This window comes from Prosopis cineraria, unplaced genomic scaffold, assembly GCF_029017545.1.
Source record: "Prosopis cineraria cultivar Desert tree isolate PC_DT_omini unplaced genomic scaffold, ASM2901754v1 PC2, whole genome shotgun sequence".
NCBI lineage: Eukaryota > Viridiplantae > Streptophyta > Magnoliopsida > Fabales > Fabaceae > Prosopis > Prosopis cineraria.
Window position 1 is genome coordinate 42,874,340 of NW_026555333.1, and position 60,948 is coordinate 42,935,287.

The window sequence follows — 60,948 nt, forward strand, 5'->3', positions numbered from 1 at the left end:
GCACAAAAAAATGTTTAATTGAGTTTCAGGACATTTACAATAATGGGACTCCTAACATTGTGAGTTCCATCTGACCATGGAAGTGATGTGGACATCACTTTTTTTTGGCAATTTTTATCCGACGATTGTGACAACAAAAGTCTGTTTCTCATTCAAAGACTTGAAAGAAAGGAACTGAGGTTCCACTGCAATGTTGAGTCCTGATGTTGGGAGAATAGTTGCTGTGTAATTTGAGCTGGCAAATCCAACATTTGTGACTACTCGATTGACCTTGACAATGGAAGTTTGTATAACCTTTATCCCTATTGGGGGATAATTTGCGTTTATTATCATGGATCTATCCGGAAACTTAGGACATGTAATATCTGGAGCTTCAGAGATCTGTTGAATCATTTGAGTATCATAACCCAAGTTGCAAAGAATTAGCAAGTAATCTTCCTTGGAAAGGTCATAAACTAATCCGGAAACCAGGATCAATAGCTTGCACAGGATTAACATGTCCTGATCCATAAGCAAACTCACCAATGTGATTATCGACGTTGCCAGTCATAGGTTTAGCTGTAGTCATAATTGCAGATTTGAAGGCTGCTGGAGACCAATGTGGATGGCAACTTTTCGCATAGGCAGCTGCTCCAGACACGTGTGGACATGCCATAGAAGATCCTTTGAGAAAACTGTAATTGAACCTTCTTGTGTCTATGGTATCAGAGCCTGGAGGAGAAATTATAAATCTCTTTTAGTGTATAGAGTGAAGAATGAAGTTGTAAAAGTAAAAGTCAATAATGCATACGTGTGTTTAACTATCTCCCTCCACAATCTAACAATCACACTCCCTCCATTTTTGAATATAGAAGAATTTCAACCAACTCATAATTTAAGAAAATTAGTTAATCATACTAATTATGTTTGAAATTGAAAAGTTTAGACAAAAATATTCTTATAATTAATGTTTACTTTTTTCCCTCTAATTTGATAGCATTCTCTATTTATGAGGGACAATTTAGGAAAAATATGAGTAATGCTTCTTAAAATTGGTTGTTTTGCTTATAATGAAAAACAAAGAAACATAAGGTAATTTTTCTTATATTTCAAAATGGAGTAGTATCATTGTAAAATGAAACTAAAGGTGATATATATATGCATGATCAGTTATAATGTATTTTGTACTTTTATAGATCATTTTTCTGAAGTGTTACCTGATGGAGAAACCATGGGTGAAAATGCTACTAAAATATCAACTCCAGAGGCAGTTATATCTAGTTTTAGGATTTCAGGAACTATCTTGTTGGGCCCACGTGACGAGAATTTAGCTACTCCTGGTGCAGTGCTATCCATAATACTCTCACTCTTGGTTATCTCAGCTTCTGGGTGTTCTGATATTGTGCAAGACTTAATTAGTGTCTTGTTCAGTAGACAAAAAAATTGATGGAAGTATAGTCACAATTTCCAAAGGCCCATACTATCTTCAATTACACCAACAGCACCAGCTTCATAAGAATTAGCACACTCAGTCTCATCAGCAGGGCAAGATACGATCTTTCCTTTGAGCAATGTCCACAGATCTCCAAAACATTTTTGTGGCATTTTGCGATGGGCAATTTTGTGCCCTTTGACTCAAAGACATTTATTTCACTTCGCACCAAGATAGTTCCATTTCCAAGAACAAGCTTGTTGAATATCTGGCGATCTGTGGTGCTTGCTGCGACTGAAAGTACCCACGGCGTTAAACTGGCGGCCAAGCTTGGAACAGGCCCGTTATTTCCCGCAGATTGCACTGTGAGCATCCCTCTAACCATTGCATGAAATGAACATATTGCCACAGCATCTTGATTGAAAGAATAAGGTGGATCATCCAAACCCAGTGAAACTGAAATGGTATCAACTCCATCTGCAATGGCATCATCAAAAGCAGCCAAGATTTTGGCAACATCGTAACCTAGTACATATATGTACCATGTTTGTTAATTCATGTGAGATACACCAACTCTTTACCCAATTTTTTTTTTTTTTTGTTAACAAAACTTCATGTATTCATATATGTATGACTGTTGCAAGCTTTGGATACAGCGATTCTTGCAGATGGGACCCCTCCTCTTGCAGTGCCTTCTGTGATTCCGTACAAGCTCACGCCATGAATACAGTTTCCTGCTACAGTAAGAGTGAGAAAATGAGCCGGCCCAACTCTTAAGAGTTCAGGCCCTTAAGCCCGTTTTCTAAAAAAGATGATATATTTTTGAAGCTTGGCCTTGAGCTCGTTTTGTTTTAAAAAAAATAAAAAAATAAAAAATTTAATAAAATAAATAAATACAAATACATAATTGGAATTTTAATCAACTTTTAAAGTGACTATACAAATTTTCATTTTAAATTAATCTTATCAAATTTAATAAATATAAAAACTTGTGTATCATAAATTGCAACATTAATTAAAACTAAGAAATAGACTTTAAAAAGTAATCATGTTTAGGAAATTAATAAAAAATCTCTCAATATCTTGTTAACATAAATGGCAAAAGAATCAACATTAATATTTTGAAGAATAAGGTTTAGAGATCTGTCCAAGCCCGAGCCCTTTTTTTAGAGCCTATTAGGGTCGGATTTAAAAGCTTAATTTTTTTTTAAAAAAAAAACCATCAATTTTTCAAACCTTACCTCTTATATAAATTAGGTTTTCAAACTTGACTCTCATACTTGGTCTTTATTCTCGACTCTATTTATAGTTGAGAAGCAGTGTGCGTGCTTCAATGTAGTATCGTGCTCCTATGATTTTGTTGTTGCATTTGAAGTTTTTCCCACCTGCACAAGTTCCTGGACACAATACAAACAATTAAAATTTGTCCAAAAATTCCCCATCTGTTTTCATTTTTTTTATTAAGTCAATCAAATAATAACTACACTTTTGGTCCAAAAAAAAGAAATGAAAAAGGATCATTCCAACATCTACTTTTATTTATTTTGATTTCATGAATTATTCACTTTTGAAATAATAAAATAAAAAATTATTTGTTATGACAACATGATTCAATATTCAATATCCAATATCATACTGATGAAATCTTAACAAAAGAATCCAGACTAAACTAATCATGTTATATTATATTTTCATAGTTTTGGAAGAGAATACCTTTCCATTTTTTAGGAGGAGGACCGAAAAGCTCTAAAACTCTCAGATTCAGGCCAAATTCCAGTGTCAATGTGTCCCAACATAACATCACTTTCATCCGACATGTTTCGTGTGATTGACTCAACCATACCCATGAAATCCCATGATCTTGTTGTGTGCGTGTGAAGTGTTGTGCTTGGAAAAATCGATACCACTCCTTTCATCTCACCACTCTTTCCTCTTTGTTCTTCTGTCAGTTTTGCAGAGAACCCATTGAAACTTCTCTTATAGCTTCGAACCAACGAACTTGCTGCATCCATTTCATTGGTCAATTGTTGAAGCATGCTGAGATGATCAGAGGTCGGAGAGTACAATGATTCACCGGGAAGTGATCCCATCTAGATGATATATGTTTTTCTTTCATCATCATCAGTGCCACTAGCTTGGCATGTCAAGGGCATTGCTATAGAAGCAAGAGTGAGAGACAAACAAAAGAAAACATCAGAACGATGATGCTTAGCCATTGTTGTAATATTACTGCCAATTGCATATATCATTACAACATGAAGGACTATTTATAACTATATTTTTACAACACTTGTGACTTTTATTTATTTCTACTTAAAAAATTTGATTTTGCTTCTGTTTCATATCTAAAAATGATGTCTAATACGTTTAATGAGTGAAGAATTGATTGGTGCTTGCATTTATTCAAAGTAAATGCATTAGCTTTAAATAAGATGGATTTGCGACTTCAAAGTTTGATTTGGGCAATTTGGAAAATTTTACTTGGGCAATATAAATTATACACACACACATATATACTCTATCAGTCCTAATGAGTTAGTCAATTGTCTTTATTTAAAATTACATATTTTTTTTATCTTTACCTTATTTAATATAGGATGTCTCAATTAAAAAAATCTTATTAATTAAACCCTAAATTATTGTTTGGTACGTTTGTATTCTGTGTGTCCACTGTCCAGGAACTTGCGCGGCAGGCAAAAACTTCAAATGCAACCACAAAATCATAGGAGCACGATTCTATGTAGATGAATCAGTCAGAGATAATAGAGGCCATGGCACCCACACTGCTTCAATTGTAGCAGGAAGACGATGGAATACAACAAATCGTTCATATTTTAAATATATATAAATATGAGAGATTCTATAATAAAAATAAATTATAAAAATTCACTTATTTGTATGATGTACTTCCAAAATTAGTTTTAAATTTTTAAATAATTTCTAAGAAACATTGAACTGGGAGAATAAATTATAAAATAAGATATGTTATTTATGTTTTTCATTGCATTATTTAAGTTTTTAATAAACATAGGATTAACAACTTATAAATTAAAACATTTTTATTCATGTAGTTTTCAAATTATTTATTACTAGTTCAATAATTTAAAATTAAACGTGGTGTATATGTAATAAACTTTGTAGCAAAACAAGTTTAAAATTTTAATATCTGTAAGATAGCAAATTATCATAACTTAGCTTTATGTACATGGTTATTTAAGTTTTAGACTAGACTTGACTAAGAATTGCATGGCATGAAAAATTTAGTTAATCTTTATATTAATTTAATATTGAGTATTTAGTTAATCTCAATTTCAAAAAAAGTAAAAAAAAAATTTACCATTAAATATCAATATATCATCATATATACACCTTATTATCTTGTTTAAAGTGATCTAAAATGTTATTATCTTATAATTATACACCTTCTATGTTGGTAATCAAATTTTTTTATAATTTTTCAAAAGTCATTTCTCAATCATTTTGGTGAGAGCTTACAAGAAGGGAATATATTTTTAGACTTTTTTTTTATATCATAAGTACAATGAATAGATAATTTGTAAACTCTAAATTTATAACTTGCAAATATTTGAAATTTTAATTCCATTAGCTACATTTATAAAATTTTTTATGCAACATTACCTGCTTTTGTATAGTTAAAAAATGTTACAAATTAGAAGATATTTAACAATTAATTTCTTATTTTTTTATTTTAAGAATCTCCTCTTAAATTTTGTATAATAAATAAATAAATGAATTATGTAAACTAACAGATGCATATATAAATTAAAAAAAAGTTTATAAACAAATTTTCTAAAATTAATTTAGTGTTAAAAATGATGAAGAAAATGGACGGCTATGGTTAGGGAAGTCTATCTAATGATTTTAAAAACGCACAAAATATATTCTCCTTTTTACATGCAAAAACGGCACAAAATATAAAGCTGATGAATTCAAAACAAACTTTTTCCTTGTTCTAATAATAATTGCTTTGATAACTTCTGTATTTATGAAATAATTATTTAAATGATAATAATAAAAAAATAGCATGTTTCTTAATCATATACACTCTCCGTTAAAAATATAAAGTATTTTTATTCTTTAAGATATTATCATTGTGTTGGTAAAAAAAAAAGTTGTAATCATTTTTTTTCTAAAAAGTGCCCCTATTAAATAAATTACTTATATTTATTTTAGGGTATCTATAGGGATAAATACGAAAAGATAGGGTTAGGTTAAAAATAAGTAACTATTTATTGGGGGTGAGATTTAGTTAAAAATGTATTACATTTTTAAACGGAAGAAGTAATTTGTATTTTCTTGACAAAAACTTTAACTTGTACTCCTTCAGTTTAAAAATGTAAGGCATTTTTAATCAAATCTCAACCTTCAATAAAATAGTTACCTACTTTTCAACTAATCATATCTTTTATATTTACCCCTATTAAACACCCTATAATAAATATAAAGTTATTATCAATAGGGATACTTTGAAAAAAAAATAATAATTATACCTCAAAAGATTAAAAATACCTTATATTTTTTAACATTCAATTCCTCAAAAAATGCCTTACATTTTTAAATGGAGGGAGTATCTTTTATCTTACATTTCAATTAAAAAAGAAAAAAAGATGTAGTGACTCAACTAATGGAAATGTGGCCAAGCAGAAAATTATCAAGATGACGACTAATGCACACTCAAATTCCATACAACATGAATAGAGGCAAGCCTAATGAAGAAATAATAATTGAATTTAATCAGTAATCAATGTATCATTTTAATTTCTTAAAAAATTTATATTTTTTTTAATTATACTCTTATCAAATATCCTATATATATATATATATATGTATGTATATTATATAAGAGCTTAATAATGACAATTAAAATTTTAATACATTATTTTTAAAAAAGAGTAATAAGTGAAAAATTATAAAAATGATCTAATATTTTATATTTTAGACCAATCATAGCTTCTAGAAAATGTTGTATATTGTGGTTCAAAGAAAATATTTTTTTATTATTAAAGGCAATCACATTCATCAATATGAAGTCAGGTGTTAAATATTTTTTTAATTTTACCCTTTCATAGATTGTGTTTTTGCATTATTTTTCTTAGATAATAACTCATGATCAGTCTTGTTGCTTTCAAACAAATATTATTGCTTGCCACCATTAAGTCTTGATGCAAAGGTTAAAAGTCTATGCAGTTTATATACTTGGAGTGGTATCAAACTTGTTCTGGTTGCATGAAATATAGAGCTGATGAAGACTTAAAACAAACTTACACTTGTGTGTGTGTTGGTTTTGTCAGCAAATTGACAATTATATGATTAAGTAACCGGCTATTTTTGTTTTATTAATTTGGATGGTGGTTTTTATGTTCACTAACTTAATAATTATTTTCTAAGAGACGGAAGTGATCAAAGTAATTATTATTGGAAAAAGAAACAAGTTTGTTTCAATTTATCATCTTTCTATTTTGTTTAAAGCGAAAATTTTAATTTCTATTGCCCTAATATATACACACATATCTATTGAAGACAAACCTAGACTAATACTTATTCTAAGTTGAAAAGCCCAATGATACTATACCTCACTGATATTCTAGAATGTTGTATACTTAGGGTTATGTGTTCTTCCTTTCAGCACCTGTAGTACTTTACACATTATATATATTATTGCCTCTTGTGCACTATAATTTCATCCAATTATATTGAATATCAATGAATAAAATATGATTGTGCCTTCTATTCTATATAACTCTATAACTCTTAATGGTATCCGTGGATTCTAGTATCATTGGGCTTACAATAAGCAATGGTCCGGGCTTTTTCTTTAATAATATCAAAGATTTAATTAATTAAGTCCCTTTTAAACTTGTAATACTGTTCCCACCTTGTGAATCTAAAACTTATTGTAAAAGAGAATTAACCCTAATTGAACAAAAACCATATCCATATGAGAAATGAATTTGTCAATTATGATTATAGTTCGTAAACTTGTTCATATAAAGCTAAAGAAGACTTAAAACAACCTAACACGTGTGTGTGTGTTGTGGGTGTTTGAGAAAGCTCTCCTATAAATATGTTCCAACATTTTTTAGCTCTCACCAATTCATAAGCTCATCACTATAGCAAATCTCATTACTTTTGGCAATGATTTTTCTATGAAGTGCACCGAACTCTTGCACTGTAATGTCCAACCAAACTGTAATAACCAAGAGATCAAACTGTAAGGGTTCCTTTACTAATTCATTATTTAACTCCAAATCATAGCAATCAAGGGATTAACTTTCAAAGGATTACCAAATTATAAAATTTCATAAAAAGGGAATTTCTCCAATCCTTTTTGAAAAGAATCCCAAATTCAACATGTCGAATCTCAAACATTATTTAATAATCTCAAATTAGAGTTTTAAAAGTAAAGCGGAAGCTTGAAAATTAATTAGGATCCAGAATAATGAGTTTTAAAACTCAAAAACAGATTGTGTAAAAAATGACACGTGCGTCGTGGCTCGTCTTCTCTGTGCCATGCATTGCGGCGTGAGGCGTTATGCGTTGCGGCGCATTGCATAAATTTAATAGTATTAGTGCTATCATTTGACAGCACAGGGAGCGAACTCTGATGTGTCCTAAGTCTCTGTTCTACGTTCGATTAAGGTAGTTTTGGTGTCTACACGAAACTTTCTCCTAATTCTAGCTAATGGCACTGGTTTCACACTCAAACTCATTTTCCATAAGAAGTTGGACACCAAAACTTATTTTGACCTTTTTTTTACAAAATTTTGCAAATGGATGTCCCAACTCAACTACTCGTGCCAGTAACTCACACCAATCATTCGACCACACTCAATGGACTCTCACAAACCCGTGCAATGCACCACACACAAACAAAAACAATCATATCATAAAATTACCTCTCAACCTTGATTTTTACAAAACATTTAGGGGGAGGGAATGTTACACAAAATTATCAATTTCATTCCAAATCTTTCAAAATACATATGTTTCTATTTGTACAAGTATTTTGGCCCTATCCATGAATTTACAATCAAAACTCACTAACCTAGGATATAAAATACACAAGTGATACACGAAATCATGCAAGTAATGCATAAAACATGTCAAATAATCCTAGTTGGCAAGTACATCAACAAATACACATGAAAGTAACAAAAAGAGGCATAAAAAGGGTTACTTCACAATCTTAGGCCTCTATGTGTTTTCCTTGATTTGGATCTGATGAGCTAGGTCCTAAAAATATTGAGAATTGAGGGGTGAGTACAACTACTCAATAACCAAGTTTCATTTAACCCATACAATTGCATATTAATTGTAAATAGATACAATTAAGCAAAAACATAGATATAACATATAATACTCAGCCATGGTTCAAAAAACTAACAACTATGTGATCAGACTTACTACAACACACTTTATCATGTTATTTCATAAAACATAACACAAGGTCGTACAAATAACAACCATGCACCTTTAACACATGTCAGATCACAAAACTAAGAACCATGTGACCAGACTTATATGCATGATCATATGCCAACCTTATACCCTCTTGTTACCTCCGACACGAAACTAGTGGCTATCACGTGGCTACGTCGTTCAGAGACTAACCTAGCCTTCTACTTGTGAGGAACTACCAGGCTAGGAAAAACTCACTCACTTATGTAATTCGATTTTCCCTAATACTAACAATCATGGAGTGTCGTACCCCTAATTTAGTCTTCTCATGAACCGGTGGAGACTAGTTGTAATAACCCCAATAAAATTTAAAATAAATAAATAAATAAATATATAGGGTAACTTGCTTAAAGTGTGTTTATATTAGTTTTTAGGATAAATATAGCAAGTTAAAGACTTGGTCTAGTGGCAGCTGAGGAAGACTTCATATATTAGGTCCCCAGTTTGAATCCAGAAGAGTACAAAAGAAGAGTTGAATTTTTTATTTTTCTGGTCATGCGAAATTACCAAATTGCCATTGGTTTCATCAGATTTTTTAACTCTTTCTTTCTTCTTTCTCGATAGATCTGGACTAGAGAGAGAGTTTTGAGAGCACCGATATTCTGCTCTTCCTTTCAACTGAATCTACCTTCTTCCTCCTCCACCGAAGCCAGCACCGTCGTTCGTGTAGCAGCCGTCGACGCTATGCTTATTCGTTCGCCTCAGCTATGATTTTCTTCCCGAGTTACTGCTGTTTGTCCGCCTCTGCTATGATTCAAGTATGAAAAGTCTTTCTTTCTCTTATCTTCTAGTTCGTGTGGGTATACAAGATCTGGGTGAGCAAAGATCTCTTCCTTTTGGGTTCGTTTTCTGATTATTGGTGAGCTTATTCTTCTTTATTCATGGCGGCAGTTCTTCTTCACTGTTCAAAATCATTTTTCCTTCCTCTGTCGGTGCGTGTGAGTGGCTGAAATAGTATTAAGGTAATTATAAATCTTTGTTGCTATTGCTGTCCGTGAGGCTTTCGTTGCTCTGTGTATGCGAAAAAATTTTAGAAAATGGGGCTGCTCTGTTGTTGTCGTGTTGTTTTAGGGAAGGGACAACTCAATATTGAGTTGGAAATTGATCTCAAAGCTTAATAATGATATATATATTCATGGCTGAAATTATAGAGTTCCTTGAAAGAATTTTGTTGCTATCTGTATATTGCAAGAAGAAGGTTTAAATTTGAGCTGAAAATTTAACTTAAGGGTTGGTAGTGAAATACATGTGGGAATTTTAAAGTTAAATTAATTCTATTTGAAATGGTTGATGCAAAGAAGTTATTGAGGTGAAATTGGAAGAGAATGGCTTAGATATACAACTTGAATATTGGTGCATATAAGATGTTTGTTGAAAAATTTGTAAGAGGAAATTGAACTTGACTTCAGAATATTTATAGAAATTATTAATTTAGAAATTAACCGATAGGTCTGTAAAGGAATTTGATTATGAGATTGCACGTTGCTATTGGAGCACTTGGAACTTGTTTGGTTATTGGTGAATTTGCGAAATATTTTAAATTAAAAAGTTATTAAAATTGTATATATTTATATTTTTAGGGTGTGTGGAAGAACAAGACCCGGATAAGACTTAAAAGAAGAATACTTTCAGAAATCTAAAACTTCAACAGGTAAGTGAATAACATTTCCTTTAATTTATTTTTATTGGTACTTTTATTTTTAACAAATTTTCATTGAGATATTTTATTCTTGTGAATTACATTAGTTTTGAAACTTTGTGATATTGATGCGAGACGTTTAAAGGAGGATATATGCATTTATTTCCTCAGGGAATATGTTTTAAAGATTTATGGAATTATTTGGTTTATTAAACTCTTGAAATCCTTGATTATTTAGATAACGCAAGCTCGTATATTATTTTATGAAAGACCATTTTCAACAGGTTTTAAATTAAAATTTAAAGTGATACATGCGAGTTTGGCATTAGAAACGCTGATTATATTTCAGAAGTAATTATTTTCTCGCATGTTTGAAATAGGATTTTTGAGAGGACTCCAAACAGAACAATGTTGCTAACAGCAGTTCCGTTAGCCCGTAGCGCGCTGTGGTTAAATACTAGCTAGTTTGTTTCGTGAGTTTTATTCTCACGTTTGGTATTTGTGGGCTTCGTACCTGCATTTGATTCCATGGCCTGAGTCACGTTTGGTTACTTACCCTTGTGGGCTGTGTGTCCACATTTGTTTCATAGCTTCGGCTGCGTTTGGTTACTTACTCTCGTGGACTGATGTGTTCACATTTGTTTTCGTGACATAGGCCGCGTTTGGTTATTTACCCTCGTGAACTGTGTGTTCACATTTGTAACCTGTTCTGTTGAGTTCTTAGAAATTTAAATGTTAATTAATATGTGTTTTCGAAATTTACCTAATTTTGACTAGTAATTGGTATCGTTTTGAGTTATATGAGAGCAGATTGACTTCTTTTAGCATGATAACATAAATTATTTTCAATTCATTCTTATTTTACAAATATGATTATGACTTACATACTTATAAATTTTGGTGAAATTACTTTCAATTTCTGGACACCATTATTAGAGATTGTCAATTTAAATTTTAAAAATTTTATCATGGGAATGCTATTCACTGGAAAAAATTATTTGGCCTCAGATTAGTTAGCTGGCGCCAATTCCACCAATGACCTCAAAAAGGGAAAATAACTACAGTGGGTGGACATTTTGATTGGTATTGTTGCTTTAATATAAATATATAATTTGTGTGTCCTTTGATTTAAAAGAAAGAGTAGATGCTCCATATAGGTTGTTGATGAATCTTATTTTTGTCTGTATATTGGTCGCTGGCTGAAAGGAGCTACGCTCCTAATTTATACTGTTATTTGTAAAAAAATTTGTTGTAGAATTTTCGAGAGATCTTAGTTACAGGGAAGGTTCTGCCGAAATTTCTACAAAAACGTCGATACTTTCTTATGATAATGAATTTAAAGAAGTTATTTTAATTCTCATGTGATTTGATTAAATTTTGTTCTTTTCTTGAAAAATAAAGTAAACATTCACTTGGAGGCTTACGGGAATGTGAGAATGGTTCACACCCATGCCGGTCACCCTCTATTTTTGAGACATGACAGTAGTTAGGTTCAAGTCCCTCATAGAACAAGTGGGATAGTCTCAAATCAACCATGGGACAAGGGCTACCTCCCGATTCCAACGGTCAGTGCCAAAGTTAATTCTCAATTCCAACTGTCACTGCCAATACCATGTGGATTTAAATTAATCTACTCCTTTCCCTAGATGAACTCCCACCGATGATCATGTTATGCACATTTTTCACATAATATGCATTTTAACAATCAATTTATAGTACATGAACTTACATAAACTCAAATACTCCTCGAACTCGTCACATAATACATCAGAATTCTCCACCTATAATAACAAATAACAATCAATTTCGTAAAACACAAAGGATGGCATAATCAAGGTTATCTTTTCAAAATCATTTCACAAGTTAAACATATTGCCAATGTGCATCATTGATTTAAATCATAAATCACATTTCATAAACACAATTAACATTCAACTATAAAGATTAAGTTTGTCCCAGTTGCCTCAAACCTTTGAGAGGTCAAAGGTTTACCCCTCACTATACTAACTTTCTAAAGTTTCAACAAGATCGAATGGTGACAAAATAAACCATACTACAATCATACCATAAGAATATCATCATTGCCTCAATTTTAAAAATTTATTAACACATAACTCTATACACTCTATTTTATTAACCCATAGTCACTACTCATTCATACCTAATAGGCTCATTAGGTTTCATTAATGCATATTATCACTAATAACACCTTAAATCATTATTACTGCACATATACCTCTCATAACTACCATATTTATATTAATTTTTGGATATTAAATGCTCCCATGGACCAACCACTTCTAAAATCATCAATGTGGTGTTTCAATACCTTAAAAAACTCCCATTATACTCATTCTGACCAATGGAATCGGACCCATAATCTTATGGATTGAAAATCCATCTTCTAACTCAAATTTTACCATAACTCATCATAAATGAGGGAGAGAAAGGAAGAAGAAGGCATGATAAACTTACCTTAGGTGTTTGGGAGCTTCAATTTAGTCTTAATGTGATCCCACAACATGCCCTAGCAGAGAAAAAGTAGAGCTCTTTGCTTTCTTCCTTTTCTGTCTTCTGTTTCCTCGTGTAGATACAAACCAGATATATCTGATTTTTGGCCATGCACTGCGACACACGCTGCCCTTTGCCGCAGTGCATGGCGTAAAGGAGCCCGTTACTTTCAAATTTGTCTCTATGCACTACGATAGAATGATCATGCACCGTAATATGTGGTACAGAGGACAATTCTTCATTTTTTCTTCCTCTTTCCTTACTCGGGTGGCTCGCCATCAATTTAGACCCACTTTAGGGCTAAAATTACAACAATTATGCCAAGTTAAGCTCCTTTGGCCACACACCTCATTAACTCACTAATCACCCTCATTAGGTTAATAAACCAGGATTAAATTTTCCCGGATGTTACATGCACGATTGGCAGCATCGACACAAAACCCCTTAAATATACTTTTTACCATTCAATAGTATATACTGGCCCGTTAATTGTCTAGATCAGTTTTTGATAGTGATAAGAAGATTTATGGTACTCTTAACCAATCCCTCCCAAATAGGTTCACCATTCATGGCCTCTAGCCTTAGCTCAGTGATAATGATAACGAAAAATGCAGACAAATTTCCAATCTCTTGATCTTGAATGACTTAAGCTTGTTTTAAAATCCAGCTCGCCAATAATGATTGGCCTAACATGCTCGCTCCCAGGATTGATGTGGGAAATAGTTTTCCTTTTCGGAAAGCTGAATGGGAGAAACACGTAAAATGTTCCCACCTTTTAAATGTTTCTTGCTTTATAAAATCTGTAGGTCTATTAGCCATGTACAAGGATTGATTGAGTCAAGTAAACATTACTCCAAGAATTGCAAAGTATCCACTTAAAGATATTAAAGCGACTCTCAATCCTGGTGAGAAATACTTCGATATAGCCTACACCAAAGGGAAAATTAGAAATAGCAACAATAGGATAATTGAAGTCTGGATCTATTTGAAGATTGATGCCATGACTCTCAAAAGCTAGATAGCAATGAGTTCAAGTTGAAAATTTGAGAAGGATCTCACTAATATTGCACTGATATAAAGGCTAACTGCTCTTAATGTTTATCCTTCTATTATATTAAAATGTTGCATGCCTAGGGTTACATGTCATTCCTTTCAACACCTATAACACTTTACACATTGTATATATTGCTGCCTCATATGCATTGTAATTTCATCTAATTGAATATCAATGAATATAATGTGATTGTGCCTTCTATTCTCACTCTATACCTCTTTATGGTATTAGAGCAGTATTAGTGCGGTCTAGTATCATTAGGCTTTCCATTGTTGGGCTAAGGATAAGTGATGGTATGGGTTTTATCTTCAATAATATCAAAGAATTAAATAATTAAGTTCCTCTAAAACCTATAATACTAGTCCTACCTTCTAATTCTAAAACTTACTCTAAAAGAGAATTAATCATAAATGAACAAAAACCGTACCCGTATGAGAAGTGAATTTGTCAATTATGATTCTAGCCCATAAAATTGTTCCTACAAATATAAGGGAAACTTAAAACAACCTAACATGTGTGTGTGCTGTGGAGTGTTTGAGAAAGCTTACCTATGAATATGTTCCAACACTTCTCAACTCTCATCAATTCATAAGCTCATCACCATGACAACTCTCACCACTTTAGCAATAATTTTCTTATGAAGTACATCGAAGTAAGAGTTGTCACAACTTTTGCACAACCAAAAAAACTTATTTGAGCCTAGCCCAAATAGCCATGAACTTCTTGAAAATTCTAAATGGCTAAATTCAGGCTTTGGGCGGCCCAAATACCCTCATTTTTATTTTAAAAATTAAGTTTAATTAAATTTTTATTTTAAAATTAATTATCTTTATTTTATAAAAATATAAAATATATTTTTTGATATTTAAATGATATATAGGACTCAAATTTTTTAAAAAAATATGTGAGTCTTAAAATATAAAATCAATATTAAAATATACTTTAAATTTTATTTTGATATATTTTATGGATTAAAAATAATAAAAATATGATAACATAAATGTCTTATTTTTTTGAAAATTATTTATAGTAGTATACTCCAATATATGGTATTTTGGTATAAAATGATCTAAAAATTAAAGAATTAATTAATATTTATTATATTTAAAAAATATAATTTTTTATTCAACTATTTTCAAATTTTTTAAGAATTATTTTGGTTGGCCTGAATATGCTCGAACATTAAGAACCATCATTTTATTAAGTTTATCCCTAAATTTTTTCAAATTTATACAGGCCGCCTGTCAGACTTGGCTCAAATTACCAAATCTAATCTTAGAATAAAAGAGCAAATTGATCTCTCAACTATAAGTTCAAAAATGTTTAGGATCCTATACTTATTTTTGGTGGAATATTCCCCTTCAACTTTTGAAAATAGTGTGAATGATTTATAACTAATAATTATAAAAATTTAATTTATTTATTTCACATAATTTTAAAATGAATGGTTTATAACTAATAATTAACATTAATAAATAGTATTCGTTATTATAAACTTTGGGTTAACTATTAAAATACAAAACAAATATTAATTTATATATCGACGATTGGATAAGATCATAATTTTTCTTGAGATTACATGAAAGGTGTGAGCTTTAAGTCTCATTCACACTTTTAAACATCTCAAATATATTACATTTGTAATTCTGTATAATAAAAATTATAAATCATCATAAATTAATGTTCTATTTGGTAATTGTATATTCAAAAGTACATTTCATTATCATAATTCAAATAATTTTTAATTTACTAATTTAACTTTTGAAAAAATATATCCAAATACAATTTTCATTATAACAATTGATTTTTATTAAATTGACTCTTATCAAATAAATTTTTGGCAAATTAACTTTTAACTAATGAAAAACCAAACACGCATGTACATCTCAAAAGCTCTGTATACCAAAGTTGGCCAAATTTACTTTTGGCCTCATTTGAATGTGCTTTCAATAAAGTCACTTTGGGTTGTCAATTGTTGCACAAATAATTTTAGGTGTCTCTAGAGTGCAAGTGACTTCTAAATAGAGTCAGTAATTCAAGCAAGTTAAATACATTTAGGTAGTTGGACTTGAATTTTTTTTATTAAGCTTGCCTTAAATTTTTTTAAGCTTATTTGAGCTAGCCTATTGGGCTTTACTAGAATTATTGGCTCTACTTTTTACATGTGAAAAATTGGGTTACCAAATGTGATCATAGTTTCAATTTAACTTTAAATTTTGTCCATCAAATGTTATTGATGGATTTATACACTTCTACTGAACATGTGATTAAATTCTACAACTTATTTGTCATATCATTTTCTTTTCAGCAATTGTCTTTGCAAATATTGCAACCACTGAGAGGCTATGGAAAAGTAATTAGAGGTGAAGAAGGCTAGTGGATTTTCGGTTATTGTAAAAATTGCCTAGCCTTCTTGCTGTAATTGCTGGAAAATGTGGAATCACCAATGGTTTAGAAATCTATTGGAGTCATGGCATTAGAGATGTTTGAGGTTTATATTGAGTGTTCCTATGCTATCGACCTCCTGACTAGATACCAAATCTTGGGCCACCTTTTTTTGGATATCATTCAAAGGGCTCGGAGATTTTTATTCCATAGATGTAATGCTTCTATTAGTTGTGTCTATTTATTTATTTATTTTTGGTATTGTTGACTGTTTCGTTAGGAAAAGACATGAAATTGATGCTGACTTTTGTATCTCTGAACAATCCCTACCGTGCTGTCAAGAAGTTATGGTGGATGGCGGATAAGTACTCTATCATTGTAATGACCTTTTATCATTAATTCATGGTTAGGTTAGTTAATTAAAAGAAAAGAAAAGAAAAACATATATAATGAATATATTTTGCCAACATCAATACTCATGCAACAATAAAATATGCACACAAGCTCCAGTTCTTGAAATTCAAAAATCTAATACCAACTTGAAATGACTTTTGTTATTAACTCCTAACACACAATCAATGCTTTTAATCAAATGATCCAACCTTAGTTACAGTGGCGGGGTCAGTAGGAGCCACGGCCCCCCAATTTTTTAAAATTTTTTTTATATTATATATGTATTACATACTTTTAATTCTTTTAAAATTTATGAAAGCATTATAGTATATATATTTTTTAATTTTGGCTGCCTTATTTTTAAATTCTGGCTCCCCTGCTTGGTTAGACTTAAAAGGACATTTAATGAGAGACAAATAAGATTTGGGATCCTCTCAAACGATGCAAGATGAACTTTATTGCCTCCGCTCTACTCTCCTCTGGTTGAAATCAACCCATCTCAACGAGGAGCTTTTACGAGGTGGCTCTATCATTCTTACTTGTTGGCCGAAATTTTTAACCCAATCCTTATTTTCGAAGGATGTGGTCTCTATTCTGAGGAGGACATTCATGCGCTGCTGAGCAACTTTCAGACAATTCACAAAATTACTTTCTTAGACTACCAATGGCAAGTAGACACATGCCTATCGAAGGATATGCTTTTATATTTGGCGTTGTTTTTTACGTTGCTATTTTTTGTTTTCTTCTTGTTCCTAAACTATTTGACTTTTAATTAAAAAAAATCTTTTTAGATTGAGGAAATTGGTCAGAAGGACTAGCAGATAAATTTATGGATTGATAAACAAATAAAACCCTTAACTTTTACTCAAAAATTACCTTAAATTTTAAACTTTTAAAATATATAAAAAAAATTTTAAACTTTTAAATTTATAACAAAATAAACGCTAACTATTAACTTTTTTTAATGTTATTACTGTTCATACAGGTATTATAATTTAACTCTGATTGTTACAATACCCACGTGAACAGTAATGGTATGGAAAAGTTAATAATCAAGATTTATTTTGTTAGAAATTTAAAATTTAAAATTTATTTTGTATATTTTAAGAGTTCAGGGTTCAAAATAATTTTCGAGCAATAGTTTGAGGTCTTATTTGCTTATTAACCCTAAATTTATTTGGAAAAAAGTTCCAAGATCCTTTAAATGAATTAAGATCAAATGAACCAAAGTAATAATTTGAATGTCCTTGAAGGACCTCGGGCCTTTCTTAGCAATTTGCCTCACGGTCTTTCTTCCCAATTTTGCCTTTTAAATTTCAATGTCACTCTCATCAATGACAAGGCACAGGAGCGCACTAAAAAAACATGTTGGAATTTGGAAATACGTGAGTGTTTAAACATCAAGAAGTAAAAAAAGTGACACTACATCATCTTTTTAATGACAATAGTCCACAACTAGCACTGGATAAATAAGTTACGGGCCAACATGTGGATTAGCCCGCATAGGCTAGCATTTGTATGAATTGAGTTAGGTGAGCTCGCTAGATAAAATGGGCTGAAAAATCCAACCCAATCCATTTTCTAGCGGGCTAGCCAACCTGCGGGCTGGCCCGCAAAAAATTATCAAATTTTTTAATATTTTAAAATTTATATAATATAAATATATATTTATTTCATATTTTAAAGCAAATTAACAATTAAAAAATTTGTAAATAAATAAAATAAACATATAATTCAACCAAGTAAATTTATTTTGTTAGATTTTTACAATCAATCATCCTCTCACCTAGGTGTGCTATCTTTGTCACTGAGAAAAATAATTTTTCTCAGTGAATTCATATTTATAATTTCAATCAATAGATCTTATAAGATTAATAAATAATATATATTTAAAATATTTATATAAAAAATAATAAATCATCTTCACAAACTATAACAAAAATTTTATTTGTAAATTACAAAAAGGATTTACACTATATTTCAAATGTAAAGAATATATTTGAAAGTCATAAATTATATATTTAAGAAATATTATCATTATTGTTGATTTATAAAAAAATATAATGTAATTAAAAAATAAAAAATATTTTTTAAATATGCTAGCCTGCGGGCCAACCCATTTTAGCCCACTATTTTTGCAGGTTGGGCTAACTCCGTCCGTTTTAAAAAACAGACTAATTTCTTTAACCTAACCCATCAAATTGTACGGGTTAAACGAACTAGCTTGCGGGCTCAACTCATTTTTTCGGCTCTATCCACAACCGTTACAATAAGGTAAAAAATTATTGTCTATGAGTTCTCTTCCTGTCTCCATTATCAAATCTCAGGTAACCATTTTTTTTATATCTTAAGTAATGGATCATATCATCATAAGACCATTAAATTAACAAGGGTTAAGGTTTGCAAATTAAATTTAAAATATAAATATATGATCGTAACATAATTTATATTTAGATATTTAAAAAAATTAGTTGAACAAACTAAAATTTATTTAAATGATATAATTCAAAAGCTAATTTAAATGTATAATGATAAAAAAGACATGAATTTTGTGTTATATATTCGTATGGTTAATTTGATATTTTTAGGAAAAATATTAAACATCAAATTACATTTTTATATTAAAAAGGCAGAGTTAAAAAATAAAAAATAAATTGATAAATTTAGAAATCGTAACTTTTAAACTGTAGAATGAAATGAGAAATTACAAGATATTCAATTATAAAAAATGTGTAAAATATATTAATAATAATAATAAACCATAACATGTTTTACTCTTTACATTTCATATCGTGCCTAATTTCTAAAAATATACTAAATATTACCCCCAATATAAGTTAATGTAATAAAGTATGACATGCAAAAAAAGACAACAGGAGAAATGTTTGGAATAGTAGAAAAATGTTGGATAACAAATAAATAACACTAGAGACTAACTCATCTAATAAAAATGCAGTGAGATGTGAGTAAAATTTATGAGCTCAAACTCCAGAGTTCTTCTGATGTAATCCAAACAGTGGATAAGGAAATGTTAGAAATTAAATGGGATATCATAAATTAATCTAATCCTAAGTTTTATTTTTTTTTTTGGCCAATTATTAACCCTAGGGTCTCGTAGGGACCAATTGTTTTTATTAATTGCCGAATAAAATGAATGTAATAATATTAATGCATAGTAAAATAAACTAATCATAAATCATAATTTTATAACTTACTAGCAGTGTAATTTATTTTATAAAATCAGTGCAACACATTTATAAATTTAATATTTCTTCATTTATCAATTTATTTTATATTTTTTAATTCTACCTTTTAAAAATAAAATTGTAATTTAAAGTTTAATATTTTAAAAAAATATTAAATTATTCACAAAAATATTTATCATAAAATTCATGTCTTTTTTTTCTTGTCATTGCACATTTAAATTCGCTTTTGAATTATCTTATTCATATAAATTTCAGCTTGTTCAACTCACTTAAAAAAATATATTCAAACATAAATCATATTACAATCACAAACATCTATCCTAACTTTAGTTCATTCTAACTTTAGTTAAAAAAATTTTAATCCAAATACATCCAAATACCGATATTTAATATCATCCCATGTGATAATTCACGTGGTTTTAGAATACGCAAGCTCACATGCATAAATACACTGCTTCAAGCTTAATTAAGCAAGAGCGAGCAGCCAAGAACAGAAAAATAAGGTCAGGTGTTCTATTTCAGACAAAATACAGTACAGCAATGGGTAATCAAGTCAGCTATAGTAATGTATATTGAAGTTGACATATAACTGTGAAGTCTAGAGTGTATATTCAAATGACGTTCAATAAATAACAAATAGCACAGAAGAGGAAAGCTGAAGGACACGCACACATCTTTCTAGCAGACTCTTTTCGTCGTCGTGCTCATCATCATCATCGCTCAATAGCTTCATCAAGAAAGAACAAAGTTGATAAAGATTTCTCTATTTCTTTCCCTGCAACCAAGACTGGCCTCCCATCTATTTTCACCATTCATAGCCTCTAGCCTTTATGCAATGTTTCGAAGGTGACAACTGGTAAAATCGTTTCGTTTCCTTGTCTGTTGAATGGGAAAACATGGCAAGTCATGGAATGTTGCGAAGGTGACAACAACAACAACCACTTTCCCGGTTTATAGGAGAAAGAAGGACGTCTAGCCAACACATGATCAGACAAACTGTTGTCGCATTTCATTGTTGATTTCCAATATTTTAACATTTCCAAGGCTAAAGGCGGAGCTAATGTTGGCTATTTAATTTTATGTACATTGAAGTGAATTAACTGTGTGTTTGATTTTTAATTTATCAAAAGTTAATTTAATAAAAATTTATTTGACAAAAAGTTAGTTTGGTGAAAGTCAGTTGTTATAATAAAATTTATATTTGAATATTTTTTTTAAAAGTTAGTTTGGCAAATTGAAAGTTATTTAAATTAATAAGAATTTGTAATTTTAAAATGTACTTTTTAATATGCAATGACAAAAAAAATTGATTTATGATAATTTATAATTTTTATTATACAAATATAATATATTAAAAATATTTAAAAAATATGAAACAAATTTAAAATAACATAAAATTTAAAATATTAAATAATAAGAATAAAAAATATATTCAATATTTCGCATGCATGGACTGAAAAAAAGTGAAAATAATATAGAAAAAGGTGAAATAAGCTCGCTTCTCTCCCTATCCAGCTCTTCCACTGAACCCACAAGCTTCGTCCTCAACCCATTGGTGTCAACGCTAGCCATCACAAACGTGTCTGAATCGGAGAACGACGACCCGCAACTCTCCTCGTTGCTGTTTATGGTGATGTACGATGAGGAGGATTGAAAAACCAAAAGCGAAGAGTATGGGTCGTCGATGAACCTCACTCTGCCCATTGTACTCACCGGTTCCACCACCATATCTTTCATGTCCTCCAACAAATTTAGCAACTCACCGCTGGACCCATCGTCACCCAACAACAACCACACAAAAACATCATCCATAATGAAGAAGACGGCACCATCATCTGCTAACGAGACCTTGGCGGCTGTGACGGTGGTATCAGTATCGGCTTGAAATTCTATAGTGGTGTGCATTAGAGTATAGAAGCGAGCTCGATAAGAAAGGAAGAGTTGGAGAAGAGAAGGAGAAGAGACGGCTGACCAATAGAGGAGTGATGGACAAGAGATGGAGGAGCAACAGACGAGCAAGATGAAAGGAGCAACAAAATGATAGAAGAGAGCCAGCCTCAATTGCACGAGAAGAAATAAAAAACATGAGGGTATTATGATCAATTAAAATATTACGCACCAACCACGCTACATATCACATTTCAAAAGCTACATTGAGAAGCTTTTGATTTTTCCCGTTTCAGACCCATTTGGAAGTCCTTTTTGAAAGTACATCCCATCTAAAAAAAAAAACATCCCAAACAACATTCCACATTTTAAAAGCTAAAAACTATATTTGAGATGTAAAAGTAGCTGCATCCAAACACGCCGAGATTCCTCATATACCCCCACCTCCATTTATAAATATTTCTTTTAGCCTTTTTGTACCGTATATAGATATGAATGAATAGAGCAGACTTGACATCATGGTCTGAGCATTTTCCAATTCCTTTGCCTGATTTCTATTTTAAATAATACTAATATTTGTTCGGTGAAAAGAAAAAACTCCAATTTCACCTTTCAACTTCTAAACTTGTAACTTAGCTTTAGTTTCTCAGTCTGTATATTTAATTAATTGCTCTTAATGTTAGGAGCGAGGAGATTTGGAGTGTTCAGATTTAATGGAGATAATCTAAATTTAATATTTTTTATTTTTATTTTAAATTTATTAAAATCAAAATTTGCAAGATTATTTATATTAAATTTGGACAAATATATTTACCAACCTATATAGTCCAAATTTAATATAAATAATTTTGCAAAATTTTTTTTAATAAATTTAAAATAAAAAAAATGCTAAATCTGGATCGATTTGAGGGCTTTCCTCAATAGAGGGAAGCCAATTCCTTAATATTATGCCTGCTTAGGAAAATATTTTACACCATATGCCACATCATTCATGATCTAATAAAAATATAGCATGTGTGATGGTTATAAATATAAATTTATTTTGATGATGATGGAAAGAGAAAACACAAAAAAAATTCCAAAAATAAAGCTTCTAAAAACAATCACATAAATTTTTATTTAATTAAATTAGTGTTACATTGACATAATTTTATTGAACAAATATTGAATGATGTGGTGCACTAAATTCGTTTTTTCTTCATGATTAGGGTTCTGTTTCGTTCTCTGACGGGCTTACTGATCAAATAGGCAACTATTTATATATATATATATATCATCACCCTTCTGGATTATTCTTCCTTTTGTTTTCGCTGTTGCTGTCAGTGTTTGATTCATTTATGGCCCAGTCAACAGTGTGATTGCGTGATTGCGTGAAATCATGTCCGATCCGATCCTATGTGCTTCAACGTAGTCATTGTTCCGGATTGTCTTTCTATATAATGGAAATTTGCAAGTTTTTCTAAAAAACTAGAAATACAATTTTGGTGTTTATAATTATATATATGCCAGGTGACATTGATCTCCAACAAAAGAAGGACTCACATTTAACATTCAATTATATATTAAAAAGAATTATTTTTAATAAAAAAAATATAAATAAGAAATACAAACAAGGATAAATAGAAGATCTCTATGATTATATTTCTTTCATTTTAAAATGTAAGATATTTTTAAACTGAATCTCACCTCTAATAAAGTAATTATTTATTTTTAAATTAACTCTATCTTTTTATATTTACCCCTATTAAACACTCTATAATAAATATAAAATCACTATCAATAAGGGTACTTTTGAAAAAAAAGCAATGATTACACCTCAAAAGATTAAAAATAACTCACATTTTTAACATCCAACTCTTAAAAAAATATCTTATATTTTTAACGAAGGGAGTATCATATAATTCAATTTATTTATCTTTTCTTTCCAACAACATGCAACTTTTTATCATCAAGTAATCAAGTTAATATTAAATATTAAAAAATATCATTGTGCAATTAATTCATGATTGTTAATAAAATATCGAGTGATTACAACATACCTTAAAGCTAAGGCTGCATCTTATAATTCACCTTTTACATGGCAACATGCACTTCTATAATTTAAAAAAAAAAAGGAATATTGTTGCAAGTAATTAATTACTACTTTCTTTTTTATATAGAGTTTCCTCTTTCCATAAGTTTCCTGATCTTGTTGCAAATTTTATAATTTTGAAGAGTTTCTATTGCATGTCACAATAATTTTCTAAATCTTTAAACTTGGGTGTTAACCGATAAGACTTTCCCATTTCTATTTGCAAATTTTGTTTCTCTCTTTACTTTCTTATTTTAATCACCTTTCCAATATTCCGAGTCGTCTCATTTGAGTTGGACTTTTTTTTTTTTTTCCTGGCACTTTTCTAATCCCATTTCAAGATTCACATCAAAATTATTAGAGGTGAGCGTCAGAGTTAAGACACTCAGGACCTATTCGGTTTTTATATTTAAAAGCTGTTTTCTATTTTTAAAAATAAAAAAAATTAAAAAACTCATTTGAATAAATATTTTGAATTTAGTTAATTTCAAAATTGTTTTCATTTTTTGCTTTTAAAAACAAAAAATGGAAAAAAATTAAAGTTATTTTTATTTTATTTTTCTTGTTTTCAAAACACATTACATTTCATTATTAAAAAATATAGTAAGTTTGATCAATTTTTATTATAAATCACTACCATTAATCTCTTACAATTATCACTATCAATCTATTTTTTAATTTTAAAATTATTTTTAAATTAATGTAACCAAACAGATTTTACTTTTATTTTGTTTAGAAAAATAACTCTAAAAACACTAATCAGTTTCTGTGTTTTTCTTTTGTTGTTTTGGTTCTAGTTTTTGGCATGTAATAATCAGGGTTCATTAATAAAATTTGGAGGTACCATCCTTTATTTGTTCAACAAAGAAAAAAGATCTAAGTTATATTGATAAGTTGTATTGATTGATATAGAAATCAACTTATAAAGAAATTTACATGCCACTAGACCACAAAGCCATCAACTCAATGGAAGATTTTAAACAACAAAATTCAAGAGATAGATCTAGGGCAAGATAGCCCTATGACAAGAGAAAGTTGGGAAACTCACAGTAGAGCACCCCTAACCATTCTATATACTCCAAAATGCCAACAATTGTATCAATATTTGTCACGTGCTTGGGAACTTAAAAAAAAAAAACAGAGTCATCGCCAAAAATTCAAAAGTCACCTTTAAAACTTTATAGTAGTAACTTTTTACCGTTAAAAGATTATCGTTATAATAATCATCGTTAATAGTTTTTGGTGGCAATAATCAAAAGTAGACTTTTGTTGTTGCCAAAAGTTTTTTGCCACTAAAAGTATTTTTTATAATAACAAATGTAACCGCTAAAAAGACTTTTAGCAGCAACATTTGTGACTATCAAAATTTTTTTTTAAGAAATAATAATAATGTCACCGCCAAAACTTTTTTTAAGAAATAATAATTTATTTTATGCCAAATTACTCTGCTATGTGATGCATCAAGTGATGCCATGTCACCTACCATATATACGACAAATGATGCCATATCACTTCCCATCTTATGCCACATTACAAGCCATGTGTTTGATAGATGATGCCACGTTACCTAGCCATGTCACATGCCATGTGTGCACTTCCTCAAGCTACTTCATGTGTCACACTACCATCTCATGCCACGTCAGCTGCCACGTGTGTGCCCATTCAAGCCACCTCATGTGTCACATCACCTCCACACATCAGATCAAATATTTTATTGTAAAATATGACAAAGCTAAGGTTTGAACCTTTAACCTCTTTCACCTCCAAGCCTTTAGCCTTCCTTCTTTACCAATTATCAGTTGAACTCAAATACACTTACAGTTATTATATGCAAAATTAAATATATATTATGTAATTGCATATACATATATCAAATAATATATTATTAAAAAGATATACATATATTTTATTTTATTTTCAATTATTAATATGACAAAATAATTTATATGAATATTTAAATTATAAGTTTAATAAAATATTATTTTTCACCAGTAAATATTATTTTTTTAGAAAATGAACTTAAAATAAAAAAATTGTAAATATTAAATAATATTCTTATATATACTGTAATTAATTTTTTAAATTATATTTTTATTTTTTAAATAAAAATTATTAAGTATAGAATTTATTTATAAATATGTATTATATTATTTTATGTTAAATATCTTTTACTTTTTTCTTCTCCATATTTTTTTTCAAAAGTTGATAAACTAAATGATTAAATTTTTATCTTCTCTCAAAATAGCTAAATGTTTCCCCTCTTTTATTAAAAATATATTTTTTTAATAATTTTTCAATATCTTAAAAAATTATTTTAATAATAAATTAATTTTAACCACATAAATTTTGTTAATAGTCGTTTTGAATAATTTTAAAAATGAATACTAATAACTTTTACAATATATGATAATCACAAGAATATCATATATGATAAATCTAGTTAATATCTAATTATCCTCAACCTCATAGCAAGGTGAATTTAAATATTTATTCATATTATTCTTAGTAATAATTAGTTATAAAAATGTTATTGGTAACTTCTTTTTTATATCAATGAAAACATAAATATACTAGAAGAAATTATATGGAATCCTTGTCCAAAAGCTATTAGAGGTCAATAGAATTAGTAGACACCATATGTACATCAAGCTAAGCATCAAGCATGCAATATGTTAAGTAGTCTATAATATCATTTATATCTCACGACATTTGTACAACTTTAACATCCCAATGTCATTTATGTATTTGATTATAAGTAATAATTTATGTATAACTTAACTTAATTATAATTAAAGTAATAACCCATCAAGATTTTGATTTATCATATTAAAATACTAGTTTAATAACATAATTCTTAAAAAAATATGAGCTATATATGTCTAAAAAATGATTATGAATAATATAAAATTAGAAATAATTGAATAATTAAACTTAGCACATCTTGACTATTATTTTTTGTTTCACGATCCTATATATAATTTATTTTTAATTCTATGCAAAAAATAAGAAATTTAATTTCATAAATATATTTTAAATAATTTTATTTAATTTGAAATTTTTAAAACAATTCATAATCTTGTTAAAATAATTAAATTATAATTTTACAAATATCACCATCAAAAGTAGATTATATAAATTATTTTTTATAAAAATACTTTTAATGACGACAAATGTAATTACTAAAAGTAAATTACATAAATTATTTTTTATTTTTAAATTATTTTTTATAAAAATACTTTTGATAGCAATAAACGTCACCACTAAAAGTAAATTATATTAATTATTTTTTTATAAAAATATTTTTGGATTACATATATAAATTATTTTAAAATTTTAAATTATATTTTATAAAAATACTTTTAACAGCAATATTTTTAAATTTTTAATAATAACAAATCAAAATTATCATCAAAAATCTATTTTAACGATGGCATTTAATTATTGCCATCAAAAATTGCCATGTCGCTGTCAAATCATTTTTTTTGTAGTGAATTAACTGCAAATAAGATGTCTTGTGAATTGGGTTAAAAAAAAAAAAAAAGCCTAGTTAAAAAGGGAAACCGCCTCTGATCTGCAAAAGGGGGGAAAAATTCACCATCCTCCCCATCTTCTTCTACCCGGCGCATCACAAATTCAGTTAACCCAGAACAATAAAACATAAAAAATGAATAGCAAAATCAAAATTTTTGGCACAAGCAAGAGGCACAAAACTAAAAATCAACGTCAAAACAGCATATGAAGCATCTTCGATTTGCCTCCAGCAAAATTAAAGTTGCAGGTGAGAGTCTTGATTTTTATTTTTCTTTTAAAGCAATTTTAAAGCATGTCTTCATTGTTTGGAGAGATTTGCCTCAACATTATCCTCCTCTATCAAAATGAGACTTTAAAATTGAACTTTAATAATTTAGACATTTCTTTTAAACCCATGATCTCCACTTAAACCCATCAATCACTCACCTCATTCAGCGATCAATCACCTCAGGTCATCAATCTCTGATGCCTTCCTTGTCTACTTCAATTGTGAGCCTCTTGCTGCCATCTCCATCGAGGAAATCAGTGTTCTGTATCCACGCTCGCTGCTAGCACCGTCGCTCCTTCCCATCCTCATTGCAGGACTGTTTGTCTTCTCCTTTGACGACTCTATTCGAGAGCGTCTGCTGACAGTGAGGATAACGAGAGTTTCAAATCAGGGAAGAAGATGCAGAATCATGGGAGATGAAGAGAAGGAAAGAAATGGACAATCTGATAATTAGACAATAAAATTTATTTACACCAAAATCCTTAGAACTTAAGAATTATTTATTTATTTATTTATTTCGTGAGACCTTCGAGTAATTAAATCTTCTGTATGAGATTCAACAATGACTTTCCCAAATATTTTTGAATTTAAGAGTGGCTAACTGAAGTGCATTTCAATATCCATATGGAAGGAGTGAATGGGGCCTTAGCATTAGAAAAGGATTATGGGTCAAGTGAAGTTCAATTTGAAGAACTCTGTCAAAATCAAGCGTATATCATGTGACCTTATAAAACAACTTTTTAATGTGGTTTAGAGATATTTTGGTCTTTGAATTATCATTAAATAAGACCGTATGATGGTCAATGTCTTTGACTTGTAATCAACATTTAATGGCCTTTTTAATATAAAATGGCACCATTTATGATAGGAATTAAGTTTATGGTTTTATTTTATTCTTCTTGTCTACTATTTAAGCATTTTTGTACTTTGGAAAATAGAGATTTGAATGAAATTTACTTTTCAGCATATTGTGAATCTGGCATGTTCTTCTTTAAGTGGTTGATAGAATTTGTGATTTATAAAAGAAGTGATTATTCTATGTAGCGTTTTGTTCTCTACCATTATCTTCGCTGTGTTCCTTGACTTATTGCACGATCTCATTCTTCTTAAAAGAAGTTCTTTGGACGGGTTCCATGGGTTTCGTGTCGAAAAAGGTCACAGCTATACTTTATGAATTGGTTTCAATCAAATTTTAAAAAATTATGGAATTTTATTATAGGCCTAGAGCATTGAAACGGAATAAATATTTTTAATTGAATGATTAAAATACCTTTCAATTATAATTAACATGACTGAGATAACAAGTCAACTTACAATTTACAAGTAATATTAGCATAATTTATGAATGTTAAGCAACATTAATAGAATAAACATAACTTTTTATCATTCTCATAATATTATCTATAAAAACTATAACTTGACTTGTTATTCTAATAATATCACTTATAAAAATTATAACTTGATTTATTATTATAACAATATTACTTGTAAAAATTGCAACTTGTTCTATTATTTTACTAATATTACTTATAAAAACTATAATTTGACTTGTTATTTTGAAATGTTATTTTTGCAACCAATATCCCTTGTACAACATAATATTACTTGTAAATTGTCTAATGTTGCTTGTTAAATCTGTAATGTTACCTGCAAATATGACTTCTCTTACATGTTATTTACTTTTATTTAAACACTAGGGGTAATAATGTTATTTCACTGTGAAACTTAATTTCATGTGGCTCCTCAAAACCTTCAATGCTATTTCAAAAATATTTGGGTGTGGTTGGAAAATATGTGTCTATTATGGTCCTAGAATTAAATTCTCCATGCATTTTTTTTTTGTTAAAGCTTGCACCAATCATTGTAAGATGATTGATTCTTGAATGCATAGCAACCCTAGAGACAGGAGTTCAATCGTCATCATCGCCTGCAATAAGCCGTTAGCTTCATGAATAAATAATTTTATAGAGTAGAAAAGAGCTACGAAACTGCTTGCATTGTTAAAATTCAAGCAAATAATCCATACTATATATCATGAGTTTACTTTACTTGACACAATTTCATAAAAATAATTGACTTGAGAAAACTATGAGATGGCCAACACCCATCATCTTATTATTTCCAATCACAATTTACTCCATTTAAGCAATCACATTCTTCCATCAATTCAAGGCAAACATCATTGGCATTATATTGTATGTTTTCCCCTCTTCCTATTGATAATTGCGAAATATCATTGGCAATGGCACACATTATATAGTTTCTGTTGCCTCTTTTTTTCCTTTTTTTTTTTTAACAAAGTTAACAGAGTTATACATGGTATTTATTATAAGTTACTTTTAATTACTCTATTGAAAACAAGGAATGACAATTAAGTAATTAACTCATTAAATATATTTTAAAATGAGAAAAAACTTCTAACCTTATTCTTATTAAAAATAGGAAGAGAGATACACAGGTCCTAAAATTAAAATTTACAACAACAATAAAATTAAAAAATGATAATAAATAATTATCTATCTACTATTATGGATAAAAAAATCTTTTTGGAAAATGTATGCAATAAGGACTTAGAGGGAGGATATATTATCTACAGTTACTTTTTTTCATTCCTTATTTTTCTCATTTAATTCATGTACAAGTATCGTGCTTATTTGAGTTGGAACATTTTCATTGAAGAGACTATAAGTGATGTGATCCCACAGCACCTGACAACTGAGTACAGGCACAGCTGTGTGGCCGTGTCACGTTTTAAAAGTATCGTTAAATGAGGGAGACCAAGACTTGAATTATTATTAATATATCTCAAACTTATTTTGTTGATTATATTTTTTCCTACAAGTATCATATAGAATTTTAAGGGAAAGTATAAATATTAATATATGTAGTTTTAACATGTTTTAGCATAGGTTCTTGTAATTTTTTTTTGTTTCATGTCCCTTTAACTTATCTTGTCTGCAGTATTTACCCTTTTATTTTTGAATATGTCCAAAAGAATTATGAGGAGACACTAGCAATGTTAAATATACCAACATGTAATTAATGCCGTTAAACTTTGTACTGAGATGGATTTATGATTCAGCAAATTGAGTTATTGAAACATGAAATAGGATGGGACAGAAAATGTTGTTAATGTGCTAAATCATAATTTTACCTAAACACAAATTAATGACATTAGTCATATGTTAACATATTTAACATTGCTAGTGACATTTCATGGCCTTTTTAGGTATGCTAAAAAATAAAGGAACTAATGTTATAGACAGAGTAAATTAAAGGAACTTGAAATAATGAAAAAAATTATAGAGACCGATGCGAAAATATGATACGATTATATAGACTAATAGCTATGTTTTCCAATCTTTTAAATATTATAACTGTATAAAACTTATCATCAGTATATATTATAAAATGCATAGCAAGCTAAAAGATATTCTCCAAATTCCATGTAATATAAACAATATTGGGTTTTTTTTTAAACAAAGAAACTATAAACAACAATAAAAAAAACACCAAAATGCTATACGGTAGGAATTATTTCCCAAAGTACTGCGCATAAAATCCTTCTTGCATTGAACTATTTACAAAATTAATGACACCAAACAATTTCTAAACTTCAACTCTAGCCCATCATCTACCCCTAATAAATGAAATTAATGATTTGTCTAATGATTTAATAATCATTTGAATGAAAAATGATGAGTAAATAATTGGAGAGAAAAGTGTTAATAATTACATAATGTTACTCATATGATTAAGGAATTATTATAAGGTTGTATTAAATTAAAAATTATTAATAATAAATAAATATTAGGTTTTATAAAATTTAATAACAAATGATTAAGTTATATGAATGAAAAGTAAAAATTAATTTACTTACAAATAGTGACTTCTGGTATCATATCTTGTTCTCCTTCTCATACATTGTGGTGGGTGTTGTTGTTATTGTATGTTCCCCTCTTCTTGAGATTCAAGTGTTTCATCCATCTATGTAGTTGATATATCTAAATCAAATCAAGTGATTCAACTAAAAAAATCAATTGTCGAAGGGTAGCATATGCTTCATTTAATAGTCCACCATGTTTAAAAGTAGAAGTGTTGTATTCAGCTGAAAATAATACGAGATCATCAAGTAAAGACATGAACGATTCAAATTGAGTAGGAGTGGGTGAGTTAAAAAGGGATAGTGGTAAAGATGGCATGTAATGAGACTCGAATTGAATAAGGCTGGGAAAGATGAAAGGGAGTGATGATAATGATGATGCTGGCACATAATGAGATTCACTAAAATTTTGAGGCTCTTATTCCCTTACATTCACATCTCATATTTAAGCATTTTGAAATTAGAGTTTAGGCAAAATCATTCAAAATCAATTCTAATCCTCAAACAATCAGCACCCACTATTCTAGAAATAAAGAGAAACTTCCAACAACTTGATTTTATCCATCAATTTCAGCCACAACATTCCAATGATAAAAAATACCAAGATTCAATAGAAATCTCCATAAAAACTCAAAATCTTGCTAGAATGAGGAAGGAAGGGAATAAGAACTTACCTCTTGTGATTCCTAGCTCTATAACTTTTTAAATCGTTGGAAAACTCTTGCCCTAGCAAAGTTTTCCCCTTCTCCCAATGCCCTTTCTCCTATTCTCTCTATTTTTCTATGTTTCTAGCATTTTATAACACCTATATGATGTTTTGATCGCAGATGGTTGTGCATGTTGTAATCATGTCCAGTTGCTATTGAAGTCACTAATCCAAATTTACTCCTCTATTCATAACCGCGGATGGTTGTCTCCACTAAAAAGATCAACCATGGATTGTTGTGAACAGATAGCACACTTCTCTTCCAAGAATGCTCATCCACGAGTGGTAACCACTTGTTGGATTACAACCATAAATGGTTATGGATAGTGACCAAATTTTTTCTTAAAGTTTTCATTTAAACCCCAAATCTTGCTTCACATTACTCCTAATTAAAATTTTAAGACGTTATAATGTGATAATACTTAAAGCTTCTTATTCTTTTTACTTCAAGAAGAAAGTCAAAAAACTTAAAATAGAAAAGTAGAATTTGCAATCCAAAATAGGAGATGTTCTTGATTGAGCTAAAGAGGCTAAGAAAAAACTGAGCAAGTCGTTAATGAAGTTGAGACATGGATGGTCATCCAAAACATTCAAATAATAATATCTCATGTTTTTTTGTTTAATAACAATAATCATGCACTTGCAAGAGTAATTTAGCCACACAACACAACCTCATCATAAGATACATAGCTCAAGCTAAATTATAATCATATTAGTCTGTATAAATCATGTAAGTACAACTAAAATAATCATATGTTTCCTAGTTGGTAATGTATACATATATTCAATTACACAATATAATTAGCCAAAGGTTTAAGGGCAATTAAAAAGAAGCAAGGCTTGTTTACTCTTTGCCTTGACTAGCTTCCCCCTTGCTCCTACCAATGTTGTCACATTTAAAATTGTAACCACGAGATAAGACAAAGTCTCAGTAACTAAATAAAATATACTACTTATGAAAAGCCCTAGTCATCTCAAGCTTTTAAAAAAAACTAAGGTGTATTAGCATGAACATCCAGGTCATTCTATCCTTAAGGAGTAAGCTACTGAAATCAATTCAAGACAATAATTAGATCAATAAGACTAAAAATGATTACACATTGAACTATTAAAAATACCTTACATTTTTTAACATCTAACCCCTCAAAAAATGCCTTATATTTTTTAATGGAGGGAGTATGCAATTAATGCAATATGCCAACCTACTAGCTAGCCAAGACATAAATGAGTATGCGAAGTGGGAGCACAAAATATAACACATAATCATGGCATACAATAATATATATATATATATATATAAAACATAGGTCACAACATGCATGATCCACAATTCCATCCAAACATCCTCAATACAAATAACTAAACCTGTAGGCTAACAAAACAACGAAGCCAAGTTTATGTGACTAAACTAACCCAATCTCACCAAATAGGGAAGACAACTTGACCAAGGTTACATTTCACTTTTGTACCACAATTTCCCTCTTTTAAAATAATCAAGATATCGCATGCCTGACTACTATTGTAATATCCTAGAATCTAATTAAGGATTAGATTAATGAATTAGAGATTTATTCAATTAATTAGGTTAATTAGGTGTCAATAATTGGGCCAAGATGACCATTTAGGCCTATTGGACCCCCTAAAGGGTTTAGGTTAGGGCATTAGAGGATTTTGGGCAAATTGGACCCAGAAATTGGGTTTAAGTTAAGCTATCTATTTTGGGATGTTTGCCGTAAAGAACAAGTGTGACTCACCATGGCAATCGCGTCAGAAGTTTAAAAATCACATATGCGACCAACTTTCACATTTTGAGGGTTTTGAAGTGGTTTAGCATAGAGAAAGACAAAAAGCTCTGCTAGAATTTTGTATTAGTGAACATAAGAATTATTTTTTGAAATTATAATTTCAAAAAGTGTAAGTGATGATTAAAAACAATATAATGTTAACAACAATATATGGCAAAATTTTAGATTTGGTAAATCTTTAATTAATATAAGAAAAAATTAGGGTAGTTAATGTTTTTCTTTTTTTAAAGCTTGCCTCGTATTCATTCCCTGATTCATTCATTCATTCATTTATTCATTTATTATCATTGATTGAATAGCTATACAACAATTTATTATAGTTATTAATTGTAAAAAGAGGAAAAATTAAAAAGTTATATACTTTTGAATAATTTTAAGAATATAACTATTATTTTTTAATAAGTATTGGTCAAATTTGTTTTATATTAAAAATAAAAAATAATATACCGAAGTGAAACAGCAAAACCCTAACTGTTCCAAACTCTGCGAATGTGTTACATATGGAGGAAATACGAAATCAGGAACAACATCGCCATGAAGAAGATGATGATGATGACACCATTAGCTTAGACGGATCGTTTTTCTTCAATGACAAGTAGCTTCTTCTTACTTTCTCTCTGTACTTTAAGTATATCATATTTACTGTTTTTGTAATGGAGTTAATTGGATTTTCCAAGTTACCAGCTGACGAATTTTACATTTGGGTCTCAAGAGATTCAGCTCTTCTGTCTCCATGCTGCTTCTAGTGAGTTACTTCCTACCCATTTCGAAGATTTTCATTTTTAGAATTGGGAAAAAATATCTAAGATGTTTCTGTTGTTGAACTACCTATCAAGTTTGATTGTGCTAAAACTACATTTTCTATCTTTTTTGTTGTGTTCGCAGCCTCATTTCTGCTTTACACATATCAGATAAATCACTTTATTTATAATCACTGTGCAGAGATCCATTTGACTCTGCACTTCAACACTTTTAACTCGTTAATGACAGATTTTTTCCTGTCCTCTTGTGAATATGTTTGGTTGAACTAGGATTGAGTTCCGATACAATTCAATATATCTCATTTTCAATAACCATGTAAGACTGAGGAGAAGAAAACAAGAATGATCAAGAAGTAAGCAATCAAGAAGTAAATAATTTGATGGGCCAATGGCCATTTCTTTAATGTCCTTATCATGGTCTATCATTTCACTTGGATGGAGTATTGTTGTAAGGAAATAGCGTGTTGTTATTTTTAAGCGCACTTCCCTTCATAACTCAATTTATCATGATGATTAATTGGCTCTGCTAGCCATATGCTGTGCTACTTCCTTTCCTTGGTAAGTAATTCTAAGACTATTTTAATCAGTGACCAAGTTTACGTTCTCCATTATGTATTGATCAAATATTTCCCCCACAGCCATTGTCTAGAATATCTAGAGTCAGTGTCCAGAATTATTATCCATTTGATGAGTAGTGTTTGAAAAAAAGGGTTCTCCATGTGACCTTAATGGGAATTTGATTGTTAGAGGGTTCAGAAGCATCAGATATTGAAGGTTTTGATTTCTTGATATTTAATATATTAAGATATGACAATTCATGATTTGAAAATACCTTATCATACTGGTGTTTCTGCTGTCTATTTGGTTTAAATTAGACTGTGTACTTGTTTATGTGTTCTTGTTTTGGATATCCTTGCTTTCCTATCTTTTCCTTAATTTGAGCCACAATACTAATTATCCTTTTATCAGCCGACTTTGATTTGACAGGGCAAGTGGTGTGGCCAGGAGCCATTCTGCTAAATGATTATCTTTCAAAAAATAGTGAGATCTTTCAGGGTTGCGCTGTCATTGAATTAGGTTCTGGTGTTGGTATGTATTATACACTTAAAGAGAAAATGTTTCCTGTTGTATAAAGGTAAAAACTGTTTCATAGAGAATCTGAGACTTGTGATTATTCACTATGGTATTCTAACTCCAAACTACATAATTCATTGTGCATACAGCAGTTAGATATCAGAAAATTCCTTATATGCTTGGAAGTTTTTTATGGAGAATCATCTTGTGCAATGCATATGACATAATTTCTTTTAGTGATTTTCTTTATGCATTGTCTCTACTGATAATATTATAAGATAGAACTCACTAACATTTTGCATGCCAAATTGGTGGGATTTTATATATAGTTACTATATCTACCTCTACCTAATGTAAAGTATTTTGATAACTATGATGATGGTAAAATAAGGATTTAAGTGTGCACGTGTGTGCACGTGTGCGTGTGTGTATTCTTTTTAAAAAAACACAAGGTCATCATGGGGGAGCAGATTCTTTGATGATTGTTAGGAGAAATAGTGATTCCTTGTATCACTCCCAATTTCATGACTTTGAAATTGTGCAATTACCATTCCCCTTTTTCCTTTGTTTTAGGAAATGAGTTACTTCCTCTTTTTATATTTTATTTTATTTTCTTTACATCTTTAATTTCTTTTACTAGAAAACTATCTCTTCTTTTTTCATGCTATGTGTCTTTGGTGGTTGCTACTTCATTTATTACAGGTGTTACCGGCATACTTTGCAGTAGATTCTGCCAGAAAGTTGTGTTAACGGATCATAATGAAGAAGTGCTCAAGGTGAGGTCAGGAAATCATGTTTGTAGGGCCAATAGGAGTATATCTCTGGCTTTTCATCTGTTTAGACTAATCTGGTATCTACCTTCAGATCCTGAAGAAAAATATAGAGCTGCATTCAGTTCCTGAGAATAACTGTCCTACTTCTCATGGTTAGAACAAAATCTTTTTTAAGAAAATAAGTGATTGGATGTACTAAATTCTAAATTTAATTGTATATATTTTCAGGATTAGTTGCAGAGAAACTAGAATGGGGGAACTCTGATCAGATCAATGAAATTTTACAAAATCATCCTGGAGGATTTGACTTCATTCTTGGAGCTGACATATATATCCATAATGCATCGTATCTTACTTTCCTTAGAAAGACATGAATACAAGAACAAGTTTTTTAGCTTCGGGTAGAAGTATAGAATAGAATTTATTGAAGAAGAAGTATAGATTAGAAATTGATTAGAACAATAACAATCTTGCATGTCATATGCCCTAGCCAATGATTCAATTTTCTATGTAGTTTCTACTTGAAGATCAGATAATTTATTGTTTTGTATGCCCTTATGAGATATAAGTATTAACCATACTATTATCTCTCTAAATCAGGCTTTCCATCAAGCTATTCTTTTATAGTTAAGGATTAGGAATTAGACCAATGAGTGTTCAGCTAGATAAAATTTTACTACTGAGATTTGAATAAACAAGAAAGACCGAGGTATCATCTTTGTTATTATACCTGATGATTTTTATTGACACTGGTTGGTTCAATGGTACCAGACTTCGCCTCAACTTCATTAAGGTGGTAGAGGTTGGAGGTTCGAGTCTGGGGAGGTTCCAAAAGACCCTGGAGAGGCAGTGGTGAGGAATAACCACAGTACCACCTGTGGGAAAGTCGGCTTTGGTCCAGTGATGGGCCAGAGTCCAGTACCGAGTCGAGGCCCAAGGGGTGGCTCCGTACTGTTACATAAAAGGGAAAAATTTGGACCATTTCTCGATTTGTGCGTGTCATCCTTGCGCAGGGGCTAAATGAGCAAGGGCTACCGCGTCATTCTGGACGCACGCGGCTAAAGAAGTTAGTCCATAAGAGCAAAATTAGATTTGGTACTTGGAATGTTGGGACATTAAATTGTAAATCTGTAGAGGTTGTAGGGGTTATGATTCAAAGGAAAATCAATATCCTTTGCTTGCAAGAAACAAAATGGTGTGGAGAAGGAGCTAAGGATATTCAAGGTTTCAAACTTTGGTATACAGGAAAAGTAAGTGCACGCAATGGAGTAGGCATCATTATAGATAATGAGTGGAAGAAGAACGTTGTAGAAGTTAGCAGAATTGGAGACAGAATTATTTCTTTAAAAATGATAATTGGACGTGAGACTGTTAATATTGTTAGCGCTTATGCGCCGCAAGTCGGGACAGAAGCCAGTCTTAAGGAATTATTTTGGGAGGATCTGGAGGGGTTGATTCGACACATACCACAGAGTGAAAAGATTTTTATTGGAGGAGACTTTAATGGGCATGTCGGGAGGGAAGCTGGTCAGTATGCGAGGGTGCATGGTGGTTTTGGTTTTGGAGAGCAAAACAATGAAGGGCAAACTCTTCTTGATTTCTCATTGGCGTATGATTTTAAGATTGTCAACACTTGTTTCAAGAAGAGAGATGAGCATCTCATCACTTACAAAAGTGGAGCCTCAAGGTCGCAGATTGATTTTCTTTTGGTTAGGAACACAGATAGAAAACTTTGTAAAAATTGTAAGGTGATCCCTGGAGATGCTGTAACGACACAACATAGGGTCCTAGTCCTTGATGTGTGTATTATGAGTAAAATCCAAAAACGTCGACAAGTAGTAACACCAAAGATTAGGTGGTGGCAATTAAAAGGTGAGAAGCAAGATATTTTCAAGCGAAATCTTTTGGATAAAGGAATTTGGGATTCTCAGGGAAGTGCTAACATCATATGGGAGGATATGGCTAAAAAGATACGGGAGGTTGCAAAAGTAGTTTTGGGAGAATCGAAAGGTTCTGGTCCGAGAGATAAGGAGTCTTGGTGGTGGAATAATAGTGTACAGGACAAAATCAAGTATAAGAAGAACTGTTTTAAAGCCATACATTTGTGTAACAATGAGGAAAATTGGGAGAGGTACCGTATGGCTAAGAAGGAAACTAAGAGAGCTGTGGGTGAAGCTCGTTCCAAAGCTTTTGAAGAATTTTATAAGAACCTTGAGACGAAGGAAGGAGAGCAAAATATTTATAAGATTGTCAAGAGTAGGGAAAGAAAATCAAGAGATCTAGAACAGGTAAGGTGTATTAAGGATGAAGAGGGAAGAATTTTAGTTACAGATGATGAAATTAAAAATAGATGGGAGACTTATTTTTCTAAACTTTTCAATGATGGAGAGGATTCATCTAGTAACTTGGAGGATTTAGTAACTGGTGAAGGAGAACAAAATTTGTCATTCTATCGAAAAATACGTGATAAGGAGGTAAAGGAAGCTCTCAAGAAAATGGCAAATGGTAGAGCTAACGGACCTGATTGTATATCTATCGAAGCGTGGAAATGTTTAGGTGAAGAAGGGGTGAGATGGTTAACTAAGTTATTTAATGTGATTTTACGGTCCAAGAAAATGCCTGATGAGTGGAGGAGAAGTACATTAATTCCTATTTATAAAAATAAAGGAGATATTCAGAATTGTACTAACTATAGAGGGATTAAACTCATGAGCCACACAATGAAATTGTGGGAGAAAGTAATTGAGCACAGGTTGAGATTGGAGACAAGTATTTCTGAGAATCAATTTGGTTTTATGCCAGGTAGATCAACTACAGAGGCAATTTATCTACTAAGGGGATTAATGGAAAAGTATCGTTGTAAAGATAAAGATCTACACATGGTTTTTATTGATTTGGAAAAAGCTTATGACCGTATACCAAGAGAAGTGCTTTGGAAAGCGTTGGAAAAAAAGGGAGTACGGATTGCTTATATTAAAGCCATACAAGATATGTATGAGGGGGTAAAAACTAGTATAAGAACGCCTAGTGGTCAAACAAAGGATTTTCCTATAAAGATTGGACTACATCAGGGATCATCTCTGAGTCCTTATTTGTTCAACTTGATTTTAAATGTTTTGACGGAACATATTCAAGAGGAAATCCCGAAATGTATGCTCTTCGCGGATGATATAGTTCTTATAGCAGAGACAAGAGAAGAGGTTAATTGCAAACTTGAGTTATGGAGGAGGACATTGGAGTCGAAAGGTTTTCGTCTGAGTAGAAGTAAGACGGAATATTGTAAATTTGGTAAAGGACTATTCGAAAATAATTTGGAAGTGAAATTGGGAGATCAAATTATACCTCAAGTGGAAAAGTTTAGATATTTGGGAGCCATTATTCAAAATGATGGCGAAATCAGTGGAGATATTTCACATAGAATTCAAGCTGGGTGGTTTAATTGGAGAAAAGCTAAAGGAGTTATTTGTGACCGTAAGGTGCCTAATAAACTTAAAGGAAAGTTTTATCGTACTGCTATCAGACCGGCAATGTTATATAGTAGTGAATGCTGGGCTCTAACGGGACAGCAAGAGCATAAAGTTGGAGTAGCAGAGATGAGAATGTTACGATGGATGTGCGGACATACACGTAAAGATAAAATTCGAAATGAGCACATACGTGAAAAAGTGAGGGTGGCACCTATTGAGGAAAATATGGTAGAAAATCGGTTGAGATGGTTTGGGCATGTACAAAGAAGACCAAGGGAGGCACCAGTGAGAAGAGTGGAACATATAACTTTGAGTCCGATTAAGAGAGGTAGAGGAAGGCCTAAGAGAACACTCTTGGAAATTGTTGAACGTGATCTCTTAATTAATAATATTTCTAAAAGCTTAATAAATGATAGAGCACAATGGCGTCTTGCAATCCATGTAGCCGACCCCACCTAGTGGGATAAAGGCTTGTTGTTGTTGTTGGCATTAGTTTCAACATATTTTACAGTGTTGTCACTCACCTGTACTATCAGTTTCAAAATATTTGAGTTTAGTATTTTTTAAATGAAATATGAGACCCCCTTTCTGTTCCCATCAGTCCCATCATTATTGTGAAAACCTTGTGCAAGATATTGCTTTTTCTTTTTCAAACCTTCATGGCTTGCTTTTTTTCCCAAAAAAAAAAAAAAAAACACATTCACATGGTCAAAGTTTTCAGTTCCTCTTTAACGTGTTGGATCTTTGCTGAAATGAATTATGTGAATTGAACGAATACTTTATTTGAGAAGCCTTGACAATGCATAAGCTTTCAGCAGTCAAGCATTCCTCTGCTTTTTGATACTGTGAAGATGCTGCTGCTGGTAAAAGAGGACAGAGAATGCAAATTCATACTAGCCTATGTATCAAGAGCAAAGACGTAAGTAACCTAGCTTGTTAATCTTGGCTGCTATGTTTAATTTTGTTTCCTTTGATACGTGTCTCTCTGTTGCTCGGTTTAATTGTCTTCTTTGATAAGCGTCTCTCTGTTGCTGTAATGAGCTCATCATAAAAGATTAGCCTTACTTCACTTGTGAGGCTCTCTTATGTGGAACTCATAACAATTGCTCATCTGTGTTCACAACATCATGCTTGTATCATGTATTTTCATATTTGCCATTTTCACCTGTTGAGTCCAAGGTTTACCATTTTAGAATCATTATCCTCTCATGGCATGTTAACATTTGCAAATGTTTGGTAGATATACTTCGTTACTTTTATGACCTTCCCACGAGGATATATATTGCTGATATTGGCCCAGTTTGTTAGATAAGAGCGCAGTGAAATTTTTAGGTTGTATCATATCTTCTGATAATAGCAGGTGCCGGGGCACTGAATCAATGAAAAACTGATATTCAGGATTTTTTTGGTTAAAATTTAATTTATCAACAAATTTCAAAACAGGAAAAGCCCTGCACAAATTACAAAGGAAGTGAAGTGGAGAGAGCTTCTACCTCTCACGATGATCCTTTCTATGAATCTTACATTTTGAGGCTTCATATATTGAGGACAAGAATTGAGTAAAATCTTTAGGGCATTTGTTATCACTTACCAAGTTTCCTCATTAGATCATTGTGTGAAGAAACATTTTTTGAACGGCCCAGTCATGCCGTGGTCAGCTATAAAAAATCTCTTATCGTATCATATATTATATATATATATATATTATATATCGCAGAACTCGAGATAGTGAATTCCTTAAAACTTTACCTAGTTTTTTTCCCCTATATTAAACTAGAAATAAGGTGGAGCAGTTATTGCTAATCCGAAACTGTAAAATCATTTTCAATCTCATTGCCCAGTATCAAAATCTTATCCTCATTGATCAGTGTCAAAATTTATCGTTTCATTATCATTACTCAGTATCAAAATCTCTTTCCGTGTATCCAAAAAAAAAAAAAAAAAAAAAAATCTGTGTTCCCTTGCAAGGTTGAGAGCTAAGGGGTATTAATTTCCCTGTCTTTTCTTCTAAGAGATAGCTTGAACAAAAGTAAGCGGTGAGGAATTATCATTTTACCTTCGAGTCTTTACTACTTATTAAGTCCCTATTAGGGTATTAACCAAGTTCAAGCTTCACTTTCCCAGAGAACATTCATGATTTTTCTTTGAACTCAATCTGTTCATCCTTGATCCTTCCACGGTGTTTTGGTGCTTCAATGAATATTCATGTCCCGTAACCCCTTGTTGTCTAAATTCTGCAAGGCAAACGTCTTCAATTGTTCTGTTGAGCTTATGATTATTTTGCATGTCTAATTATCAATATAGTAACATGATATAAGCATAAAATTTTTGCAACTTTTGAAAGCCATGGCTAATAGTATTAATCACTGTTCATTTGTTTGTTTACTAATGATAATTATGTTATGGTTTTGATCTAAATTTCATAGTGTTGAAAATCAAGTTAACCTAGCCGGTTACACCAGTAAACTCTTAACAAATGTCTTGATCAGTTCAATAAAATGTTTTGTTTGTTACCTGTTTGACTATCATTCAACCATGATCTTGATAAGTAATCCTTAAACTAGTGTTTTGAACGATTCAATAGCCAATATGGTTTTTAGTACCTTGTGAAATTCTTAGGATTTCTCATTTAATTAAAATGCACGACCTTGCAGCATCGACATGATGATCGTTAATGAAGCTTTGAAGCACGGATTGCAGATGAAAGAGCTGCCTGGGACAAGGCACATTGTTGGGAATCTTGAAGGAGTCATCTTTGAGATTACTCTACACTAGAACCGTTAAAATATCTAATAAAAACATGTATTTTTCGCTGTCAAATTCGTCAAAAGAATTGCGCAATGGGGAAGAACTTGTTGAAGTAGCTAATGATATTATATTTAGATGTGAAAATTACTGCCTGCATGTTACAATCTCATTATATTCTCCTTCAAGAAATATGTCAAGTAACGAAACAATTTCTGTTGGTGGCCATGGCTCGGCATACTTATAAGTGAAAGGATGATGGAAAGGTGAATTTCAATTTTCTATTGATAAATCATAAGAATTGTAAGTTTTTACCCTCGATTTATCTATATTTCCTAGACCGAGCTTCTTTTATAACAAAATACTTGAAGATGAACTAAACCGAAACTTTATTGTAGTGTGAAAAATGAATTGAATTAGTTATGATAGGATCGTGATTTAACATTAATTTTCTTATAAGATTATTAATTGTCATTTTCCCCCTTTTTTTGGATCATGACTGTGATACAGTTTGATTTTAAGTATTGGTGTTTCGTATCACGGGTAACTACAATGGTGGCAATAGCCACAAGGAAAGAAGAAAATTCTAATCTCGACCAAGTTGGCTTAAACCTCAACATTTCATTGAAATTTCTATCCAACTGAAAATGCAACAGAATGAGTGAGGGGACTTGGTCCTTCCAAATGTATCAGAATCCCTACAATGGTTAGTGTCTTTCTACATCATTATGTCATCTTAATATGCTTAAGAGAAATACAAATTCCAGAAGAATATACACTGATACCTGTCATTTACAAGTCTTCAAAAACATCCAACAGATGCCAAAGCTCCAACTTCGAAAATCCATGACAGCCTCAGTCAAACGAATTCATTCGTCCTGCCCTTTCAGGTAATCCCCACGCAACAAGAAACAAGCCAAACAAAAAATGTCACTATCATTTTCAAGTTTCCATTTTTTCCAAAATGGAATAGCATGATAAATCCAACTCATTCATCTGGCCCATGCCATAAGCAGCAATTAGTAGAGCCTCAGCCCTTCCTGCAATATGACAGATTAGTTACATTACATATATAATCACGCGTGATAAAATACTGTTGGGCACAAATACGACATATTTCAGGGAATGTTGAAAAGCAAATAGCCTAAATGTAGGGTTCATAAGGGATAAAAGACAGTATACATGTGAATTTTACAATTCAGGGCACTGTGAGTCTCCAGAACACGCTTTCAACAAGTATCATGACAGCAATAAGGAATGTAAAAGAGAGAAATCCACACGTTGATTAACATATAATATTTATCCTGCCATGCCTCCTATACAATTAGTGAATCAGCTATATTATATATCTTCAGCTGAAGTTTTAACATTATTCATGTCATTCAGAATTTTGTTTGTTATCTGTTAGTTTCAAGTACCTTCCAATAGGGATTTTAGATGGTCTGTATTTTTTAGTTGATACCAGAGAACCTTTCAGAGAGGCATAAGGTTTAATCCTCGTGGCTCATTCTTGTAATCAAAATAACCAGAAGACAGTGATGTATATCTCTGTTCATTTGTCCCAACAGCCACTGCCAGTTGAAGATCTTCGTATGGAGGGTTTCTTAAAGAATGAAGATTTTTTTTAAGAAAAAATTACTCTATATTCCTTAATTAACTTCCTCATTTAGTGGCCATTTGGTAACTCCTAGAAATAATAAAGAAAAAGATACTGAAAAACTTAGTACTATGAAAGATCAAATAGTGATATCTTTATTCAGATCAATAAAACAAATTAAAACTGCAGCTCTACAAACTGCAGTAGCTCAATAACTCCTGGAGAACCTGCATTGTTTTTAATTAAAGAACAAGCCGGACTTTGAATATAAACATTGCATTAATTAACAGTAGAAGTAATCAGTAATGTTTACACTTTCAAATCATGCAGGATTCTAGGGTTTTGGAATGTCCTGATCAAAATCCTGCCATTACACATTTCCAAAATGATCTTGTATGACCAGGATAGCAGTTGAAAGATGGACTATAAGAAAGACAAAAAATACCATGATCCTTTTTCCTTCTCAACAGCGAACTTAGTGATGGAAACAAGGTAGATGCGACTCTCCTACTGTCATCCTGTAATGTCAGAACTTAGCTATAATTCAAAAGAGGCAACAGTGTAGGAAAAAAGTAATATATATATCAGAATGTGCAAAATTTACAAGTTTATCAACAAACTATATATATATATATATTCTCTCCTTACCGTGGAGTTCATGCAAATATGAATAAACTTAAGAAAAAGTTGCATTTAATAATTAGCCAAAACCAACAACAGTCTTCATTGTTAGGATCAAACAAACCTTTGCAGCCCTACTTCCATTGAGTTCAAATTTGGTTTTCCAGGTATAAGATGGCACTGGAACAACAGAAAATCCAGAGGCGACTAAGATCCCAATCCATAGCCCATACCCAAATCCTCCGCTCCACCAACCCTTGATTACAAAAGACAAGGGAGAAACACAAAAAAATGAGAACAAATACTTCTGGTTGATACAGCAATAGTTCCATCAAAATATGATATTATAAAATGCGTTCTACACATATCTAATAATCATTCTTTTTTCTTTTTTTTTCTCATATCTAATAATCATTCAGTTTTAAAGATTCGCCATTTTCAATTTCTGGATTACACTAACAGTAAGTTAGCACACAATACTTGGCTCAAACAGTCAAACTTGATTATAGACCACCATTTACATTTTACAGAATCCAAATGGGAAGATTACAGAAAAGTCACAATCAAGGAAATTAATTACTAATGTGTCCCCTTAATTTGATTCATCACTAATGGGTCCTTTAGAGAACTTGTGCAAAAATACACCAAATAAGTTGTAAATTTCCAAGTTTGACTCATAAATATCAAAAGAGGACTTGTAAAAAATTCTCAATTAAACCCTAAACCACAGAAGTGGGGAAAATTTTCTACTAGTCCTGTGATATTTATGCGTCAAACTTGGAAATTTACAGCTTAACCTATACATCCATTCTCCCAAGAAGGGCGTTCAATAAGTGCAATCCACTCCCACGAGAGGGAAAACTTTAAGACAGCCAATTTTCTCTCTTATTTGTGGAATTGATACAATTAACTCAAATCATCCAAATGCAAATGGGGAACAGTGACGTGGCCACATTGACAATGAATTACAAGGGTCTTTCAATAGCATAATCAGATTGCAATATGTATTTGCATTTCATATTAGTCCAACCTCACACATCTGTTGCCAAAAAAGTACCACATATCATTTTCAATTATTTGCATCAATTCAAATTTAGAATCATAGCCTTGAAGGTATTGAAATTATCGTTGATTCAGTAGTAGTACCAGACAAGTATTTCCTGATATAGGTCCGCGTTGATATATGCTATTGCAAAACTTTTTAGTAGTTTAGACACAGGAAATACTTTAGGGAGAGAAAGATGCAAGTTTTGATATGCTTTGGAGGCCAATTACAGAAGAAATACATATAGAGGCAGTGGTCAAATCATGATAGAGTAGTTAAACCTAAAACATCAGAATCCAAAAGCAATTTTTGGGTGGAAACCCAAAATGCTAAGAAGTTCAGGATAACTTTTTGGCCTTCAAGTAAAATGGTATTGTAAATTGCACTCCTTTAGGGTATTTTCCTTGATATTTAAGTAACACTCTTCATCAATATATTATTCAGATCAAGGACTTTAACTCAAGCTAAAACAGCTTGATGAGAACGAGTTTAACACCATGAATTAAAGACTATAAGCAAAGGTGAATTTTCATGGTTGAGGGGCCAAGAAAGATGCTCTGGCCAAGGCAAAAGAGGAAAAGATAATTATACTCAAGGACTCTTTAAGGAAGATTTCTTCCCAACAGAGGAAAGTTAGTGCAAATTCATGTGAGCCATGCTTCCCATCTTTAAACAACAGACGAAGGGCCAGGTAACCTCCTCATCTGCATGAGTAACTCAATAAAGCAAAAGGTTGTAGGCAAATAGAAGAGAAACAGCATTAAATTAAAGTCAATAGAAAAGTTCCCAGGGAAAAAAAAATAAGGGATAAGGGACTACACCAACCTGCTTTCCATCATTTGGAAACGGGATTGATTGTTCTATATAAGCAGTGGTTCCTAATGAAAGCAAGAGTCAATTTCGATAAGTCCAAGAATAAAAAGGGTCAAGTGTCAAAATAAATATATTAGAAAGGAAAATAATGCTGACAAATTACTGCAGCAAACTGAGGATATATTACAGAGTGCATGTAATTTACTTTATCAAAGAAATAAGAGAACAAATGCAGAAACCTTCAGCCCAAGACGTGAACCAAAGACATCAGCACTCTGAAATATGTAACCGGATAGGCAAAGTAAAATTTGAAGTGCAATTGAGACCACTAAAATCATTTTTTAGTATTTTGAGATGCAAAAAAATAAGGCTGATAATCACCATAATCATCGCCAATAATAGAAAAAGAACTATCAATTTAGCTTTTCACACAATTATGAATAAAGTCTATAACTTCTACTCATCAGATTTTATAAAGCTTAAGGTTTGTGAAGTGGAGAGGAAAAAAAAGGTTTCGAGTAGTAAAATCCCACGATGTAATTCCAAGCATGAGTTTATTTACTTTGATCACTTCCAGTATATCCATGACTTTCTTTAACTCTAAATTAGACATTCTAAAAATTTTGTCAAAGATGGAAGCAAAACATTTAATGACAAAAACACAAATATATAAGAATAACAGGACAGAGATTCTTATAAGAAACCGATCAAAGGAAGATTATGTCAGCTGTAATGCAATGGCTGAAGAGAATCACAACCTTGAATCAAAAGGAGAAAAGAAAAGGAACTTCAACATAATGAGTAAAATCTACAGGACAAAACAGTGACCGAGGTTGGTATCATTCACTTCTAACATCATTCCAACAACCTGGAAAATATGACATGCATTTGTTTAAAGATAGGGAGAGAGAAAATTTAGCATACCAATAGGAGCCTCAAAACTACGAACCAACTGAACAATAGACTTGGCATCCAAGCGTTTTCGAGTTCCTTTGCCAACAAGTATTTGCACAAATGGAGAATCAAATACCTGTAAAAGTATAAATGGATTAAAAAATAGAAAATAATCTACACGATAACAGACTAAAACATGAAAACCAAGAAAGAGGCCTAAAGACAATTCAGGAATGTTAAAAGGAAATAAAGTCTGGCAATCAGAAATCATCCTCATACATCTTATATGCTTTCACTGACTCTTACTTGATTGATGAGATATAGCAACACCCCAGGCAGAAGTGAACGTCATTTTTTAAAAATAAGAAGAAAGTATTGAGAAGGAAGATAATATTGAAGACCATGATAGAGTAACAAAAGAAAATAAAACATCATGAATTATTCTCTATATACAAACCTTCTCAATAACCAAGCAACAGAACAGTTTCCAGCATCAAGCTTACCAGATTAGCATATAATCTTGTTTTACAATGCAGCAAGTGCATAGAATTCCCCGTCGTTTCTCCACAGGTGGTCAAAATCAAACTACTGTACATTCATACTGATGGAGCGTAGGGATATTAATAGTTTTCAAACCTTGCAATAGAAATCAGAATCCAACTAACCATCTCAACAGAAAGTGATGGTCTTTATTTATCAATAACCTCATCCATAAATTTATGTCCAATTCTGGCATACATATCATATTCCATAAGGCAACTTGATTAGCAAGCAAGTATATTGACAAAATCCATCCGTACCCGCAATCAATAATACGAGCAAGCACACATGAAGAACAAATGAAAACCAAATTGCAAAAGAAAAATGTATCTTTGAAGGATGAACGCGATAATTCCCTGATTTGTTTAAGTTGTTCGTCAACCAAAAGTACTCTTTCTAAACATTTGGCTAACCACAACACACAGCACTTCATCCAACCGAAAAGGAAAAAAACCGTGTTACCTGAGCAGAACAACCGGAGTCTTCGTATTTCAGGAGCCCCACCGCACCAGATATATCTGGGTCAACTCCAATGACCCACTCCGAACCCTCATTGCGGTGGTTCAGGTCCACTCCTGCATCCATTAGGTGAGCCTTTTCAAGTAAGGGGCAAGATAGTGAAGCCAACCAGTTCTCCTTAAGCTGCGCATCAGACTCTTTTACCCTACGCCTCGCACCGTTCCTTCGAACGGGTTTGTCGGGAATTACAGTGTGAGTGTGATTTCGAACACAAAAGTTGATTTTACCAAAAGTAAGAGAGGTGACAGCAAAGGATTTGCCTCTGTCATTGACGGAGGTAAAGGAAATTGCGGTTCTGAACTGGGAAGAGAGTGAGTACATAGAAGGACCTCAGATTTGGCGGCAACCTAACAGCGCATGTTGCATGAAAATATCGCCTGAAATAGAAGTAGGAAGATGGTGGGGTGAAGTGTTGTTTCAAGAAGATGAAGTGGTAAAGCTACACTTGAGCACTTCTGTCAGAGAACCCCCTTCCTTCGATTGCATAGTTCGAACTTTGAACAGTGTCCGAACCTGGCTCCAGCGCGAAAGGATGGGGGGAACAGACTCAACCTCGAATATGCAAACACGCACACACAATATTTCATTTTAATCATTTAATTTTATAAAAAAAAAATTTAGTCCTTTAATTCTGATTAGTTTCAACCGTGAAAATCCGTAGACTTAATTTTTAGCTATTGATAAAATATTTTAAAATATTTATATATTAAATTTAATTTAATTTTCTTAAACTAATAATTATTAATATAAAAAATAATTATTTAAAATTAACCATGTTAAAATTAAAAGACTGAAAAGATGTTTTATAAAATTAAGAGATTAAATTAAAATTTTATGTAAACTTAAAGATAAAAGAATACACTTTAGTCTATATATATATATATATAAATTATAAAACTAAAATTTAATTAATACTGATCAAGTAATTTTTTAATTAAAGATCAAAAAATCTTTATAGAAAACATCATATAATAAAGAAAAAATAATAATAAAATCTCCTGAATTATATAAATGACAATCTAGTTTCTTGAAAAATCTTTTTGGAGACTTACTCCCTCTGTTTAAAAATATAAGGCATTTTTTGATAAGTTGGATGTTTAAAAATATAAGGCATTTTAATATTTCAAGGTGTAATCATTGTTTTTTTCCAAAAGTGCCCCTATTAATAATGACTTTATATTTCTTGTAAGGTGTTTAATAGAAATAAATATGAAAAGATAGAGTTAATTGGAAAGTAAGTAATTACTTTATTAAGGGGTGAGATTCGATAAAAATGTCTTACATTTTTTAACAAAGTAAGTATTTGTCAATAAATTTTAAATTGAAAAAATTATTTTACCCTTATTAAAAATAACAAATCCTAATTATAACTTTTGTTTAAGAAATAACAATTTTTATTCTATGATGAATCGTAAGAGTTGAACAAGAAACTATAACTTATTAAGTGTAATTTCTATTATTAAAAAAACAAATCCTCAATATAATAAGCCACAATCACAACTTTTATTTAAAGAATAACAATTTTTATTCAAAGAATTGTAAAAATTGAATACGAAATCACAACTTGTTAATAAAGATAAAATAATCTTTTCAATTTGAAATTTATTGACATTTTATCTTTATTGACATAGAAGTCTCTAAGAACGTCAATGAAATCATAACATTTTAAAAAATATTATCATTTATATAATTCGAGAGATTTTATTATCATTTTTCTTATAATAAAAACAGGATGGGATATCTTTTATTACCATTAAAGAAAAATATTTACTCAATGTATATATATACACACAGAAGAAAATGAAGCAACTTATATTCGTAGTTAATTAGACAACTTGTGAACAATTAAATTACTCATCATGCTCTCCGCTTTTTAATGATATACTCCCTCCATTTATTGTCGTAAGACATGTTTTTAAGATTTTTTTAACAATTTTATAAATCATTTTGCAAAATGTTCAAAATAATTAGTGCTCCTTTCTTTTGCTCAAAAAAAAAAAAAATAGTACTCCTTTGGATAGCCATCGTATTTTCTTGGTCTTAATTATAAGGGAAAATACCTACCCAATTTTAAGTGTAATTAATGAATGTTTCTAATTGTGCCCTTCATTTGGGGAAAAAAAATTGAATGTTTCGGGATATTAACAAATTGTATTGGTTCACATGAGTCAATTAAAAATGTCTTATAATTATAAAAAAAATAGGTATTATTATTACACATACAATATAAAGTATATTAGTAGTGTGCTTTACCCAATATGTCAGGTGCCATGCGTTTTAACATTTTATCCAAATCTCTCAACCAAAACAAAAGGCTAATGAATTTTGAGCAAGAACCAAAATATTAACCACTAAACCACTAAGCAAAAGCTAAACATTAAATTACCACCGACTGTTGTTGATCTGAATAGAAGTGTCTCCATTTTTCTTAAATAGATCAAAGATTCTAAACATTGTATATGAAAAAAATCACGAGAAAACTAGCCCCATTTGAATTTGACAATACTCTGATATGACTCATCAGCACCGACCACCAAATATTTGTACGAAAAGGAGAAAGAACAATAAGATGAACCCCCATTACATGTTGATCATTGCCAGAACTACAGAATCATTCGATATATATATATATATATATATATCGTGGAATGAATATTCTACAAGGTGCCCATAAATGAGAAGTACTTATACTAATTTACATTGATGGAACTCACATGAATATGCTAAATATTCTCAAAAGGGAGTGAAGGAGGTGATGAAAGGAAGAAACTTAAACCTAACTTTTAAATGTTTGCCCACAAGTTATTCAGCATAATCATGACAGATGAGTTAATTTAATTTAATGCTGACTCATAACAATGATCTACGTGTTATTGTTTTACTAAACAACTTGACAACAAACGCTTCTAATCTCACAGGAAGCCACTTCAAATTCTATATACCTCCTTTAGTCGATGCTTCAGTCTCTGAAAAAACAAAACAGTAAGCCTCTTTCTTGAAATCATGCTCAGGTGAAGATACTTCTGATACTGACGCAATTCCTCCTATCAGTCTAAGATTTCAGAGGGCCAAAGTTGTTTCCACATGGAAATCTCATGAACATTGTCAATCTTCCTGATTCCTCCATAGAAACCATCAGCCTCATTTCCTTCCTCCCTATGATCTTTCCTACTGGCAGTCGCTCGTCGCCATCGTGACCCCCCAGCGTACTGATTGAACTCTAGGACAATTGTGTCTGCAACAAATCGTTCAGTGTCAAATAGTCAGTTTGAATCCCAAATGCCATGATTGGCTGTTGCGGGAATCGTTGTTGGCTTGGTAAATGGACTCCTAATAAACAACTTGTTAACTTCCCAAAGTGGAACATCTTGTTTGACAAAATCTTAAAAACAATTTCAACAAATTGAGACTACCCTTCATCATTTTACTTGTGCTATTGATTTTCACGTTGCCCGCATTTATACTTATCACTATCCAATATCTTATCTAATGAGGGAGTAACATTGCCAATATGGACACATAAAGATCAAAACTCATATGAAGAGAAGTTTTGGCAACAATTCTATTTCTAGCCACATAGTAATTGATCTAATATTTTAAACTACAAGCCCTTGGTGGTTAGACAAACATATCTAAAATATATCAGAGAGCAATCCCAATAGTCACATAGAAACTACTTCTTTGGACTGGACTTGAAAGCTTCCATATAGATTAGAGAAGGACAAGACAATAGTATCATATCTGAAACCTACTACCTAAAATAAAATAACCGCGCGCGCGCATTTATATTTGAAAAATTTACAAAGAGCTTGCACAAAAACATGCATATATTGACAGGACAGAAGCGACATATGTACAATAGTTCAAGTATCATGTCTATCCAAAGCCCAAACTCCCAAAATAAAAGGTTGGCACAATGCTAAGTTGAATAGCGACATGTTCGTTTACTACAAGATAATTTCCAGGGTATAGGGTTATGAAGAACAATCTTAGAAACATAAATTGTGATTCACAATTAGAGCCAAACAAAAAGTGACAAGGCAAGAGGATCACCGCAATGGCAAAATAATCTATATTCACAGTCAAGATGCTGTAAACAGTTGATTCAGTTTGCTGAGGCATCATATTTATCTCTGATTGTTTTATTATTTTTCCGAGCCAAGTTTTGGGTCATTCCAGACAAGCTTATCAAGAGATCAGAAAAATAGGGACAGTATTTGGAAGCTTACAATGACCAAAACTCATTACTCATTGAGGCTCCCGTAGAAAGATTCCTATTGAAACACAGCCTATAAAAGAAATCAGGTTTATAGTTGCCAAGTTGTCCATAAATGATTCCACTAAGATGGATTATAAACGTGCTGATGGAAATGATGACTTACAGATCATGATATGTCTTAGGGACCAATCGAACAGCATAACAATTTTTATTCACAACTAAAGCCAGCCAAAAATGACAGCGCAAGGATCACTACACAAACAAACAATCTATATTCACCGCCAAGAAGCTGTAACGGTTTATTTATTTCACTTGCTAAGCATGATAGTTTTCTCTTGAGCTGTTTAGTTATTATAATTAGCCTGAAGTTCTGAGTCATTCGGTGCATGCTAATCAAGGCATCAGGGGGGCAAAAAAATTGTGGAAGCTTATAATAACTAAAAAATCACAGAAGCCACCACAGTGAAAACGGTTCCTACAAGAATCAAAAACACAGCCTATAAAAGAAATTGGGCTCCTTTAACCTAGTTGCCTAGTGTGGTCATAGAGATTATTATCGTGCTAGTGGAAATGATGACACACCGAACATGATATGTCTTGGGGACCAATCAAACAGCATAAAAGGTAAGAGTCACAGCATGGGCAACTAGGCATGAAACTGCAACAGTTGATTCAGTTTACTAAGGCACAGAATTTTTCCTAAGTAGTTTTGTTTATTTTTTCAGTAAAGAAATCTCAGGTCATTCCAATCACTGTTACAGAGTGGTCAGAAAAATAAGAACAGAATTAGAAGCTTATGATGCCCAATTCATGAAAGCCCATAGAAGATTCCACCTACAATTGAAACATAACCTATAAAACAAGTTGGATTCTTTCAATAGGGCTGTCTGTTTGGACAAAATGATCCGCTAAGACATAGATAGATTATTATGTGCTGATGGAAATGATGACATGCTGACCATGATTAGTCTTGGGGACCAATCAAAACAGCATAAGAATCTTTATTCACAATTAAAGCCAGCAAAAAATGAAAAGGCAAGGGTCACTTCCCACGCAGACAAGATGTAACTATTGATTCCGTTTGCTGGGGCACAATATATTTCTTTCAAGTCCTTTTATTATTTTACTCAAGCAGAAGTCCACGTCATTCCAAGCATACTTACCAAGAGATCAGAAAAATATAAACAAAATTTTGAAGCTGATAATGACCAAAACCCAGGGAAGACCACTTGCGAAGAAGATTCCCCCTAGAAGGAACCACAGAATATAAAAGAAATGGATCCGTTTTAACACAGTCGCCTACTTGGCCACATAAATGAATTCACTAAGACACCAATTATTAATGTTAGTGGTGGAAATGAGGACATGCTGACCATACGTCTTGAGACCAATCAAAAGTGAAAAGTAGTCAATTTTTAGGTAATTATATTCTATTCAGGAAAGAGACCTAACCCAATTAACAGAGTGGTCTGTCAAAGACTAACATTTCTTGAGTCATTTTTTTATTTGTTTCTCTGAGACATATAATATTATAATGGTTGATTAAAAAAACTGTAAATATAAAAGCCATAATACACCAAAGTCTAAACCTTAAGAGCCTATGCATTCCCTTGTCCATAAAATTCATGACAAGTTCTTTATTTCTAACCCATAAAGGCAAAAGGAATTATTTTGAAGCACAGCAGCCGCAAGCGAGTCTTATCCAACTAAGTAGGCTGGCAAGAGGAACTATGTTGCATCTTATGAAAATTATCCAATTATACCAAAAATCCATAATACAAGTGAATCCAACCAACCATTCTTTGAAGTTCCAACGACTTCAAAATCTATGAATCATACCCTTCAGCTTAACCTCTAGGCATGTTATGGCCAAAATATAATTTACTTAGATGGAGAGAAAAAGAACACGGGTTAAATGAATAGTCATAACAATCATCTGCAAAGAAAATGAAATTGACTCACCACTGTTATGACAACGGCAAGTAAGTTTCATTCCCATCACACGACTCTAGGTGACCAACAACACCATACCACCACCTGCCATAATGGTGCATCCCGTCATACAGTAATTCAACAACAACTTACCAAGTGAAGTTCGCTCCATGCAGCAATTCCTGTTAGGTTAAATAGTACTACTCATATGCTACTAACTAAATTTAGCCTTCACGATCTCTTAATCGACTAAGCATAAGAGAAGTTACATCAGAAACCAACTTTTCTACTGTCAGAATCTTACTCACAATATAAGTATATATTTCCAAGAATTTCTTGCAAATCATATTCCTTGATGGCTTTTGAGACTTTTGTTTCTCCTCTCTCCTCCGACAACCAATATCAAATTAATATGGTAATGGTGACATCTTTCTTGTTCAAAGACATTAGGTTCTACTCTATTTACAAGAGATAGTGAGAGGAAGAACATTAGGTTTCTACTCCTATTTACAAGAGATAGTGAGAGGAGAAGTAGAGAGAAGACAAACAATTTAAAGAAAGGAACAAAAACCATAAGGAAATTCTTTGTTTCTTCTCCACTGAATCTCTATGTGATCACCCGGACGCAAATCATTCAAGCAATCAGAGATATGAAGATCACGTGGAGAAGTATCAACAGGTGGGTGCTCGCAATCTTTCCCACGGAATGCCATTCTTCTATTGCAACTGGCTTACTTCCATGAGGTGGGTACCTGTCATTAAGCAACAAATCAATGCTTAGGCCTCCAGATCTATGTTAATTTTTCCCTCCTTCAAAATTCTTTCAAGCAAATTATGGGACAGAATATATAAGATTGATACCAATGTATGATCACTGTGAATCATGCCTAATTTACCTGGCATGGAAGGTGTCAGTGCGTGGATCATAACTAAGCTCAGCATCGTAGCAAGACAACATGAATCCAACATGACCATTCTGCCAAAAAAAAAAAAAAAAGAACAGCATAAATGTAACTTGTGGGATCATAAAAAAAAAAAAAATTTGGGGAAACTAAGAGGATTTTTTTTCTTTCAACAGAAAAGAATAAACGGGATTCATAACTTATACCTCACGGTTATAGACCTGAGCAGGGAACCAAAAAACTGCCAGATTCAAGAGCAAGATACCATGTCATGACTGAATGAGTAGGCAAGGAACTCTGCTGCTTGCCGCTGCTATTGTTTGAAGCAACCTTTAATAATCTAATCCACGAAAAAGGCCACAGACTAACGGAAACGGAAGAAACCTCAATAACCCCCTTTCTTTGGCTTTTCTAGGAGCGACAACATCATCATGTTTTGAAGCGATCTGACATTGCCACTGGCTGTAAGCAGCTGGACCGATAACTCTACCCATTTCTGTTTCATGTGCCTTTCCCAGAAATAATCACTTACACATCTCTCCCTCAAGGAGCGGCAAACACCTGCCATTTTACAAAGCGCCGGAGGAGATAGCCTTTCAAGAATGCATTCCAAGACCAGGTCTGGCAAGTCCAACACTGACAAATCATGTGTGTCCTCCTCAAACACGTTAACCTCTGCTTTTTTCGTGGTAGGGGTCTTGTTCACTAGGCACATCCGTGAAGGAATTTGGCTGATCAACTTATATAATGAGATTAAGGACAGGTTTGTAAAACAAAAGGGAAATCAGCCTGATCTCACTCGCCCATGGTGGGAATGACTTGAGAGGATGAAGAGACTTTAAAAAGAGGAAGAAAGAGAGACAAGTGATGAAGTAGAGAAGCATTATTATTAGAAAAAAGGGGGAAATCTTAAACCTTAAAGTCGGGTCAAACTTGAGTATTTATATTACAATTGGGAGGAATGATCAGTATAGAAGCCAATAGTGGGAGAAAACCCAAACTAATGAAAAGCAAAAAGTCTGAGCAATTTATCGAAGTAGTAGTTCACAACACCTTTAAAAGATGGGAGAGTAATAAATTTCATTGGTTTCAGCAAAAGCCCACCAAACCCAATGGTGGGCCACCTTGCCAACGCCTGATCAGCAACGAGCTAGGGTGAAAATGAGCTTGAACCAACAGTTATGGTATGAAACAAAGCTGATTCCGATGGTGTGTGACACCTGGAAGATGGAATTGGTAATAAAAAGATGAAAACAGACGAGTTACCTCCACAATTTTGAAAATCCAAATCTGTTGGAGTGAGTGAAAAATATTTGAGTCTTCAATAACGATCTGGGAAGTTGTAATTAATGCAATTCTAGATTCCGGCACGCCCAACAAAAAACACCCCGAGATTTGTTGCAGAAATAAATGAGAACGAATGAGGGAAAGGATGAACGAAGACGAACCTTGGGCAGATATGAGTGATGGTGCACACACGCACAAAGAAAAATTGGTGATTGTGAAGATGAGGACGATGACTTTGATGAATGCCAAGGAAGGAAGGGGTGGGGTCCTCCTTCGCACCAACAAAATTTGTCACCAATCTTTCGTTCGTTTCCGAACCTTTCTTGAGTCGATTTTCAGGTGATGAGGGACCGTGAATGGAATGCCCAGTTATATACACAGATATGGAAAAAAATGGGCGGTTAGGTTAAAATAGAAACTTTGTGGATGATTTCCTCTGCTATAAAACAGAACAATGTCAAAGTCTCTTCTGGTCTTGGCCAATAAACAGTTTAAACACACATTAAAATAAAACTTCGGCTTTGCACGTTTTAGCCCGAACATTTATTTTTAGCCATGAAAAAATAATAGTATTTTAGTATTATTTCATAAAAAAATAATATACTCCTTCATTTTAAATTATAAGACACTTTTAGATAAAATTTTATATACCAATAAACCTCATTAAATATACTTAATAACTTTATCTTTCTAAAATAAAAATATAAACTTCCTAAAATACCTATCATTTAATATATTAAAAAAATAAGTTATGAAAATTAACTATAAAAAAGAAAGGCTAATATTAAAATTGATATATTTAATAAAATATTAATCTATTTAAAGTATCTTATACTTTAAAATGAAAAAAAAATTTAAAAGTACCCTGTAATGTGGGATGGTGGGAGTAGTATTTAGTATTTAGTTAATTTTTTTAAGATTTGATAAATAAATGTACAATTTTCTTCATTTTTTATTACATGAAGAGGAGTTGAGCGCCCCCGCATGATCAAATGAGTTATTAAATTTTAACATGGTTGCTTTTTTTTTTTTATTTCCGTTTGGGATTAGCATGGTTTCTTAGTATAGGGTCACACTCACAGATCTACCTCTTCATTACATGAGTTATGCAAGACACCATCTACTGTCAAAAGACTTGGCATTAAAATTGAACATGGTGAAACAATAAAAAGAAGAGAATGACAATAAAATCTTGAAATAAAAAATTTATGATAATTAATTTTTGACAAAATTATTAAAATAATAAATTAAAATATTAATTTATATCTAGAATATTACTCCTATGGTTTTATTTATAGGGAAAAGAGAGAAAAAAAATTTAGTTCTATTTGTAGGACACTTGCCAATTCTCAATGTTCCCCTTTATATTTTGGCCCTTATAAATGTTTTGAATATAAAATATTAATAATGAGATTTAAAAATATTTATTAGGGGTAAAAGTAAAAATTTATTAAATTTTTAAAATAAAATTAATGCGATTAAGGATTTTTTTTGGTGTTTTAGTGCAACACGATTGAAAATAATCTTAGAAAGAAGACCAAAGGGAGTATTATCTTATTTAGAAGTAAAACGCTTAAATCTACAATTGTTTAAATCAATAGTTATAACTGATTTTATAAAAAAAAAATATTAAGCTCCTAACTGTCATAAATTCACTATTTTAAGACCCCAACATATGCCTGATGAATAAAATGGTTGAAATAAAACAAATAAAATTTAAAAGTGAAAATGAAAAAAGGGAACGCATTAAATAAAAAAATAATTCAGAATGAAATCCATAACTTTTAATGTGAAATAAACTCATCTAAGACTAAATAAACTTAAATTAAAATTAAAAAAATACATGTTTAATCTAAGTCTTTAAAATATTATTATTCTATTTCTTGTTTCTTTTCTTTTTGTTTTTTTTTTTACAAGACCACAATGAAATCATCCATGAATAAAATAAATTAGATGAGACTAGCCAATAACGCCAAAGTTATTTTGATTAACTTGATGAGCTAACCAATTAATACAACTTTTCCCTTTTCTGAAGACCTACTCGATTATTATGGTCCAGTTATGTGTACTAAATAATAAAGCTTTCTGACAATCCTAATATATTTGATTAAAAGATAATCATCTGAGTAATCTCGGTTATTTTAGCTTATATTAAATTTTAAGAAAAAATAATCTTTTAATCCTTTAATATTAAACTCACTTATAACTTAATCCCTCAACTATGACTCGCAGCGACTCAATCCCTCAACTATAACTTGCTACAACTCAATCCCTTAACCTTTGATTTATTTATAACTCGGTTCTTATTTTTTAATTTTTAAAAAAATATTTATCAAATAAGAGGGATAGAAAAATGCTCATATATTATTTTAAAATACCTCTTCTTATTCATTAATGTGAGATATAAGCTAACATAAAAATAATTTAAAAAAAGTTAAAGGACTAATTGTAAGTGATTCAAAAGTTAAGAGATTGAGTCATAAATGAGTTATAGTTGAGGGACTGAGTCACCGTGAATTATAATTAAGAGACTGAATTATAAGTAAATTAAAAATTGAAGCATTAAAAATTATTTTTTTTTAAATTTTATGTGTGTGATTGACAGCAAGTTGGAGGGGAATTGGGATGGCGGAAAAGGCAACAGGTCTGAGAGACTGAGAACATCACGACAAAGCATATAAGAATAAAAGATATCTGACAAAAATCGAAATTGATGTCATGAGTTAAGTATTATTCTTCATTTTCTTGCCATACCTTTGCCTTGCGTCCTTGACAGGGCAAGTTGATGCCAAAAACGCAATTGGCTCTGACCAAATTATAATATTTTAATTCTAGTTTCTTTTATTCTTTTGCAATTTTTCAGTTAAAAAATAAATATTTGTCTGCTAATTCTTTATTCCCACACGTGTTGTTATGTTTTGTTATTTAATTAAAAAAATATTTGTCTGCTAATTCTTTATTCACACAAGTACCTTTTTATTATAAGCAATCATGTTCAAACAACATTAAATATAAGCATCTCTTTCAATGAGTATTCAAACGTTTAGTTCATCATATTGTGAAGAATTAAAACCTATACTTTTTTTTGTTCATATAGCTTTTTATTAAAAATAATATTGTTCAAGGCATGATTGAATATTAAATATAGACACCTCTAGTAAGAAAAAAATTCAACATTAATTTATCACATTGTGAGGAATTAGTTCTTCTCAGTAGATTTAACCCTAATAGTAATTTGAGTATCAATTTTGTATAACATACTAAGTCTGAAAAATAAATACTCAATTGTTCATATCTCAGGAATGGTGTAGATTTTTATGTGATATGTAAAAAATTACATTTATAGATAGACATGGTGATTAAAAAAAATCATACATATAGTAAGAAATGATCCTGCTGCCAAATTATGCAAAGCTTGTTTAGTTTAGTGTTGAGACTTGAGAACTCTTCAGGTCCGATTTAAACTAAGAAATGTGATTTTTCCCATACAAAATGTTATTTAGTTTTATGTTCATATTTTTCAAAACCAT

The 60,948-nt window shown here is 31.4% G+C and overlaps 2 protein-coding genes and 2 pseudogenes across 4 annotated transcripts; 1 reads left to right on the forward strand and 3 right to left on the reverse strand.

The window, feature by feature from the left end:
• Positions 1–114: 114 nt before the first annotated feature.
• LOC129302781 (subtilisin-like protease SBT4.10) lies at positions 115–8,597 on the reverse strand (annotated as a pseudogene).
• Positions 8,598–34,682: 26,085 nt separating this feature from the next.
• LOC129302279 (uncharacterized) lies at positions 34,683–43,269 on the forward strand. 2 transcript variants are annotated; one of them, XM_054941047.1, is made up of 8 exons: positions 34,683–34,824; positions 34,907–34,974; positions 35,960–36,079; positions 36,767–36,840; positions 36,929–36,989; positions 37,066–37,167; positions 41,112–41,223; positions 42,959–43,269. In XM_054941047.1, exons 1-8 carry the CDS (start codon positions 34,730–34,732, stop codon positions 43,077–43,079), a joined length of 753 nt encoding a protein of 250 aa, XP_054797022.1. In that variant the 5' UTR covers positions 34,683–34,729; the 3' UTR covers positions 43,080–43,269. The 2 variants fall into 2 exon arrangements, with proteins under 2 accessions (XP_054797022.1, XP_054797023.1); XM_054941048.1 differs by having other exon boundaries at positions 34,690–34,824; positions 34,914–34,974; positions 35,960–36,840.
• Positions 43,270–43,650: 381 nt separating this feature from the next.
• Positions 43,651–49,629, reverse strand: LOC129302278 (Holliday junction resolvase MOC1, chloroplastic-like). 2 transcript variants are annotated; one of them, XR_008591234.1, is made up of 7 exons: positions 49,022–49,629; positions 48,050–48,155; positions 47,138–47,190; positions 45,392–45,523; positions 45,092–45,164; positions 43,835–44,089; positions 43,651–43,747 (listed from the first exon to the last, which is right to left on the reverse strand). XR_008591234.1 is itself a non-coding variant. In XM_054941044.1 (6 exons), the coding sequence occupies exons 1-6, from the start codon at positions 49,397–49,399 to the stop codon at positions 43,992–43,994; spliced, it is 840 nt and encodes a 279-aa protein (XP_054797019.1). In that variant the 5' UTR covers positions 49,400–49,629; the 3' UTR covers positions 43,651–43,991. The 2 variants fall into 2 exon arrangements, 1 of the variants encoding a protein (XP_054797019.1); XM_054941044.1 differs by having other exon boundaries at positions 43,651–44,089.
• Positions 49,630–51,643: 2,014 nt separating this feature from the next.
• Positions 51,644–57,803, reverse strand: LOC129301750 (F-box protein At2g26850-like; annotated as a pseudogene).
• Positions 57,804–60,948: the final 3,145 nt, after the last annotated feature.

Bases quoted from the DNA above. Each gene is read 5' to 3' on its own strand.
- LOC129302279 (XM_054941047.1), top strand. From the start codon at position 34,730: ATGGAGGAAATACGAAATCAGGAACAACATCGCCATGAAGAAGATGAT. The intron at 36,841-36,928 runs GTGAGGTCAGGA...ATCTACCTTCAG, and splicing joins ATAATGAAGAAGTGCTCAAG to ATCCTGAAGAAAAATATAGA. The intron at 37,168-41,111 runs ATATCCATAATG...GACAATGCATAA, and splicing joins CATTCTTGGAGCTGACATAT to GCTTTCAGCAGTCAAGCATT.
- LOC129302278 (XM_054941044.1), bottom strand. From the start codon at position 49,399: ATGTACTCACTCTCTTCCCAGTTCAGAACCGCAATTTCCTTTACCTCC. The intron at 45,524-47,137 runs GTTGGTGTAGTC...TTTGTAATCAAG, and splicing joins TTCCAAATGATGGAAAGCAG to GGTTGGTGGAGCGGAGGATT. The intron at 44,090-45,091 runs GTATTTTTTGTC...GTCATATTGCAG, and splicing joins GAGAAGGAAAAAGGATCATG to GAAGGGCTGAGGCTCTACTA.